Source organism: Amphibalanus amphitrite, unplaced genomic scaffold (assembly GCF_019059575.1).
Source record: "Amphibalanus amphitrite isolate SeventyFive unplaced genomic scaffold, NRLGWU_Aamphi_draft 001372F_arrow, whole genome shotgun sequence".
Lineage (NCBI taxonomy): Eukaryota > Metazoa > Arthropoda > Thecostraca > Balanomorpha > Balanidae > Amphibalanus > Amphibalanus amphitrite.
This window is the reverse complement of record NW_024882865.1, coordinates 107560-177858: the sequence shown is the minus strand read 5'-3', so window position 1 is coordinate 177858 and position 70299 is coordinate 107560. Positions and strand designations below refer to the sequence as shown.

At 47.9% G+C, this 70299-nt stretch overlaps 2 protein-coding genes across 3 annotated transcripts; one reads left to right on the top strand and one right to left on the bottom strand.

The window, feature by feature from the left end:
- The first annotated feature begins 29902 nt into the window (after positions 1–29902).
- Positions 29903–46555, top strand: LOC122372557. Its single transcript, XM_043349861.1, has 11 exons — positions 29903–30193; positions 31916–32089; positions 33786–33934; positions 39856–39918; positions 41867–41920; positions 42378–42549; positions 43405–43695; positions 44169–44266; positions 44622–44771; positions 45049–45661; positions 45906–46555. Exons 1-11 carry the CDS (start codon positions 30145–30147, stop codon positions 45923–45925), a joined length of 1833 nt encoding a protein of 610 aa, XP_043205796.1. The 5' UTR covers positions 29903–30144; the 3' UTR covers positions 45926–46555.
- A 7838-nt stretch (positions 46556–54393) lies between these two features.
- On the bottom strand, positions 54394–65405 carry LOC122372556 (meiotic recombination protein SPO11-like). 2 transcript variants are annotated; one of them, XM_043349859.1, is made up of 9 exons: positions 65375–65405; positions 61656–63805; positions 61235–61372; positions 60718–60911; positions 60417–60562; positions 60133–60270; positions 59539–59635; positions 57999–58090; positions 54394–56150 (listed from the first exon to the last, which is right to left on the bottom strand). In XM_043349859.1, exons 2-9 carry the CDS (start codon positions 63719–63721, stop codon positions 55944–55946), a joined length of 3078 nt encoding a protein of 1025 aa, XP_043205794.1. In that variant the 5' UTR covers positions 63722–63805; positions 65375–65405; the 3' UTR covers positions 54394–55943. The 2 variants fall into 2 exon arrangements, with proteins under 2 accessions (XP_043205794.1, XP_043205795.1); XM_043349860.1 differs by lacking the exons at positions 60718–60911; positions 61235–61372; positions 61656–63805; positions 65375–65405 and having other exon boundaries at positions 54394–55205; positions 55979–56150; positions 60417–60638.
- Between the last annotated feature and the right edge of the window lie 4894 nt (positions 65406–70299).

The window sequence follows — 70299 nt, the reverse complement described above, 5'->3', positions numbered from 1 at the left end:
AGTAAATGAATTGGCATGAAGTGATGTCGCTCGGTTCGAAAGAGCAAAAACAAATATCTACCAAATTTCATCGAAAAATATTCACCGGTTTTCAAGATATTAGACTTTACTTTTGTTTACTTTTTGGGAGCTCCGCTGTTCCTATAGCGACTTATTTGAAAGTGCGGCATTTGTTGCGCGCAAAGCAGCATATACCACCGCGTGCTACAAAACGTTTTAGTCAAACATTTAAAAATCGTTAGATATCTGCGCTGACGTCACACATTCAGAGGGGTATCCTATGCATTAGCCCCTCTGAATCAAAATGCTGCAATTTTGAAATTCAATATTTCCGATTTAAGGCTTTCTCGATGTTGTGAGTGCCGAAACCGGTAATTGTGAGCCAGGGACCCCATTTTGGCTATCTGAACTCAAATCTAATGTTAAGGTGGGAGGGTCCCTTTAAGTGGAAAAAAGGAGAGAGGAGAAAAAACTTGCAACAATTAAAAAACCCACAGCCCCGCAGCGCCCGCGAACGCAGTTCTCAGCCCACTACTGGCGAGAATTTGTGTGATAGCTCGCTGCACGGGATATTTCATTAAATTAAGTGAGTCACCAGTCAACCCAAAGTTCAGCCGTATAAAATCAATAGCACCTACCTACGGCGGCTGGCTCGTTAACGTTATGGCGCTAGTTAGGCGTGCATTTGCGACCGCTGAAAGTGCCAGGTTGAGTCAGATTGGGGGATTGATTAATTAGTGCTCTGCTCATCTCCGCTCAAAATGGTTGGCTGTTTACCATACGTCAGAGTTGGTAATACGCTTGTGCTGAGGTCGTGGGATGGGAGGCCTTTCGGAAGGTAACGTGATGTCCTCCGCTTTTAGTTTCGGTAATCGTCTGTGAGCCCCTGACTTCGCTACTTACAAGGCTCGGATACAGCTGGCTCGTTATAAGCCCGTCTTCTAGCACGTGATGGGCCATTCTATGGAAAGGGTGAAGAATAAAAGGTCAACACATTTGAACGAATTAGGCGAAGTTTACTTACGGTTTAAGCATTCTTGATTTTTACCATTTACTTACTTTCAGAAATGCAGGCTGAAAGAGCAAAAATTATTTATCCTAAGCATTGAAAATAAAAATACACAAGACCACGCGAGAGACACTTCTTGTCCTTCCCTGATCAGTTCAGTAAGTTAAAACGGGTTTGAAGTTTTAAAAAATCTGCACATTTTGCTACATCAATTTTTTTGCTTTCTCTGTGAAAAGTAAAATTTGATAAGGAATTGGTGAATTGTATTCATTAAAAGGAATTTTTAAAAATTGAGGAAAAGGATAGGTAATGTATATGTAACTAACAGCGGCACTGTATGCAGTTTGACGGAGCGACGAACAGTGTAAACGTTCTGAACAGTTCTGACAATCGATAGCCCTCTGACCTTACACTGACATTCACCGTAATGAGGAAATTTTTAGAGTTCAGTTCAATCAAATTTTTGTTCGTCGAGCGATCGGAAAGTGTTTCTGACTGCCTCAGCTTGTACTTTTGAATCTCTAAGAGCATCGCTTCGGGTGCTGGTCAGGGGCAGTGTAGAAGCCACCAGACTTCGCGTCCGACTGGGGGTCCGGCGCCGCAGGGTTTCAATCGAATTGATTAAACTAAAATACAATTTTCTTAGCAAACATATGAGTGACTGGGAGGCTGATACAAGTGTCTGACAATACAGTCATACACTGTGAAAAAGTTTAGCTCCCTTTGCGCTAATTCGGTGCTACTAGGGTGCTTTTCAGATGCTAAGAATTTATGATGCTTAAAATAAGCAGCATTTTATAAAGCAGATGCTATGTTTGTTGCAATGTTTCTACCTGCAATAATCTTTGCATACATTGTTAAAGATGGTGAAGAGATAGGAAGTTTTAATAACAGGAAAGCGGCTATTTAAATTATCTAGTCCCAATTGTAAATAAAGCAGCACATTTGTCAACACATGAACCAGAAATGGGTTCGCTGAGCCATTTCGTGTCGGCCCCAGTGCCGTTATCATGTGCCATAAGGGCACTTATTTCCCATTGCATTCGGAAGTACGGATAATTTACAGATGGGTTGAGGGGCTCTTATTGATTTACCAGCATTGAGCTGTAGTTCAAGCGGCTCTATTGAAACTGCGGATGTTATCTACAAGAAAGTCCTGTAATCCGCTGCTTCATACAAGAATTTTCCAGCAACATTTCTCGCTTTATCTAAGGTCACCCTCTTGTAAGCATGGTTTATCTATATTTGACTTGAGATCGAGAGGGGTTAGCCGTGCTCGGTGCTATAGTGGAAGTTTGCCACCGCTCAAATCACCATGTGACATATAGTACCTACAGGTACAAGCGCTATAATCCATTCGTAAAAGTAGGTACTTACCTACATTATTTTTGTGCTACAGCTCAGTGGATAGGCACTTTCAGCAGCGATCACTCAATATTTTCCGCAATATTTCTTGTGTTGTATACGTAGCTAACAGTGACTAAACGCCGGGTTGTCTTTTAAAAAGGTTTTAACCAATTGGTACCACAGTTGCTCTTTAGCCATTGGTCCATAATTGCGGGGTAGCAATGCCAGTAACATGATTATTACCGGGCCTGCTGCCATACATCTATACCTATAGACACATGGCATTCGTTCTAGTTACAAGCATTTGGTGCTGCAACGGTGAACGGTGCATAACGCACAACACAATGTTATATGTGGGCAGGATCGTATACCTACTTACTGATCAGCATAAAAAGACTCCTAAAAGTAATTCCTGATATGAAAACCTTTCATATGAAACCATTAGTTTGCTTAGAAGATACTTTTGTGAATGTTTTATCAAAGACAATAAGCCAGCACTAAATATAGCTCCATTAATATGAAACAGCCGTGTTAATGCGAAAAAGTTTGCAGCGCATCTGCATAGGTCCAATCTAAGAAAACACGACCGAGACATTAATCCGCAGATGCAACAGCCTAAGCCAGCCGGGTCTGCTTATATTTACAGATCAGCAGAGTGACGACTTTCGCCCCCGCAATGTTTGACATTTGGGGTGTTTGAGTTATGCATTCCACGCCACGGCTTTAGAAACAACTCGGTTGAGAACTTGGCACCGTATAATGCCTTAGCCTTATTCTAATCTTCATGCATCTGCCGTCCCTGTGGCATTTTTGCCAATGCACAAAAACTGGGCATCGCTGAATTGGTTGTAACTGCCGTGGAATAAATCACATTTGTCTGTGCCTTTTCCCGGCTGATCAGATGCACTGATTTTAAGGGCAACTCTAAGGTCCGTAGCTATTTCATGGCTTTTTCAACTTGCAAAAAAGCTACGGATATAGTTTTACTAATTATACTTGCTGAATGCTCAGATCAATGACTTCCTTTTTTGCATTTTTTTCAACACTAATTCCACAAAATACGTTGCTTGATAGAGCACCATCAGAACGAAATGAAGGCTTCAAAGTCACAGGGTCTGCGCCATCAGTTTACGTTAGGCCAACGGAAGTTTGTCGGGTTTCTTAATTTCCTCCCGCCAGCCGTTCTGGGAGAGAAAAATAAAGCTTTTCAGACTCAGAGATGGTGGTATTATGAGGAACTAACCGAAGAAGTGGCCGGTGTCTAAGCAGGGTTAAAGGAATGCAAGCTAGGACATAATAAAATGATAATGGATCGATGCATTAGTTATGTATATCGGTAGAAGCTATGTAGATATGCCTAATTTAATTTATGTGTATCTTTCTAGTTGAGGTTTAATTGCCATTGCGTATACAGTGCAGGGATATAGAGGATTCTTCATGGCTCCGAGTGGAAGATATCCTTTTCTTACACACCGAATCGAAAGATCCATTGGCCAAAGACACGAGGATAAATCGTAATGAGCCATTCGTGGCAAGAACAGTTGATCTTTCCCCGCCCGAGAAAAGATCACTTGACCTTTTCTTGGCCGGGACAAGATCATCCGTTTTTGAGTTTATAGAATTAAAGAAGTTAAAAAAAATATATATATACATAGCAACTAATAGTGGGTAAGAAATACAATTATGCATGGGTCTGCCGGGAAGATGAAAAATTATCAGCACTCGAGCCATCTTTTCACGAGGGACGGAAGGTCCCGAGTGAAAAGATTACCACGCTATAGGTACTCTGTTCCATAGACTCTGTTCCATATCAAGCATGCGGTCGGATTTCCTTCAGCATTTTACACTGGCACACGGCATTGGTACACGGTTAGGGATCAGTTAGTAGGGTGCCGTGCACAAGTCAGTTGGGACCCATTTTGCACGTGCGCACGTGCAGGGTGCCGCTCCCAGATCTCGAGAACGGCTGGGCCGATTGTGCTCAAATTTGGCACATCGCTAGAGACCGGTTAGTAGGATGCCGTGCACAAGTCAGTTGGAGGTCCCCCCTCGAAATTTTGCACGTGCAAGGCCCAGCCTCTCGCTCGCTCCGTTAGTCGCCCCAAAAGGCGTTTTACTGGTTATATATATCTTCCACTCGGAGCATTGCAGAGTCCTCTATATCATTAGGTAGATACTGGTGAGTGGTGGTCGGTGAAAATATGTTCAGCTTCCAAAATTGTAACTGTCGCCGGCATGGCTTACATAAGCGCCCCAACCAAACCTGCAGCATGTCTCCCCTCAGTAGCGATGTCAATCGGATACCAACTTTTTGGTATACCGATATCAAACTGATACCTACCAACTTGGTATTTGGTATTTCAATCGTAATGTGTTTGGTATTTTGTTGGTATCGTAAACCCTCACTAATGGTTAAGAGGCTAAGTCTAAGAAATCGGTAAAAAGTTGGTATTTCCCTCATTTTCCCAAGTTGGTTTGGTTTCGGTATTTTCCCGTGGTTTTGGTTGGTATTTGGTTTGGTATTGGTATTCCGATTTTCCGTAATTGACATCACTACCCCTCAGTCTTTGATTCTGGTCGCAACCGGAAGGGAGGCTTGTCTCAGTCTGAGAGGCGTCAGAGCTCTCCACGCAGCCATTTAGCGGCTGTGTTGGACCAGACATATGAGCTAGTACACGCCAGCATTATGCTAGCTTTCATCGGTTACATCAATAACGCGGGGAAACAATCAACACTTAGCCCTCGCATGTGTAGGGGGGGGGGGGGTCGGATGGACCCCCCCCATGGTTTTTCGCGAATAACTCGCGTAAAAAGCGGCCGATCGCGACGAAACTTTCAGTACCCTCGCATTGATCAATTGTACACCTACCCTGAAAATTTCATGACCCTGACCCAAATGACCTTTGACCTGTGACCTCTTTTCCGAGACCATGTTTGGCCGGAATCGCGATTTCGCGTATGTCGGCTCGCACTAGCCGCGTGTTTGCAAGCTTTTCGTGGTTTCAAACGTTCAAACATGTGATTTGATGTTACTCCCGTGTGTGTCAAGGTCACCTGAAGGTCAGGTCAGGTCATTGACCTTTGGTGACCTCGGGTGACCTCGGGTCACTTTTTCGAGTTTTACATGTTTTTAGGCTAGTTTTTGGAGCTGAATTCGAATTTAGCAACCATTTGAATATTTAAGAAGTAGTTTTGGTGCCTTCGTAACATGTTACGAAGCTGTCAGAGGCGGTTGACACGTACTACGAATACCCGTCACGACGCCTACTGGTTGACCTGACCTGACCTGACCCGACCTGGTCTAAATGCTTCAAGACATCATCTGTGATCAAAACTAACACGATATTCGTGATCAGCACCCCGAAAAACCCCTTAGCAGCCACACTTTACGGCTTTCTAACAGGTCCCGATTTTCCCGACTTTGGGTCATTGACCTGACCTGGAAGGTCAACCAATGACCTAGGACCTTAAAATTGGGTATCATCGGCTTCCTCTCGTCACGGGCAACACGCTCGTTTTTTCCGCGAAGCTCTAGCTCGATCAGGGGCCAAACGGCAAGGGGGGGGGGTCCAACAGACCCCCCCCCCCCTACACATTAGAAGCTGGCAAACGCCGCACACATGCGAGGGTTAGTGTTGGAGAGTTTCGCTGCCAACAGCGACAGGAATGATCTTCAGCACAATGGGTGTGGGAAACCTATTGCAGCTTTTAGCTGTTTAAGTACTTAGGTGAGTAAACACTGAACAGTTTTCCAAGTGGGCGTCTTATTTTCTGCCGGTAGGCATAACAAATATCAACAAAACTATTGCTTCCGGTTTTCTAATAATTTAATTTTCGCTTCATAAACCGATAAGACGCATCTGCAAAAGACTGCATGGGTTCATCGAGTTCAGCGTAATGATTTGATAACGACATCGACGACAATCCATCTCATCCAGTCGACAATCGACGCGACTGGTCTGGACTTCTGCAATGTACTGCTTTGTTGAGAAATGGACGAGATTTTCGGGTTTCGCAATGCCTATCAATTGGTTGAGCAATGAAGAATGAATAAAACGCTTCGTAAAAGCCAATAGCATGATCGTTTTGCCTTCTTCAGACGACTCAGGGCATTCGCTGGGAGGCGGGACCCACCTGTTCCGGCACAGTGGCCTGTCCCATGGTGCGAGGACTGGCCATTCCTCCCTGCGACCTGTTGGCGTCCGCCACCTGGGATCTGCCTGCCGCCGTCTTCTCCTCCGCGCCCGACGTCACCACATACACCAACGAGCCGACCAGCACCACACTGGACAGCAGCAGCGCCAGTGTCAGTCCGATCAGAAAGCGCTCCATGCCGGTCCGGTGGCCGCGCGGTCGGCCGGTCGTCGCCGGCGTCTCCTGGAGGTCCATGGCGGTCAGCTCGGTCGCCACCTTCACGGACTAGGGTACCGTCACCTCAACAAACTATCAAAACCGTCTACACCTCTGGGGAAATCACCGCCCTGCCACCGCTCCGTCGACCGTCATGCACCGACGGCGACTGACGCATGTGCCCGCCCCGCTCCGCCACTAGCCGCCGCCTCCGCCGTCCAGAGTCGACGGACCGACGCGGCGACCGTCGGTCTCGACGCAGGCGGCAACGGTGCAGGATCCTTCTGCTGCAGCGAATGACGCCCGTGTCAGTGGCAGAATCGTCCACGTTGCAGCTCACCGCACAAAGTCCATTTGTCATTGGACAAAACATTCGTCCTCCGTAGGCTGCAGCTACCACACTGATTGGATTCAGTGTACTGTCGTGGGAATTGTGATATGCTTTCATCTAAGAGCAGGTAAATTTTCGTGTTAGTGTCGCCTTTCTGCACTTGTCTTTTACGCCGCTGTCGATTGTGCTTTCAGCCAGTATCTGCGGACATCCATGCTGCCAAGCGAGGGATGTCTAGGTATACTACCGAGCAGTTTGCTTCATATCGATAATGTGAAAACATACAAAGATAGGAGCAAGGACGGAGCTTCTTTTTGTCCGATTTCGGCGAGGTGAAGCAAACGGTGATCCAGTGTTAAGCTCGAGATCAGATGTTTAATGTTTATAAGACTACATCAGTCATCACTACATAAAGATAAATATTCTAGCAGGAATGCGGAGCCGTGGAAAATTCAGACGGCTCCGGCTCCGGCTCCGGCTCCAGAGAAAAAAAAATCGACTCCGGCTCCGGTTCCGGATAAAATGTCATGGCGGCTCCGGCTCCGGCTCCGGTTCCGAGTAAAATGGTCCGGCTCTGGCGGCTCCGGCTCAGACTCCGACTCAGTACATCCCCTATGCGATCAATTAAATACGGATGGCCAAAACAATGGCCGTCACCTGATGACCGATCTTCAGGTTCTGGGGATGCAGTAGACGTGGGGAGGGAGGAGCAGACAGGAGGTTAATTGCGTGCTGTGGGACACTGAGGATACGTATTCAGCTTTTTTTCATTAACGTGATGGCCCCTGACGTACCACCTGTTTTACTGCCTTGTGCTGTCAAACCGAACTAGGTCAATTAATTTGTTTCCTCTTCAAAAAAAAAGAGAAAAAATTGAGCCGGAGTCTTCTTTGACGGCTCCGGCTCCGGCTCCGGCTCCGGGCTAAATGTGCCAGCTCTGGCGGCTGTGGCTCCAGCTCCGGCTCCGGCTTCACACCCCTGTATTCTAGGCACATAATCCATGCACTCTAACGTCGTTCCGGCATTAAGCTCAATTCTGGCCGTTTTCACGACACGTTTTTCGCGAATGTAGCAAGCTTGACCAACCCTCCACCTAGTCTTACTTTCAACAAATGTCTTCTATCATTGATTTCTTTCAGTGTTTTAATCGAAAATAATGTATACTTTTCTTGAAAAATCAGATATATAAGCAGTTGTTCAATGTGCAGCTCAAACTGATGACTTCTAAGAAATGCAATCAATAGCCGTTTTCTCGACGGGCTATCTGGCGAATGCACCGAATTTGACTGAATCTGCACCAAATCTCTTTTACAGCTAATATCTTCATATCATGAATCTATTTCGATGTTTTAATCGAAATTAATGTCTGATAATTTGAAAAAATGAGGTCTTTAAGCATCTGTGCAACCAAAACTGACAGCTTTTAAGAAAAACAATGAACCTAATTTGACAAACTCTGCACCAAATCTGCACCAAATGTAAACCAGATAGCCGTCGTAAAACGGCTAATGTGAACCAAATGCGAACCGAATGTGTGCCAGCTAGCCGTCGTGACGATTTTCGCACAGAACCCTTACGTTAACACCAAAATCAAAATCAAAATTGGAAAAGGTTGCGGCACTCCCTGCCAAGAAGGGGAAGGAAATATAAATAATTCGAATTGACTACGTATTAGGTATATTTTCTAAATTGGTTGGTAGATACAGAAAGCCACAGTAGTTTATGATCAGAATAGTCGGATAACAGGCCTTGGGATAAAAATGATACGAGTATTTTATTCTTAAAAAATGATTAAATGATGGTATGTATACATGACATTAAAATCTGTGATTAGGTAATCCATGACCAGTGGTACAAAAAAGAATCCTGGGGCAAGAATTACGACTCACGAGTTGCAGAGAAATGATAAAATAGATACATACCTTCATCTCACATGCGTATAAGACCGTAAACCAACAATTTAACAAAATATTTATACAGAACAATAACTAAACCCCAAAGATCCCGATTGCAAAACGCCACAAAAATATATCTATGAATCGCAGCAAAGTATATTTACCATGGAAAATCTAGAAAACAACAACGATCAATCAATTCTCGGTTTTGTATTCGTTAAAGCGTGTCCGGCACCTCTGGCTTTGGTCCTTAAGTGGGGAAGTTGTACATTTACCTGCAGGTAGCGCTTTATTGTCTACGATAGATCACACATTGGCACGGTCATCGCTCACACATGAACACGTTTTTAAGGGGTTGAGGAGAAAAGTAAGTATGCACATATCGTTTATTTAGCTTCCTAACCCCTGGCTGTGTTCAAAAGGGTGTTTACTGTTTACAGTGCAGGGGTCGAACTAAAAAACAAAGAGAGTTATAGCGTCCTTGCGCCCCCGCGAAACTGGCCACCCTATGACGACTATGACTGTGGGCCCATTGAGCGCACCGAAACAGCTGGCTGATATTGCGGTCATCTCGTAGCGTTTTCAAGAAATTTGACTTGCGCCACCACACCCGCGTGTGACCAGTGTGGTGTGATATTAGTCCTCTCCTGTCCGTCGGCCGTAATCGGAGCTCCTTCCCCACTCCGCCACCACACCCGCGTGTGACCAGTGTGGTGTGATATTAGTCCTCTCCTGTCCGATTACGGCCGACGGACAGGAGAGGACTAATATCACACCACACTGGTCACACGCGGGTGTGGTGGCGTTGCCTGGATTATCACATGCCGTCCGAAACATGCCCATTTTCCCCTTACGCAAGCGGCTCCTCTCGACCTCCCAACATACTTGAGTCTATAATTCATACTTCGCACTGGGTGTATCGCACCCAGCTCATGCTTGTCGTTAGTTAGCATGAATGCAAACAAAATGAGCACACCTTGACATTTCGAATGGCCGCTTGAAAGGCCATGCACATATCAACAATCGTCACTTTGAGCTGGACCACATGGCCAGCAGAGGTGGCCTTAAACCTTGCAAAAGTCCATTCCCTGGCAATGGCATTGACGCCACCATTCTGGTCTGACCATGCAGCTCACACCGCTACTGTGCCTGTGCGCCGCGGGTGTGACCCTGCTGGAGAGGACGGCCTCCGCTGCCCCGGACTCAGCCGCCAGTCAGCCCGCAGCTACGGACATCGTCAGGGACGTCTCGGAGGCGTGTGCCGAAGCTGCGCGCGGTGAGATTGAGCGGCAGCTGAGCGCAGCGGGAAACCAAAGCCTGGCAGACACGAGCGCAGCGCAGCAGCAGACCGTGCAGGAGACTCTCGCTGCTCTCCAGAGAATCCTGCAGGAGATCTGGAGGGGCCGGTGCTGCGCGCAGGAGTCGCCAGCCGCCGCCAGAACGCCGGAAGACGGCGAGTGTCCAGTGTTGGAAATGAGCCCCTTTTCTGGTCCCGGGCGGGTCCAAAAGATTTTATTCTCCTTACCAATTTTATACTCCGGCACCTCTGTGTCAAAATGTGACTAGCAAAAGAACAGCGACTGGCGCAAAGTCGCCCAGACATCAACGAACTAGCAAATTGAGGAACGTTAACCGATTCTGGAGTTTTTATGCTTTGTTCAATTAATAACTCATTGATTTATCAAGTCATTGGGCCCGCGAGATTCATGCACAATCCGCAAATTTGGGATAAGGTGGATGCCTAAAAGTTATCCTTTGTTGTGCTGTATGGTAACCAACTGACTGGTCTTCCCACAGGATCCTCCATAAATGAAGTCTCCCAGACCAGTCCTACGTGGAACCGGTCCCTGGCCTGCTCTTCCCGGCTGTTCCTGCTCCTTAACGGTCTACGCACTGCGCCCAACGGACTTTGTGGACTATTCGAAGACGCTTTGATCCTGTTCGTGAATCTCCTCATGTCAATCCATATTATCCATTGTAGCACATTCAAATGTACAATTTGTGTTCTAGCTGGTCAAATCGTGCACAGAACTAAGACATTCGTTACATTGAATGACTCACCGCACATCCAACTTGCGTGCCTCGTGGGTGCCTCGCCCAAAATTCTTATGATACGTACCTAAAATCGAACAAACTATGATTGTAAATGTCAAAACCAGCATTTTTTACACATGCCATGCATCACACGAATTGTGACGTGAATGCATCATCAATGCTTCATATTGTGTTGTGTATGCTCTTCGTGCCTAATAAATGTGCACTTTTTATGCTATCGCCTATCACCAGCAGTGACAAATTTTGGTCTCAGTTATTTTCTGTAAGAGTGAACGAAGTAGACCGAAATGAAGTGAACAGGGTGTGAACATAGCTGTGAATCGGTGTCCGCCTACTAGCATGCAGGTTACTGGCCGTCACGTCATCTTGACATGACACCCACCATAATGCATGGAACGGGCAGCATTTCACACGTTGGCACGTTTCTTATCACAAACAAGTCCGGAAACGAAATGCAAGATGCGCTTATGTTCGTTAAATCGTCTTTCTCGAATGTTTGCGAGAAGGGTGAGAAGAATAGGCCACAGGACAAAGGTCATTTTGGGTCAGGGTTATGAAAATTTAAGTGAACATGTACAATTGATCAATACGATAGTGTGACAATTTTCAGCGAGGTCTGCCGCCCTCACGATGGTTATTAATGAAAAACTGAGGAGCTATTTTGACCCCGCCCCCTGCAAGTGCCGGATAGACGCTCTCACAAGCAGCAGAAATGTATGCTATACGAACGAGTCGAGACTGAATTTGCTCCCCCCCCCCCTCCCACAAACACACACCAACCGCAACCGAACCGTCCTGATACCGTCAGTCTCCGAAACTCCGCTCCGGCTCACACGGTCCTTGCATACCTACGGGCAGCTGTGCTGAGCTGTGCCGCTGTGCTGCTTGGCTGGAATCCGTTCCGGCCCCTCCTCCCCATTCAGCGGCTGCCGCCAGGCAAACTCTGCAGGTTTTCTCTCCAGAATTATGAGCTACTTCTAGTCAACAAGTCACGAGTAAGTATAAATTGTTTCATTGTCAGCAACAACAAAAAAGACAAAATAAGGCTGTGATAAAGCCCAATATTACGGTCCCACAAAATGCATGCATCACAAAGCGGTAAAACTGTCAGCTCTAACCCTATGATTCTATTTCTATTCTATCAAACCGGTGACGGCATCTATGGGGAACTCTGTAACCTCGGTTTTTCTGTACGGTTTATTTCAAAAACGTTAAATTTTGCCGTTGTTCGGTGCCACGGAGGCGTCTAGAAAAGGGCTTTAGAAATTAAAGTAATAAATATAAAGGGCATCAATACCTTCCCCTGAACCTACTTCATAGTTCTATTAAAAGAGCACAAGAAGATATTATCCCGATAGCGCACAAATTTGTTCCAAACACGGCTACATCATTATTAGGATTCTCCGCAAAATAGGTCTTGGGGGACCAGAAAAATTTCTGATACCAAAACGGTTTCCTCCCACTTTTTTGCATTTTACAAGAAGATAAGTTCATGCTGCTTACTTTTATAGCTCAATAATGCAACTTTCATGGCTTGGTTCAAAATTATATTGAATTTCCTGTTTCTCAACCGGAGAATAAAAATTGTTTATTTCGTGGTCACTTCTCTTATATTCTCCTTAAAACTATTGCACTTAGCACCCCCAGAACTTAGTTTTTGCCACAAATTTGCTTTATTTACCTTGGGTATCAGTTATAGGCTATTTCGTTGCATATAAATAAGATTTTACGATATTTTGGTCCGTCCATCGAAGCTGACATCGCCATGTTTCTTCTGCTGTGGCGTCAGCTGATCAATCATAGACTGAGCCAGATCGAACCATGTGGTCGCGGGACGCGGCAGTGCATCAATTGGTGTTGTCTGCTATTGGTTGGTTGGGTTGTAGTTTATATCTGATTCATGGTTGCCCTTTTTTGCCCGGACTCATGGTAAACAGAACATTGATCAGTGCACATGACTGCATAATAATTAAATATTTAAGCAAAGCACAAGATGAAAGCGGTTGGAGTGAGCTGCCCAACTTGTCAGAAGTTTGAGTTATAGTTTCGGTGAGAACCGGCGCGATCGTCAAAATTGAAAGGTAAGTTAAGTACAATAGTTGCATCCGGAGTAGGTACCTATGCATTGTCGGATCTGGGTTGGATGATTAACCCGCGCCCCGTAGGGAGGAACGAAACGCCCCCCTCCCCGTCCTTTTCCGTAGATATCTCCTAAACGGCTGCAGATATCGCCACCAAACTTTCAGGACCCCTCCGGACATCTATTTTACACATTGTGACCAAAAATTTTTCCAGAGGCTATGATGGGTTGGCCACAAATGGCGTCAGAATGATGTCATGTTCTGCCATTTTCCACAAAAAAGGTTTCGCGAGAAGATCTATCAGGCCTACAGCTTTCAAAACACAGAAAAATGTTCCTGACATAAAAGGTGAAGAATTAACAGGGCTATAAAACTGCTATCTCCGATTTTTGAAATTTTTAAATTTTGACCCCCAAAATAAAAAGTAATTTTTGGATATAATAGCCAAAAAATCCCAAAAGTTTTTCGAATTTCGAAAAAACGAAATATATATAATAGAACCTACCGTCTTCTATCCACATACCAAATTTCAGATCGTTGCCTCTTTGTGGCCAGGTTATATCGAGAAAACTGTTGAAAAATGATGACGTCAAATTTTCAAACTCAACTTTTAGCCATTCTAGACCACGTAGCGCAAAACAAAGACCACCAGTAGACTCCCCGTGACGAGCTGCTTCGGATCGATACCAATTTTATGCAAAATATCAACTTTGAAATTTGACCTTATTTGACCTGACCTTGACCTGACCTTCACCAGAACATAACCTAAACTGACCCCAAAGGTTGTCTTACCCACATAATCGCATTTGTCATGTAAAATGGACCATAAAACAAGTATCACACGACATTTTCATTTTTCATATTGTGACCCTCAGTGACCTGACCTCTGTGACCTGACCTGGTATCAGTGACCTAAGATAGCAAAATATGTGTTTGACGAACAATTATCCACCGATGATTTACAATAACATACCAATTTACTCGATTTCACAACACATTTCTTGAAATGCCCGTAAACGGTGAAATTGCGACCTTTGACCTGAACTGTGACGTCATCGGTTGGACCGAGGTCAATGAAATTGGGTCACAAGGTAGTTCCCCGTTGGGGCTATCGAACGCCGTTTGAATTTTGAAAATCAGGCGGTAAATTTTCGAGATCCTAGAGGAGGGGGGTCGAAATGCCCCCCCCCCTTTACGGGTGGTAGGGTCTGCCGATAGCCCTACGGGGCGCGGGTTAATTGATACTTAATGTCCACGGGCGTAGGAACGTCATGAAAAGTGAGTGGGCCACCCTGTCAAGGGGCCTCCTTTTCCAGGGGCCTCCTATTTTCAGGGGCCTCCAACTTTTGCCTCGTCCTGCTGGCTGCTTTCAAGTATGACCTCCAAATCTAGCTTATGAGATCGGGCAGATGTACCCAGGCCCCAGGGGCGTAACCGCTTAAGCGAACAGTGCAGAAAGTCCGCACCATTTTTAAAACTTATTCCCCTCCGATTTTTTTTTTTCAGAATCTATTTGCCGCAAACGGCGCATGACCCCTGAAAACCCTTACACTGAAAACCCTGGGAAACGTCTTCCACGTTTCCCAGGTGCCCCAATTAGCTTCATAGGCGCCCTCTTTAGCATATAAGCGCCTACCGGGTGTTCATTAGTGAATGGAATAAAGTAGGTAGGCACCAGAAAGATATTTATTCATCTCACGTTATCAAATCACACAATGCATTTTCAGGAGGGCTTATCATTTATGATGACATCACCGCGACCACCGCTTGGCACTTGTGTCTCCTACAGGAAGTGCTCAAAGTAACACCTTCGCTCGGTCACGCACGGTTCTGCCCGGCGCTGTGTGTGCCGGACCATCTTCCTCAGCTGCTCCTTGCTTATGCTCTGGCGAAGTCCTCCACGACCTTCTTCAGTTCTTTGTTTGTTTCCGGCTCCGATTCCATCACGCGATCCAAAGCTTGGGTCCAGAACGAGAAATCCAGGCAGGACAGGTCGGGACTGTATGCGGGCCAGTGCAGATGGCACTTCCGCGCGAGATCGTTGAACTTCGATCGAGGGAGGCCATGACAGAATTGGGATCTTCAATACCTTTCCAATGGACATTTTAAGCTCTTCGCACGCCTGCCGAGCATGAGCTGTGGCATTTTTCCGGAAGAAATCCTTGACCTGTTCCATTTCATCAGGGGTCATCGGCTGGCGCCCGGAGCGCACACATGGCCGTGTCGCTGCAACCATCCTAAATCTTTCCACCAAACGCTGAAAAGCATTCAGAGGTGGTATTGCTGCTGGTTTTCTCGGAGAGAGCTTGAGGCGGAAAGCCCGCCTAACCACGTTAAGACTTTCCAACCCGGCACACTTTTCCACAACCCAACCCTCTTGTTCATAATTGAACGGCGAGTTTGTCTTGAAGTGCCGATTTGGGCTCTTCGAAACCAGAGCCATTAACAAGCGTTTGGATGTATATTGATATAGACAAGTAGAAAAACACGGAACAAATAGTGCTTTTCTCTGTGATTATGTCATGCTGATGAAGATTTAATAATCGAAACGCGTCCATGCACTATTTGTTCCGTGTTTTTCTAAGCGTTTGGATGACGCCGTGATTAAAGTAATCATGTATTAAAAAATGATAAAGCCTATGCTTCATATTTACAAGGCAAAAATTGCGCGTACGTGATTTATTGTTATCACGTGACGTGGCTACTTTATTCCATTCATTAATGAACACCCGGTATGTATGGTCATCAGAGACATCCCTATATGTCCCACAGTCGCCCCGTTGTCGCATACAATGTGCGCTTATCATAGGCGTCTCTCTTTTATGGACACTTGAAGGCGCCTGTCTTTGCCATGCCGGCGCCCCTGTTTCTTATGAATGCACCCCCAGGCCCCAAGGCATTGATTAATTGCAATTTGCAGACCTCTATTGCATGTGGACGCCCATATATGTAGGCCTCAGAGGCGCCCCTCTTTCGCTTTGAGGCGCCCCTATGGGCTTCATAGGCGCCCCTCTATTGCACATAGGTGCCCTACTGTCTCAGAACCGCTCCCCTTTGGCATGCAGACGCCCATCTTTCGTACGGAAGAGCCGCTGTGGTTCTTAGAGACGGCATGGTGCTCCCAGACGCAGATGGGGCTCTCGGGGTCGACAGTGTGGGACCTTCAGTCGCTGATGGGTGCCCGCCAGATGTGGACCCTCGGAGACGCCGGTATGGGGCCCTCAGAGATGCCGGTATGTGGCCCTTAGAGACACCGGTGTGGAACCCTCAGATACTTCAGTGTGAAGCCCTTACCATTGCTGGTGTGGAGCTATGAATGCGCTGGCTTAAATCCCTCAGAGGCCGGTACATGGACATCAGAGCTCAGTGAGAGCTTATGTGGTGCCTTCAGTGTGGAGCCGTTAGACATCAACATGGTGCTCTCAGGAGCCGGTGAGTCCTCAGAGTCACCGGTGTGGGGCCTTCAGAGCTCCGAGATACTGGTGTGGGGCCCTCAGAGGTGTCGGTGTGGGTCCTTCAGATGTACCTATAGAGCCTTGAGATTCACAGGTGTGGTGGCCAACAGACTCTGTGTGGAGGTACCGGTGTGGGGCCCCCAGAGCCACCGATATAGGGCCCTTAGAGACACTAGTATGACTCTCAAAGGCGCCGCTGTGTGGCGCTCATAAACACTGGTGTGAAGCCATCACAGGCGGGTGGAGCCGTTAGAGGCCGGAAAGGGCCCTTAGATACCTACAAGGAGCCTTCAGAAGCCGGCGTGGCACCCTTATGGGGATAAGCGTGTCTACTTAGGAGCCCTTGAGGTGCTCTCATGAGCTCTGTGGAGCCCTACCGAGCCGAAATATGGCCACGGCCAGTTGCCGCCGCATGGCTCTTCGGACTATCATTCTCAGGGGCCTCATCTGCCTAGCTTGAATAGACGGGCCTCTCAGACCATCAGTCTCATGGGCCTCCTCTGGCTGGTATAAATAGAAGGGCCTGTTAGACCATCAATCCTAGGGGCCTCCTCTGGTTAGTATAAATAGAAGAGCCTCTCAGACCATTAATCTCAGGGGACTCCTGTGGACAGTATAAATAAAAGGGCCTCTCAGACCATCAGTCTCAGGGGCCTCCCTAGAAAAGTGTAAATGTGGAAAGAGGGCCCCCTCAGATTCATTAGGAGTGGACCTCTCTGACTATCAGTCTCAGGGGCCTCTTGTGGCCAGTATGAATATAAGAGCCTCTCAGACCATCGGTCTCAGGGGCCTCTTCTGACTGGTGTGGATAGAGGGCCCTCCCAGACCACCGGTTTCAGGGGCCTCCAATGGCCAGTTATATGAACAGAAGGACCTCACAGCCATCAGCCTCGGGGGCCTCTTCTGACTGGTGTGAATATGAGGGCCTCTCATACCATCAGTCTCAGGGGCCTCCTCTGTCTAGTGTGAATATAAGGGCTTCCCAGGCCATCAGTCTCAGGGGACTCTTCTGACTGGTGCCGGATTGAGGGACCTCCCAGAACGAAATTTTGGGGGTCTCCTGTGGCTAGTATGAACAGAAGGGCCTCTCAGTCCATCAGTCTCATGGGCCTCTTCTGCCTGGTGTGATTATAAGGGCCTCTCAGGTCATCAGTCTCAGGGGCCTCCTCTGGCTACAGTGTAGATGGATAGGCCTCACAGACCATCAGTCTCAGGGGCCTCTTCTGACTAATGAGGATAGAGGGGCCTCCTCTGACTCGTGAGGGTAGGGGGCCTCGGCTAGACCGCCAGTGTCAGGGGCCTATTCTGACTAGTGTGGATGGAGGGGCCTCCCAGACCACCAGTCTCAGACCTCTGACTAGTGTGGATAGAGGGGCCTCCCAGACAGCCAGTGTCAGGGACCTCCCCAGACCAGTGTGGATATTGGGGCCTCCTCAGATCCACTAGGGCCTCTCAGGCCATCAGTCTCAGGGGCTTCGACTGACAAGTATGAACAGAGGGCCTCCTTGGATCCATCACGGCCCCTTGGAGTCCGTGCGTGGGGATTCGTGGAACTTATTTTTACCGAGTTTGTTTATTCTGAAAGGTGACGACGTCCTCTCAAATCGAGACGAGGGGCCTCGAGTAAAAAGTGGGTGGGCCAAAACACATGGTTGGCCCCCCCACCTCGAAAAGTGGGTGGGCACTTGCCCACCTGGCCCCCCCTGTTCCTACGCCTATGTTAATGTCAGATGTGCACGCGCATCTAAACGTTGAATTTGGGTCATTGGGAAAACCACAGGTTCTCTGATTAGTGATTGCAAGGAATCCCATGTCACAATCTCAATTATTGGATGATCTCACTGGAATTCTCAACAAACAAAAAAAAAATCTAGGTAGGTACATCTTTAGCCCAAATATGTTAACCCGCGCGTTTTTGGTACACTTTATCATACATCAATTCGACACATGTTGTGAAAATTTCAGACCAAGGTCATTCAAGGTCAGGTCACCAGGTCACTTGAAGTGACCTCACCTCATAAAAAGTTTCAATGTCTGTCATAGCTACACCGAGTGACCGATCGCTTTGAAACTTTCAGCGATTGCTAAGAGCAATAACATGTACAAAATGTATATCTCAGTATTTTGATATCGATGACCTAAGGTCAGGTCAATTTTGCGACCTCCCCATTATAAGTCAATGGGAGAAAATTGAAATGCGTCTCTTTTGGACGAAAGGCATTATAAACACTCCTAAACACCGAATTACAAGTGGTTTAGACACACTGAACATGAAAATAGTGTCCGTGACCCTTGTTTATGCCCTGAGGTCATCTTAGGTCACGAATGGTATCTTACAGTTTTTCGCAAATAACTTTTGATAGAGGCATGCTAGAGCGATGAAAACGCCTTATATGTGTTCAGCTCGACGATACGGATCGACTGATATGCAACATGACCCTTTCCGGTCAGGTCATGACCTTGACCTGAGGCCAAATTTTCAAGTTGACCTTTCAAGGTCAAGTTATAGTTCATTCGATGCGTCTTGACGAGAGGAACACGATGCCGGTAAAAGTAAGCTCGTACAAGGCTTGGGTCAAAAGTTATTGCAGAAAAACTGTTTCCAAAAAAATCGGCTATTTTTGCAGTTTTTGCCCCCTGCAGGCAAAACCGTTGACGTTAGGTCAAATCTGAGAGAATTACTCAGAAAGGGCGTTAATAGGGCTATCGAATGCGCTTTTCCGCGGCGCTGTAGCTCTATTGGTTCCCGAGTTATGCGTTGGCTTCTTGGAACTTTTCGACATTTGACCTGGAAATCGGCGAAATTTTGCCTTCAATGACCTCTGGTGACCTGACCTCTGACCTGACCAAAAAATTGACCGAAGTGATTTCGTCATTATTTTTGACGCTCTTTCGAACGCCGCCTTCCGCGTATCGCTACGTGGCCCAGGAGCCGAGTTACAAGGGGGGGGGGGTGTTCAAACACCCCCCCAGCAGGGCGTGGAAATCCAGGACCCCCAGCCGGGCGCGGGTTAAAAATGTGAAAATGGACCAAATGTTCCGTTTACTATCTGTGGGATTAGATCACAGTGGGAAACTGGGCCTCTGGATTTACAAATTGATGCATCAATAGTCTTATTATTTGTGAATGGAGATATCACCATTTGAGTACCTATGAGCAGGGCTGTGGAGTCGATGGATTTTCGGCGACTCCGACTCCGGCTTTCAAAAACCAGCTCCGACTCCGACTCCGGGCAGAATTGTCGACTCCGACCGACTCCAATTCCCGACTCCGACTCCGCAGACCTAGCAGGGCTGCGGAGTCGACAGATTTTCGGTGACTCCGACTCCGACTCCGGCTTGGGTTTCTAAAATCGACTCCGACTCCGACTCCGACTCCGGTCACAACTGTCGACTCCGACCGACTCCGACTCCGACTCCGCAGCCCTGCCTATGAGCATCATCTTTCATTTTTGAACGCCCTTAACCCTCGCACTTGTAGAGGGTGGAGTGGTCGGATGGACCCCCTTTCGTTTTTTTTTTCGCGAATAACTCGCGCAAAACTTGTTCGATCGCGACGAAACTTTCTGTACACTCGATTTGATCAATTTTACACCTACTCTGAAAATTGCACGATCCTGACCTATTTTTTGATATGCATGGTGCTTGGAAATAAGATTGTCTGCACCATGTAGGAGGGCGTATCCAGGAATTTTGGTGAACATATATTTTTTGCAGCCATAAACGCGGTGTTCCTGTATGGTGGACTAAACATAGGCACTGGTTGGGCAGCCCATGTAATGGGGTGTAGGTGGGCTGGATGTGGGCAGCCATATGGGGCCCACGTGTGCCCCACATGGTACCCAGTACCCACCTTGAGTCCATGTGGGCCAGCCCTGGTGGGCCCCACCATTTGCCCAGGGACAAATTAATGTGGGCCCCACCAAGTGGCCCACCTTGGCTCCATGTGGGGCCTTGGTAATAATGCTGACTGGGATCAGCCATCGACACAACGAAACGCCGGAGGAAATGTACCACTTTTAACTTGGGGTTTTGAACTGGAATAGCAGTTTTGCAGCTTGAGTTGAGACTAGCACAAATCAGGAGCTTTTACAGCCGAGCGATCACCCCAGACAAAGATATTCCATTTATCTTTCCGAAAATAGTGTCTTACGCAGGAATGTGGTGTCTTACGTAAGAATGCGGAAATTGTAGCCACTTGTCGCAGAGGCCAAGCTCAGCCAATCAGCGTACAGTTGGTTTTAAACTACGCAATATGATTGGTCAACGCGTAATAAGCTTCCGCGTGGAACACTATTTTATAGCCTCTACCAAAGATGGAATATAGTTCATCCTATATGAAAATATTAAAAAAAAACTTTGTACATATGAAATATTTTCTTTTTTGATCATTATAAGCCTAAAAAATCGCGAAACTGTAGTAACAACTAATTTGAGAAAAGTGGTATATTTCCCTTAATTTCCGACTCTCGACCAGGGGCGGATCCAGGAAAACTCCAAGGGGATGGTCATGAATCGAAGTGGTGCCCCTACCTATACCCAAAATTAAAAACTCAACGGATTTCGTCCACTTCATTTTGGTGGTGCCCCCATTTTCAGTTTTTATTTTTATTTTTATTTTTAGTCAGTATCTTAACTCTAAGCCACAACCTCATTTACCAATTGTAAGCAAGTATATATGAATGTGCTATGTGTATATATGTTGTGGACGCTGAGTAGTGAGTACTTACCAGGAACCTTATCAAGTAAGCAAATCGTTGTCAGTCCGACGAACTTGACCCTGGAGTCTAAAGGGTCTGTCCTTGACACTTCAGGCTTGTCAGGGGCACCAAAGTCCTTCCAGGGACACCACAAACCTGTCAGGGGCACCTACGGCCTTGTAGGGGCGCCACAGGCCCGCCAGGGGCACCACAGGCCTGCCAGGAAGCAGGGGCACCACAGGTCTAGGAAGTATACACGACAGGCCTGTCAGGGGCACAACGGGCCTGTTGGGCCCATGAGCACCCCTAGGGGCAGGGGCACCACAGTCCTTCCAGGGGCACCGCAGGCCTGTGAGGGGCACCAGCGGCCTAGCAGGGGCACCAGTCAACACAGGCCTGCCAGGGGCACCACAGACCTGCCAGGGGCACCAGAGGCCTGCCAGGAGCAGCACCGACCTCGCAGGGGTAACTTGGGCCTGTCAGGGCCCAGGGGCACCACGGGCCTGTCGAGAGGCACTTCAGGCTTTTCAGGGGCACCATAGTCCTCTCCGGGCGCAGGGGTAGCAGGGGCACCAGAGGCCTGCCAGGGGCACTACAGGCCTAGCAAGGGCACCACTGGTCTATCAGGGGCACCACGAGCCTGTCATAGCCAGGCATCTCAGGCTTGTCAAGGCCCAGGGGCACCACAGGTCTGTGAGGGGCACCAGCGACCTAGCAGGGGCACCAGTCAACACAGGTCTGCCAGGGGCGCCACAGACCTGCCAGGGGCACCACAGACCTGCCAGGGGCACCAGAGGTCTGCCAGGGGCACCACCGGCCTCGCAGGGGCACCTTGGGCCTGTCAGGGGCACCACGGGCCTGCCGAGGGGCACTTCAGACTTTTCAGGGGCACCAGTCCTCTCCGGGCGCAGGGGTACCAGTGGCCTAGCAAGGGCACCAGAGGCCTGCCAGGGGCACCAGCGGCCTAGCAAGGGCACCAGAGGCCTGCCAGGGGCACCACAGGCCTAACAAGGGCACCACGGGCCTGTCAGGGGCACCTCAGGCTTGTCAGGGCCCAGGGACACCACAGTCCTTCCAAGGGCACCGCAAGCCTGTCAGGGGCACCAGAGGCCTGCCAGGGGCACCACAGGCCTAGCAAGGGCACCACTGGCCTGTCAGGGGCACCTCAGGCTTGTCAGGGCCCAGGGGCACCACAGTCCTTCCAGGGGCATTACAAGCCTGTCAGGGGCACCAGAGGCCTAGCAAGGGCACCACAGGCCTGCCATGGACACCACAGGTAGAGTTCTGCACGGCTGCAATTTTCCACAGCCTAGCCGCCCCGCAGCCGTGGCTCCACAGCCACAGCCGCCCACAGCCGTGGCAAACTGTGGGCAGCCAGCCGTCAGCCGGCCGTGATGAAATGCAACCAAATAGTATATAATAAGTTGTTTTTAGTTGAAACATATAGCCAAAAGCACATTGCAATGGGCTATAGATTCTCAAGCTCATGAAGCATCATAGGCTAAGTGGTTGTGTATCTGGCTTTAGGCCGAAGGCCTGAAGCCTGATGCGCATCGCATGCCTACACAAGCCCTTGCAAGGGGTTAAGAAAGATGGGTAGGTTAGGTAAGGTAGGTACCTACATCAACAGAAAACATAAACAACGAACCAGAATAGAAGCACTAGCAGTGTAGAATAGACATCTAATGCCAAATCCTGAAGCATGGTTGTGGGACAGAACAACAGACCCTGATGCTTTTCATTATCAATGTTAGGTATGGAAAATGAAACTGAAGTTGATGGACAAACAGTGATTGTCTAGTCAAAACTCTTGCTTCTTTCTTACCCTGCATATTTTCTGGGGTGTGATATGCCAGGCTTGAAGCAACCTTCTGAGCAAGTCTCCAACTAATTTGATATGCAAGGCATCAAAACACTAGTGAGCATCCAAGAAAGAAAAACATTCATCTATTTTGATTTTTCCAAATAATGATCTTCGCTCAAATCCCCAAGGACGTGCGATTGCTCTTTCAATCAAAAATTTTACTTGAGTCAAATGACGTAAAAAGCAAAGAAGTGGCAATAAATTGTTTTGTGTCACCATAAACAGCCATAGAAATCATAATTAATCAATAATAATGCTATACAGTTAAAAATTTGCTCTCAAACAAATATCAATTATCAAATTTTTACATTTTTAGAGGAAGACGTCATTATATTAGTAAAATCAACAGCTCGCGTAAGAAATATTGTGTTCAGGGTTTTCACCGTCATGTGAATTACGTGTTCAGGGTTTCCACCATCATGTGAATTAACCGTAAATAAGGTTCATACTCACTTATAATCTAATTCCATTGGCTTCGTTGATCAGCATTTTCTGTTAGCGGTCACTCACACGCCAGTTAGAACATAAAGCGCCAGTTTTATATTATGTAATTGGACTTGCCGAAAATCCAGAAGTACATCTAAGAGTTATTTTAGATAATATTTTATGAAGCCTTTACCTGCCTTTACCTAGGCGTGATTTCTTTTTCTATTACCTGAAAGAATTATTGAACGCTCATCTTCAATAGCTGTAAGGTGCTCTCCTAATGACCAGGTAAGATTGAGATTGATTTGAGGGGGATGTGACAGCAACATGTTGCATTTTCTGAAACTGTCAAGCTATTGATGATGAAGGAACAATTGGTGCCTATAATTAGTATTCTGTACCAGAGTGCAAACTCTTCTACAGCAAATGGTAAAACCATTACAGGTTTTCAAAGGCTTCACCACTTTCAATATTGCTGGGCATCCTTTGCATGATTTTTACAGGCTAGGCTGCTTATCAGAATGTAAGATTAAGGATTTAAAATTTTATATTTGAGTACTTAAGATTGAGCTTGAAATCTCACAGCCGTGGCCACAGCCGTAGCCGTGTTCTTGGAGATATTTGCAGCCGCCCCGGCCCACAGCCGTGGGGCTGCAGCCAGCCGCGGCTGCAGCCGGCCGGTGCAGACCTCTAACCACAGGCCTGTCAGGGGCACCATGTGCCTGCCGGGGACACTTCAGGCTTGTCAGGGGCGTTACAGTCCTGTCAGGGCCCAGTGGCACCAGGCCCGTGGTGTCCCTGCTAGGCCTGTGGTGCCCCTGGCGGTCCTGTGGTGCCCCTGTCAGGACTGTGATACCCCTGATAGGCCGGTGGTGCCCCTGGCAGGTCTTTGGGCCCCCGGGCCTCAAGGGGGGGGGGCCATGACCCATGTGACCCCCCCCTTGGATCCGCCCCTGCTCTCGACTGCACCGAACACACAGCACAATTTTCAATCCTTTCTCGTGTCATAAGAGCGTCGTGTCACCCTCTCTTTCCTCAGATCACAGTCTCTCCCCGACTCTTCGCTTATCTTGTTGTCAGTCAGAGGCATAGTTACCCACAGTAGTCGTATATATTGGTCATATATATCATCATTCATCACCCATAGTAGATGATATATTGACGCCATATCGCTTGTGTTGCACCGTGCACGCCTAAATATGCCTAGATATAAGATACTAAGTAGGTACATGCATATTCACTCGCTAGGGCTAGTAAGTTAACAGTCTCGTTGGCAACGGTGAGGTTCTCGCATTTTTATGAGAACAGCTTCAAATTATTTTTGAAATTATCGTTCCCATCCTCAGACCAACTCATTCGCACCCTCGCTCACAATCTATTCCGGGCTGGTACTCAACCCCCACCAGATAACCGTCGCGGTGGCGAGGACAAGATCTCGACCGATCTAAATCCTCTTCGGGATGGCCCTATGAGCGATAGAGTGGGCTGTCCAAACGGGAACTCCCGTCCCACCTGAAAGGTCTTTCCTGATACGGCTCACCGTAGCCACTTTCGTCCTCTTGACGGTCTCTGCCGCTGTGGCGCACCATCGATGGTACGTACGGTCCAATGGCTCCGCTCCACCAGCTATCATGTCGTCATCCCACAGCTCCGCAATGACATTTTCAAGCCGAAAGAGATTGCCCTTAACAAATCAAAACACTTATCTTTGCATGGCCATCAGTCCTTCCAATAAAAACAAAAACGATTTAAGTTAATTTGCATCGCTGCACTGTAACGAGCTTCTACACACAATGTGTCAGAAAAAGATGCTTCATTTTAACGCGTTCCAATAAATATGGATTGACATGGGAATGCACAAACAGGATCACAGGCGTCTTCTGGTGGTCCACGTCAGCTGGGTGAGCCTTGTGGGCTCTGGATCAGGAACAGCCGGGAAGATCAGGCGAGGCAGGACTAGGAGACGCCCATTTGTAGGTCCCTGTCGGAAGGCCAGTCAGCTGGTTAATAAGCAACTCAAGTTCAAAGTTAAAGAAACGTCGAGCTTCAGAGCTCAACAAGGGAAGATGTGCTCTATAAACAACACATTTCCTGTCGAAATCATACTGACAGTAGGTTATCAAGTTTTTTATGACCTCTGCCGGCCCGTGCCGAGAGGGGTCTGCCGTTTGCTTTCACAATTCACATGAATTATTTCTTGAGAGGAAAACAGGGAAATTTCGTTAATTTCGGATACTGCGGGAGGGGAAAATGTTTCGAATGCACCCCCCCCCCCCGAATCCGCCAGTGTCACGGCCGCATATCCAATTTCGGGGCTGCTGTTCTCCGGCCAGATTTTATTCTCCGGGACCAGGACTGAAAATGAGAATTCCAACACTGCGAGTGTCCGTTCGGCTGGAGTCGTCATAAGAACAGCTGCTACTTCGTTACCCTGCAGAAGACCACCTGGTACCTGGCGCACCGCTCTTGCGCCAGTCTGCAGCGGCGGGCCCGGCTGGCGTCGGTGCACCTCGAGTCTAGTGAGTTCATCGACGCTCTGCTTCAGGACGCGCCTGACGTGTGGGTGGGCCTGGTCCGTCTGAACGACAATGGGGAGTTCGTGTGGAGCGACAACTCAGCCCTGGACTACACCAACTGGTTGGAGGATCAGCCTAACAACTATGCCGGAGAACAGGACTGCGTCCTTCTTGGGGGGAAGGAGCATCAGTGGAACGATATGAAGTGTGATTTGCAGGTATATGCATTGTGCCAGCTTGATCAATTTTAAATCATGAGTACGAATTAACAGTAAAGCTATGCATCGCAAAAATTACGAAATGTGCACTGTGCACATTTATAGGTCAGTTGAACGGTTTTTTGGCATTAGTCGGTGCCTACATCATTGCTGCGGTGACTTTGCAGCGCCTTTGCCCTTTGTCCTCGAAGTAAGGCGATATAGAGTAGGTCACTCACAGACACACAAGGCAGGTCCGCCAGTGTGCCTTCAACTGTTGAGCTCGAGACTCCAGAAAACGAGTCCCACCGGTTCAGAGCTAACGTGCTCCGATTGAGGTACCGGGAGACTGGCTCAACCGACCCGGAAATTAGCGGGCAAACCCGCAACAAAGAATTAAAACCTGTAATGTCACTGGACAAGAGATAGACGTGCGTGATAATGAGTACAAGACACGTGTGTTTACAGTTGGTTCCGGCAATGTGTTTTAGATCTGAAGTGGGCTGCCAAAGTGGGCTGCCGAACTGGGCTCGGGGAACACGTGCGATCCGAAAGTCTATCGGGCAGACATGTGCATGGATCCGAGTAATGGATCTATGATCTCAGTGGATCTCGAAGTCAAGTACAGGTTGGGATCTATGATCCCACCGGATCCGGCGTGAAAAATACATCTTGGATCTATGATCTCACATGATCTGACGATAAATTAAGAACATGGATCTATGATCTGAGTGGATCCTACCATGCACCACATTTGAAACCATGTTTTAAAGGGTTTCTATGCCAATAAGTGATACAAAACTATGGATTATGACGTGCGATGACATAAAATCGCTAAAACAGAACGTTTCTGAGCTGAAACAAGTGCTTTTTTGGGACATATGTGTTGACAAAAATAAGTGAGGATCTATGATCTCACTGGATCTCAAGCAAAAATGAGACTCGGATCTATGATCCCTACGGATCTCTTGATAAATTACAGAGCTGGATCTATGATCCCGTCGGATCCCAGATCCATTTTCTCGGATCCATGCACATGTCTGCTATCGGGCCTCCTTGGTGGTCATGTAAGTACGGCAAGATAGGTAGGATCGTGCAATAGTTTAAAATTTGAAATTACTACGGTAGTAATTACAAGAATTTACTACGGTAGTAAATTCTTAGTGGGCGCGGTAGGTACTCGGTCCGATGCAGTATTTTGAGTCAACGACATTGGGCTCTCAAATCAAATACGCTTTTATCTCTAAATACACTTGTTATGCCTATAGAATAAATAGGGTGCGCATTCTTAGTTTTGTATTTTTTCCTTCTTCTCGTCCTTTATGTGTGGAAGAATCATTGCATTATGCAAGGAACATAACTCAGCACATTTGTGGTTCAACACCACGATCATGTCAGTCGGTAACGCACTAACAGGCCTGGGTCGTAGCCGCATTGTATCAAAACTTGCTTACCGGCATTTTATAACACCACAGAACATATTCAATTACCCTTAGCTAAGTCAAAAAAAAAAAAAAATTGGACCAACAATTATTTCATAGGTAGGTTATAGATAGGTATAGGTATTTAATACCAATTCAAGGAATGCATCTGAAACGACCTAGTGCTTCAAGATGAATGTTTTTTTTTCCGGAGAGCGGGAGAAAGTCGACGGAAGTGCGCCACATCCGTCAACACTCCGGTTAGGCCAGTCTGTTCAGCGTTCGGACTTCGGCTTGCGGCAGTGATCCGACCTATCCAAGTGAAATCAAGCTGCCGCGCTGCTATGCATGATGTGCAGCTAGCCGATAATTGAAAGCCTCTCGAACATTCAGCGGTTACATAAGAAGTGCCATAAAACCGCCGCCAATGGAGTTTAAAAATTTACGATAGTCTTAGATATCATTTTTTTTTTATTCATTGTAGACTAGCTTTGCAGGCTAATGTGTGTTAAAAACGCAGCCCTCTCAAGTCACTTTTCTACATTTCATCGAGTAAAATAACGGAGTGCTTGTGTACGAAAGGGTATCTATTAGTTTTTGAGACATTACCTACGATATTGAAACATAGGCGGCGGAACGGTGAGGGCACCGGGGCACCGTGCCCCCCTTTGATTTTGGCATTTTAACATTAGCCCTATGGGCGTTGCATAGAAAAAAAAAAATGGGTCCAAAAGTCGGCAGTGCCTCCCCTTAATTGAAGGTGTTCCGCCGCTACTGTATTGAAATCCTTCGGCCACGGTTGAATAAAACAGTCCTCATTTGAAGCATAAAAGCGTGCCGCATCTTTTAAAACTGTAGCCGGCTAATATTTTAATTTCACTGATAACAGCTCAATATGCAATAAAACAGTAAGGCTCGCGATAATGCTGTGGTCATCGAACTGCGCTATATGCAAGCTCTTGTGTCAAACAACATATTCGCACAAGTGTCACGATTGACGTTTTTTCAGCCATTTATTCATTAAACATCATTCATCGATCCACAGACAGACAGATCACCATCATTAATGTTTAGTTTGGCTATGAGATACCATGCATGGCCACATTTGAACAGCCTTTCTATCCAATACATCTTCATGCTTTTTATAAACCCAAATAGGAGGTCCCAACAGCAAAAGTGCTTGCTTCTTCTTTAAACAGTAGGTACCCGTGCGCGCTCGCCTAGGGGAACTTATTCGGCAGCATCTGACTCACGTTCCTCTCGGTCCAAAGCCGCTGTTAATCCACTGTTGATTCTCCAGTTTTTTTTTTCTTCGAAAAATCTCCGCACACCTCAGCCGCAGCGCGATAGCCAATCAGCCGCACAACTGGAATGGTCACGTGACAGGCAGGTTCCGGTCACGTGACCGTCAGCCGGTGACCTGACCGGCCGGTGTCGTCGACCTCTGTCACCGATTGTGAGCGCCGCGCCGGCTCTGCAGTCGGTGATTCAGCCGCCCGGCACCGCCGCTCGGGTATGTATCGAGTCCGGCCGTCCAGCAACTGTCGGCTCAGAGTCGGGTCGAGCTGACTGGCAAGACCGGAACACGGGTGCCCCCGTCGCTCAGGACTGGCTCTGCTGGTTCGGTGGCAGTCGCGTAGCCTAGGATGTGTCAGGGATTGAGCGTCGACATGACACTCCCGTGAAGTGTGATCGCATTAACGTCAGAATATCTATCGCATCATACATATTTAGAATGAAGCTAACACATGTTTTAGACCAGATGGCCGGGTCACTGGCCAAATATATGACAGTCATGGTGACAGTGCCTGGCTCCGGCTGGTCATTTTTAGTAAATTGACCAACTGCCTTATGATAATGGCTGTCAGCAAGACAGTATGACACCATAAACACACCCGATACAACTCAGGACAAGCGTGCTTCATATGGGCTTCATGGGTTACTCCCTGAAAGTTTGGAATTGCTTAACATCAGAGACGCTCCAAACCAGAGCACGATGGGAAATAAACAACAAATGGGACAGTGGGATCCAGAACGGACAAACAAACGGACAAAGCTTTGATGTCCATCAATATAGGTAACGCTCTTTCATTCGTCAATCGTCACTCAAAAACTTCAGTTCTCATCCACATTGTACCGTTTCGGTGCATCATTTCGACTTTAACTTTCCACCCTCTTCACATTCCAACCTAAATTCTTGGGTCAAGTTTTCATCATAACATGATACGCACTTCTAGCAGTTTCTTTCAGCCCACGAACACATCCAGGAATCTGCGCCATTTTCACTCCTCCGAAAAACACCCGACGCCCCTCTCCCCACGTAGTGCACCCTCCCTCTCCCCCCCGCCCACCGTCTCGATGGTTCGGTGACGCCCTCCCGTCCCGTTGCCGTCCCGTGCCGTGCCGGTCGGGTTGGTTCCACCTGTCCGTACCCGGTGGTGAGGAGGCCGCTCCGTGCGCCAGCCGCCGCCAGTCATCCACCAGCCGCCGAGCCGACATGAGGTGCCTACTGCCGCTGATCGTTCTTCTGGGCGCCGTCCAGGCAGGTTAGTAGTCACTTGTGACGATTTTCATTAATTAGGATTTAGGTGCACTGTATTTGTAGCCTGATGCTACTGTAGGTACCAACAAATAAATCATAAATGCCATGCTTAGGCAACTTTACCGTGCACCATCCTTTTGATACCGTTCTTGGGAGCTCTGATTTTTTTTTTACAAATAAAGTTTCGTAGTGAAAACATTTAGTATTTTTATTGTTTAGCCAATAATTGCCTACCTATCCATTATCTATACAAATTTGTATAAATTAGAAACTCGTGAAACTTTTAAAATACGCTGGCGACGGTACCTACGTAACGCTTATCTTTTGTATTGAGCATCATAAAACGTAGCGCTCAATAGAACATGGGGCAAAGCAGTTTGTTCAACGACTTAGCTTCTTTCTTATCCTTTTTATATCGTCATTTGCATGCGTAGTCGAACTTTGGTGAAGCAAGGCGTATCTTCCTACACATTTCAAACACGTAACATCCCGGAAATGTAGTATTATGATATACCTATGCCTGGTATATACGTCATCAAGATGTGGTTACCATCGGCACCTTTATGTTGGTAAAGGATAGGATATGACGTCAGTTCACCTCATAGTGTACTAGTCATGGTACAGCGGAAAAACTCGCCGGCTGCCGCCTTCTTCATTCGCCCGGTCCGTGAGTGAAAACATTGGTGAAAGCGGCTCCTGGATGAAACCCTGGTCACCGCGGCGGCCAGTCCGTCGCAGCCGCACATATTGGGGGCAGCTGGATCATGTTCTTATGCAGAGCCCAGTAGAGTCGAACATGGCGGCTATCCAAAGGACGTAAGCGAAAAACCGCCGCTGGCCATCGTGATGTATGCTGACGAAGGTTCCCGGTAAAACCTATCCACTTCAGGCTCGGACGAAAGCTCTAAAAGCCGTTTAAAAGACGGTTCGAAGCTTATTTCTTTCAAAACTTTTTTTTTTCGTGCAATGAAAAAAATTGATTATAACAAGTTTTGACTGTGTTTTCATAGGTTTTCCCATACTTTAAAAAATAAATCGCATTCAAAGTAATGTGTAGGGAGGCTTCTGGCTTATAGCCTTCAATCCTCACCATGTCTTTCCAAGCTATGGATGCCTTCGGTAAGCTACATGCTCAGCGTTCGAACGACAGATATCAGCAATAACCTTCGACGCTGCTAGATAGCGGATAGATAACGAGTATGGAACGCTAGAGCCATGGAAAAAACGGGTGCCTATTTCATCGCTGAATTATTCATCGCTGGTCTTTGAAACCGCTCGTCAGCGTACTGGTATATCCAGTTGAATTTGGTCTGGCCTGCTTTCTAAACCAGTTCCACGCAGGCGAAACAGAAGAGGTGACTGACTTTTGCACCTAACATACTGTAGCAGCTCCGGTTGCATTAGCTAATCTGCTACAAAAAAGATGGAACTCAAGTTTGAGTATGGACTGTTCATTTGGCTTGTCTGAGAGAAGACACAATAGAAAGGTATCTAACTATTAAAGATTGAAGTTTTGAACCGAAGTTAACGTTACGGCACAGTTCTACTAGCGTGTAAGAGCCGATCATGCAACGCAGACGCTTCAAGACGGTCGGGCATCTGCCGACATCACAATTTCTCCCACACAAAAAAACGCATTCAACCAGAAAAATCAAACACCATCCTTACAATATCCACATGTGCGCTCCCCTGTGCTCTCTAACCGCTGTAACTCCCTGCATTTCAGTGCCGTTCTTCAAGTTCCGTTTCGGTCCGGAACACCGAAGCGATGAGCTGGGTCCGGAGCTGCCGCCGGAGCCGTTCCCGCAGCGCGTACCGGACGAGTCGGCGGCCGTGTTCGCCCTCCAGCTGCCCAAACTCGACCTCTCCGACCTCTTTAGGCCGCTGCGGGTGTTCGCAGGTGAGTGACCGACCGAGATGGTGCTGGATTAGTTGCAAGGGTCGAGGTGGGCGACGTACAGCGTGGAAAAGAGTTATCTGGTGACTATCATGCAGCTCTCATCGGGGTTGGACGGCAAATAGAGAACAGCATGGTGGTGGAAAGAGCCAGAGCGAGTGTAATCAAATACAGCGAGGGGCAGTCTAATTACGGATTCGTATTAGCTGTTAAACAGCTTCGAGAGCGGGCATCACAATCACTTGTCTCACTAAACCTCCATTGGCGCGGTGGATACAAACGAAGTTGTCATCTCGTGGTTAGTCGTACAACATCGTTCAGTCATCTAGAGAGTTTCTTCACCAGGAGTATACCTACGCCTGCTGGTTCTCAGTAACTAACAAAATCATAGAGGTCGGCATTCATTATCTCCAAAAACTCTGAGAGCAGACCCGGTATTTTCCCTCTGAGGCCGAATTTCTGTCGATCGGACTACCATTTCTCGCAGACGATGACTAGATGTGTACCGTATCGCGGCTGCGTGACTGAGCTCCAATTCTCTGCCGTCTGGCCGAGTTGAACGACCCAGCTCTGGGGCCGGTCTCTATTTGAGCTGGATAGGCCGCGGACCGTCGCGGGGAGCGCCAGTCAGCTGACCTGGAAGGAGGACGAGGTGCCGGCGTGTGCCGCGACCGGCAGTTCGCTGAACCGCCGCTGTGTGCCGAGCCGGTCACAATTGGGCTATCGGTGTTTGAAGAAAGGATTGGGAATTAAGGTCAGCTACCGGGTGTAGCGTGGAAAAATTTGGTGGCTAGACTGATGCAAGAGCTGAACATTTTTGTCAATTAATCGATGCAAGACTTCAGAAGGAATGCAGCTGATAAATTATAACTATCGTCACTCGCTGATGTTGCAGTGCACTGGCAACAGCAGCATCCAAATGACACAGGCCATCCTCTAGATGTTTATAAATGAAACACCAACCCTCAACTTGGCCAACGCGCGCCGCGCGGAGTATCCGTGCATCTCCCCATTTCAGCACTTCTCCGCTACCCAGCTCCTGAAATCAGTCTATTGCACGCCACACCACGCTCGCTCATGTCAGATCCACACCACATATTTACCCCGCCATACCACGCTCCCTTCAGCTCGGTGCCCCAGCGGCTACCCTTTACCTCTCATGACTATTACATAAGCCGCCAAAACCGGCACCCGTGTTTGGACGATCCAGAGACCTGGTGCTACAGATGCTCTGCTGATAAACACGCGGTAGCTTTTGGTAATCCTCTCTTTCCCTGAAAACAGCCTTCAGAGGAGATTAAAAACATCGGCTGAGAGGATTGGGTGGCCATCACTGAGCTGGTAATGATTGGTCAGAGCCCAGAGGTGCGTTTTAGACGAAAAATTTGCGATCTGTGGGTAATGGAGGAGCGGTGTGTGAGGCGCCCGAGGAGCAAGGAGCTTAGAGATCTGTTCAGTTTTGCGTCGCTTCGTGTCAGCGGTGGAATAGAAATAATTTGACCATGACTACTCAAGACAGAAGACGCAAAGGTACAAATATCCCCATATTGTGGGTTTCAGCTAAGAATAAATTCAAGCTTTTTTCAACACAGGATTTGCTAGAGCTATGTGCATTGTGCAACTCCATTAAAATATTAATAAAAAAATCGAGATAGCAAGTCCGTTCACCATCGCTCTCTTCCCCTTCTTCTTTCGACAGGTGTGAACGTGGACCATCCGTCTGGTATCGCCGTGCGGGAGGAGGAGCCCAACTGCGACCTGGGGAAGTTCGACCTCGCCGACGACGAGTTCGACATCGTCATGGACTGTCAGAAGGCCTCCGGTGGAGACGACGTCGAGCTCAAAGAGGTTAGTGATCGCCAGAGGACTGAGAGGGTTCCTGGTCGAACACGTTTGTCGTTGGGCATTTGGAATGCCACTTGGAAGGCTAGCCGCAGGCAGATTTGTGGCTGGACCTGTACAACTTACGGAAACCACGGTATACAAGTTTGTTGTAAATTATCTACAAAGAGATCAAGGAACAGCGAGAGACAAGTGGCGTAAAACCTGCGAACCATTTATATCGCGTGTCTCGAATGCAGGAAGCTCGTAAGGCACCATAGCGCTTCCCATAGCCCATGTTTGGGAACATTTCCGAGCAGTCACGTTCTAACGCGGAACGCACTAAACAGTCACAGGTGTGGCCGGTTATTTGGCCATTGTGATAGATGCGGTAACAACTGTAGCAATTGTTGTTACTTGTTTACCTGTTATCAATGACTTTCAAAGAATGGTTCATTGTTTATACCGATGTTCCCTGAATGCTGGTATCGGAGCAGGCGGCATCGGCCCTCTTGAACTTTCAAACCATGTCAAACATGTGAAAACTGCTGGTCTTTCCAGACTTCTATTTACCCAAAATATGCCGACTACTTTATGACATGCGAAATAAGAATAAGCTGTCATGCAGCGTACAGCAATGAGCAATGTAAGGTTTCCTCGCGATTAAGGAATAGGCAAAGCCTCACAAGACATGGTCATGGAATCCTGCGAAATATGGGGACCTGTTCAAATGTTCAGTTCCGTCTCTAAGCCCTCCGTATCAAAACGCACAGAGCCAATGAACATTTTGACTGTCTGTCCCTCGCGGTCGGACTATAACAGCAAGAGCTACTCCGACATGTTATTCTGCCATGTATGACAGACACCGAGTATCGAAGCTCCAAAACACCTAGTCCTCACCTCATTAGGACCATCAATTATCAGCCAACCAGGCAAAACTGCAGTATCATCCTAATGACTCAATGACCTCTGATGACCTCTGCTGCGAGTCCTGTGACGCTATCCTGAGTCCCAAGCTTTGTCGGAGGAGGGAGTTACCCAAGGTCTCCCTCGATTCGGCAATCGGTGCTTACATAAGGAGTAGGCTCATCTTGGAGCCGGTGCAGCACGCCCGCTCATCTATAATGCATGAACTTTGACCTTGGAGAGCGTAATAGGACACCGTAGGGGAGCTAGCACCCGGGTTTGCATTGGACAGGTGTGGCTTAAAGGGACACTCCCACCTTAACATTAGTTTTGAGTTGAGATAGCCAAATTGGTGGCCATGGCCTGCAAATACCGGTTTGGGCACTCACAACATCGACAAATGCTTTAATTCGGAGATATGTAATTTCAAACTTGCAGTTTTCGGATTCTAAGGGGCTAGTGCATTGGTATGCCCCCTTAGAATTTGTGACGTCAGCGGAGATCTAACGATTTTTAAATCTTTTACTAAAACGTTTGGTAGCACGCGGTGGTATATGCTGCTTTGCGCGCAACAAATGCCGCACTTTCAAATAAAGTCGCTAGGAACAGCGGAGATCCCAAAAAGTAAACAAAAGTAAAAGTCTAATATCTTGAAAACCGGTGAATATTTTTCGATGAAATTTGGTAGATATTCGTTTTCGCTCTTTCTGAACCGAGCGACATCACTTTCGTGCCAATTCATTAACTTTTTTGAAGGTGGGAGGGTCCCTTTAACAAAGCTGACGGATCCCGCTCAACCGCTGGATGCTGCGGCGATGAATTTTTCCTCAGCTTGCTTGGCTATAACATGCTTGTCAGCAAAGCATTTCTCAAGCCAGCATAAATATTATGAGCACTTCAGTTTACATCTGAGCTCAAAAACCGATTCCCTAGTTTACCTTCTATGATTTCATCTGAGTCGTATGTAGGTATAAGCCTGTGGATTTCTGTTCAGTCAACACGGATGACAAGGCATCTATACCATGACTCCACCAGTGTGTACAGAGGGAGGGCGGCACAGCCTGGCACCGGCTCTGGAAACAGCCCGCTGACCTTAGTCTGACATTGACTCTCCGGCGGCGGTCACCTGGGTGACGTCACTATAAGTGGTGGCGAGTCATCCGTGACGTCACACACTCTCAGCTGCTTTAGGACCGGTTGTGCTCATCACCAGGTGGTTAGTGACTGGAGCCTTGGAGTCCAGAGCCTGGGCCCAGGAGAGTCAGTGAAGGCCGAAGATTGGAGGAAACATGGAAGTGTGATGAATATCGAGCATGAAAAAGCAGCCGACCTTTGTTTAAAGGTGCATGCTTGTCAAACAGTCCATTTTAGTACAGCTGAAACAATGAAAGCTATTACATGGAGCCCAGTGTACTCAAGTAACATTACAAGTATGATTTAACTGCTTCGTCAAACAACAACCACAATGTGCTTCATAACAAAGACAAATCGTAGCCGACATGTAGGAAACGTTATCATTTCCAGCGACATGAAGACAATGCTGAACATCCTGGACCGTTCAGTCAGGATCATATGTAGTGCTGTGAGTTATGGATCGCGCCTGTCACCAAATGTCGACATGAACTCGTCTTCTGAAAAATATAATGCGGTATGTATCATATAATCATGACATAATTTGTCATTGTTGAGTGCAATCACATTTGCCGATACAAGCTAGGGTTTCCTGCACAGAAGGAGTCTTTTACAGAAGCCATGAGTCCTTTAAATTCTGCCGTGTTCCACCCATGATACACCGCACCGCGTTGGCCCGTCCGGCAGTGCACCAGTCATGCGACCAAAAACCAGGCGCCGCCGTACACTCACCAATCTATGGGAACCGGCTGGCACGGCGAAAAAGCAGATGGTTCAGTTTTTCTACGCAAGTCATTCTAAGCAGCACGCTGCTGTCTCCTGTCAGTGAAAGGAGACCGTCTCTTGTCTGCCGCCCGCTGTCCAGTGTCCACTGTCAAACCCTTCGTCGCGGCAGCCGCCGTCTATCCGCGCAGAAGACTACACCTACCAGGCCGGCGAAGGGTTGGCGGGAGTTCTCGAGCCTTGGGTTGGCGAGAATGCCATTGTCCATGAGTTGGCCTACCGCCGTCTCGGAGCCATGGAAGGGTTCGGCGTCCGATCGCACCAGGCCGACCGACCCAACAGATCCCGTTACCTTATGACGTCACAATGACGTCATCGATGGCCCGAGGCAGGCGTGTCCGATGAACCGGGTACTCTTACCGATATGGTGGGCACTGGGCACCCGCTCGTGCTTGGACTCCATGCTGTAGAATGGGTCTCGAGTTCAGTTGCAGGGCACGATCTTTTACCGCATGACCCTCATCAGCGGGCTGATGAGGGTCAATAGAACTTCTGTTCTGTGATGGTTTTAGCACATTCCGGCTCCTTTGCGAGATGGATGGCAGTTTTCTCATGGCTCAGCCGTTGAGTTCGTGACCGGGGTTTGGACAATGGGTATCATAAACAGGCATGCTATGTTACTTCCTAATTCAATATACCCTGATGTTACTTTAGGGGAGAGTGGGGTAAGATGCCCAGGGTGGGAAAGACGCCCCACCCCCTCTAGCGGGGAAACAAAGAATCGAACCGGGAAATTAATGTTCTTAGCGTAAAGCGGAAGCCTGCCTTGTTAACTGCACAAAAATTTGCAAAGCTCAGTTGGGCAACGGCTGGCTGGTGATTGCATGTTTTTTATTTGCTGCTTTCAAAAAATATTTTGGCGTCAAAACATTGTAAAGATCAAAGAAGGTAGATAATTTTTGCGTCCCTTGCTATAGTCGTGATACATTAACATGCGTGTACAGTGTCCCAAACAGTTTGTTTCAGGGTGTAGTTTTATGGGTAACAAATTGCGCTGATTTAATGTTACTTCGGTACCTTGGGGTAAGATGCCTCCTGTCCTGATGGGGAAAGACGCCCCCCTAAATCCGTAGGCTGTCCTTCAAGCAGCCCGTCAAATCATTTATTACATACTTGTGATGAGAGACAAATGGCAATTTATGCGCCAACGGCGTATAAAGACCTTTATCGGTCGTCGCCAACTTAACCCTCGCCCTGGCAGGGGGGGTCGATGCGACCCCCCCCCCCCTAAGGTTTTTCGAAGATAGCGTAAAAACGGCGGCGCGCAGCGCCACCAAATTTGGCACAGCCTATGGGGCAACCTTTTTACATATGACCTGAAAATTTCAGATCCGTGTGACCTTGGGTCAGGTCACCAGGTCAGAAAAACCGGTACAAGGTCATGGTCAAATTTCAATTTTCTTTTTGCACCTGTCCAACTCACAGTTTTGCACTGATTTCCTTCAAACTTTCAGGATGTGCTAAGTTCACCGAGTTGTATAACATATAGTTCGGGTTTTTTGAGGTCAGTGACCTGAGGTCAGTTAGAGGTCATTACGTCGTAATGTTAAGCCTATGGGAAAATAATAAATTCGGCAAATACTGGAGATATCCGCTTCGTTCTATCACTTTTGTGCTTTGAAACCACAGTACTTAACAGCAGGTCACTTGGTGCTTCTTTGTTTGGTATACTTATCCATGGGTCAGGTCAAATGAGGTCAACTGAGGTCAAATGACGTTTTTTTCAATAACTTGGCACATAATGACGCTAGAGCTTTAAAAATGGTATCATTGTGTTCCTGGTGATCAGCCGAATCGAATGATATACGATATGATGCAATTTGGTTAACTTTAACTTAATTTATTAACTTAAGTGTACTTAAAATTTAAGAACAACTTTAAGTACACTTAAGCAAGCTAAAAAGTATATTATTCGACGCGCCTTGACGTGCTGAGTTCACTGGTGCTTTTCTGTTTGCTCTATCTTAATTAGATCAAAAGTTATAAGCGAAAAACTTTTGACCTGTTTTTAGCGAAATTTTTACATTTATACCCCCCAAAACCCCCCTAAATATTGACCTAGAGCAACCAAATTTGCACAGGGGCGAGAACTCCAGGGGGCCCACCTACCCACCAAATTTGGTGCTTCTAGGTGCCATAGGAGCCAATCGCGAGGGGGGGGGTCGCATCGACCCCCCCCCCCCTGCCAGGCTGTGTTATGAAAAATGCCCTGCCAGGGCGAGGGTTAAGCGCTTGTCAACCTGCGGCGGCTGAGCCGGCGCTTTTGGGCGGAATCTGACTCTGAGAGCCCTCACGACGGCCTCTGTGGGCCCCATTATTGGCTCCAGGGTCCCTCACGACATCCTTTGAGGGCTCCCACGTTGGCTCCACGGGCCGCGCTGGCATCTGAGGTCCCCACGATGGGCTCGAGGGCCCTCAAGCATCATAAAGACCTATAAGGGCCCCACAGTGGTCTCCGAACGCCACCACGGAGGCTTGTTTGGCCACGCTGGACTATGATGGCCCTAACGATGACCTCTGAAGCCCCTTACGACTACTTTTGAGGGCCCTTACGATGACGTTTGGTGTCTACTGCAGGCTCGAAGGGACTACTGATTCGTTCAGGCGATTCACGTGCCTATTTATGTCAGTTATAGTGCAGGGGGCATCTTACCCAACGCCAGGGGGCGTCTTCCCCACCCTGTGGGGTAAGATGCCCCCTTTCACTTCTTCAGGAAAATGCTTAATAACAAAAAAGTTATCATATTTCAGGCACGAAAGTGTGATAGTTTTGGAGAAAAATGATGTCGGCTTCCGTTGAAACTCCAAGTTTTTGCTTTCCGATCGTCATTTTCGAATAATATATGACATAGTCAAACCCTGGGCATCTTTCCCCACTCTCCCCTACTTTGCATTAGTTTGCAGTGTTTGTTTGTCTCTGCCGTTTTAGCAACAACACTTGCTAGTTACCAATGCACGTAAAATATGTTGAAAGACATGCATTGCATTACTATCAGCACATTAACAAGCATAATTTTCCCATAGCAACACGAAAGCTGTCAAATGAGGCACAAAGGGGCCCAAAAAGACGGACAAGCAGCCAGCGCACCGTGTTCATGCTACTAACCGATCACGTTTCTTTGTTTCAGTGCATCCTGACCAAGCTGCCCAAGACCGCTGTTGAGCTGAGGGACTTCCTCGACAGGGAAGAGGTAAGAACGCTGATGTTGATGCTCTATCACACAGCTCAGGATTTGAGTCTATAAATATAGATTATGCGTGCTGTAGAAAGTCAACACAGTGCATTTGGGTGACAAGGCTACAGATGTACCGCTGGTGCTCCCACAAATTCAGTGCGTTTTTTATTGACCAGAACTAACGCCAGGTCAGTGACAGAGAACGGATCCGGGAACCCGGCTCGGTCACGGTCACGGAATTCTGACTCGGACCGCGCGGTCGATAGTCCCGTCACGGACCGTTCGGCACCGTCACCTCACGGTCACACGTGTGTGTTTTACCCCAGTTCACGGTCACATCGGTCAGTTACCATGGCGACTGTGGTCAGTGACCAGCCAGTCTTCCCACGAACAGAGGCGCCGATTTCAAAGATCCACCAGAGGTCTTTCTATGTTCCTGAAATATTTTTTCTTCGAATCTTTCTTACCTTACTCGTAGTTGGTTCCAAGTGCCACGAGAAGGACATCGACGAAGTCCCAATAATAGGTATATTTCTTACATTACAAATGAGACAAGCCACAATACTGAAACACAGAAAATGAAAGGCAGCGGTTTCAAAGTGACGACTTCGATTCATATTTTCATTCGAAGCTCGCAAGTTCTGGACTTGGGCATCGCTGAGTGGCTTCGGTACCTATCCAAAATTACGTGGCAACACTTCCGCACGGATATGACGTGTTGACATAAGGCCAACACGCGAGGGGACTTGGCGTTTGAAACAGCCCTCCTCGCTCGCATGCGATATCACGCCACGTTTGCGTAGGCCCTTAACCCTCGCCCGCACATGCCATTTTCCCATCCTAGAACGCACATGGGGGGGGGGGTGGTTGCCACCCCCCGCGCCATTTCGTTCCTGTTGGAGATAGAGCTTAGCAGTAAAGACCAAAAAGATTCTTTGGGAAGAGACGAATCCAATGATACCCAGTTTTACCTTCTCAGGTCAGTCATTGACCTTCCAGGTCAGGTCAAACTAAAAAATGTTGCTGTTTTGGGTCACCGTTGGATATCAAGTGCGCTGCTTATCAAATACCGATGACGATGCTGTTTTCTGGTGCCAAGCCAGCTAGAACCTCTTTGTCACACTATCCGACCAGAATTTTGCTGCTGAGATCATTTCAGGTCAAGTTAGGTCAAGGTCAATTATATGTGTTTGTATGTATGTGTGTGTCTGTGTGTATACTGATGTGTGCACCGATTGTTTTTGGGTCCATATCACATGAAATCATGATCTGAGAAGCTTTTACCAAAAATGCAGTCAAAAAACTTCACAAAAAGTAAATTCAGCTTGCCTAAAACGCAATTATCTTAGATGACCTAGGTTGACCTTGACCCTGACCTTGACCCCTGTACTTCGTCGAACAACATGTTCCATGATAGGTGGGAGGTAAGACTGGCAAAAAAGGCCGAAATCAGGGTGTCAAAAGCTCACAAGGCCCATGGCAAACGCAAGATGTTGAGAATTGGCCATTTGGGTCATGACATGACCTGAAAAACAAGGTCATATCTCCGAAACCAAAAATCACAGAAACTTGAAATTTTCAGTGGACATCAAAAAATGATAGACGAGCAGCTATACGAAAAATCAGCCTTCTAGCTCTAAAAATGTTGAGTGCAGAGCAGAAAGACTGCCTGGGGGGGGGGGGTGGCAACCACCCCTCCCCCCATGTGCGGGCGAGGGTTAATCGTACGTGCGCATTTATTTAGCGATATCCGGTAAACAGTACTTGGCGTGTTAACGCAGACGTTAAAACGTAGTCGTCATCTTTTTTATATCGTCACTTCGGTATATAGCACAAGTTGGCAAAGTACGATGCCTAATTGCTCGAGGACTACGATCAATAAAATAACGAGGATATAGAAATACACCTGTGATTCTCATTGAACGTTTCCATCGAGCAAACTAACACATTTCATTTGTTTCAGTTCGGTGTTGCTGGTCTCAGCTCTTCTTTCCATCTGTCTCTGCTGAACGGAGCGGTAAGAACATGAAACAAACCACCAATGATTCGATATGAACACCTTTCCGCGTGGCACCTAACTGTATACCGTAAACCAGTTCCACACTTGAAATGAAATGCTAGCATATACTCATTTGAAACAATGGAATAGTTAGCCCGCTAACTTAGCGGGAACTATTTCCTATATGCGTTATTTTGGTTTTCCCTTGCCACTGACCTCCAGTCAAGAATTTAGACTTTAGTGGTCAGCTGTGTTGTACACTGTACAGTCCACGCTTGCTAAATGAGGCTGTTTATTGGACCGCATCTTGGACTGCGTCTCAACTAACCAGACCCTGAAATTTTATCATGGCCACTGCTATTCAAATCGCGTTAAGTCTGATTGAGAAACGAAGTGAGTTATAATCTGTTACGCTTCATTACATCTATGACATGCACCAACTGATGTTTTATCCGCACTTTCCGCCCCGTTTCAGTTCACGCAAAAGAGGAGCGTCCAGTTCCGACTGTGCCCGCGGGACGAGGTGAACAGCATCGACGGACCTGTGGTGCCCGTCGTGGAACAGGTGGTGCCCGTTGTGGAAGAAGTGGTGCCCATGGTGGAGGAGATGGTGCCCATTGAGGCTCTCAGTCCGGACCGCATCGATGGTAAGGAACGACCGCTGCCATGTTTCCATGTTTGGATGGAGAGAGCATTTCAAAATGAACATCTGCGCCCATTGTCGTTTTTCATCGAGGCATGTTAAAACGCACATAATTTATCGGATAACAAACCACGCATCATTGAAACCTTTTAATGGAATCATTGGGCTGATAGAGAAGCAATTACACTTAAAACTGAAAAGCGGACATACAGCAGCAAACCGTCACCAACATTCCCACCTACCTTCCCACTCCTCTATCAGCGCCTTTCCCACTGGTTTCCAATCTCTTTGATCGAGCGTCAGGCCACTTCCACTAGCCCGGACAAGCTATCGCCGTTCGTCCTTTCACCACGGATCCAGCTGACAAGAGGTGAACGGACTGAGACGGTTCGCTCGGCTGGCCACCCGTGACCGAAGCACGCCCGCCGCGCTCCTCACACGGCTAATGAACACTCACGAACCACCAGTGCGCGGTCACGAACTGCGTCGGATCGTGAGGCTTCACGGTCATGGGCTGAACCACAGACTTCTCTATATATACATAGAGAAGTCTGTGGCTGAACACATTCAGACTTGGACGGTGTGTTTCGAATTATCGGTTTCTTACAGAAATCGCCATGTTATGCAGGACAGTGAGCAAGCCCTTCTATTAGTTGGCTCGAGCACTGAGATGATCGATTTATGAGTGCCAAAAATCGGCACGTAACCATGATATAAGCTTAAGTAAGCTGTCTGTTATTTTTATCCATCTGACCATTCCCAATGTGACCAGGTAGTAGGTAGTAGAGCGACCAACTAGCACAGATCAGGTGGCAGCACAGCACAGGTCCGGCACTATCTCCCCCGTCTCGTCCCACAGAGTCCGCGCCGTCCGCGCCGGGAGCCGTCATTCCTCCGCAGCGACCGCTCTTCCAGTTCCCTGAGCTGAAGCTGCCCAACTTCGGCCAGATCTTCACCGAGGCGTTCGCGCCGGTGTTCGGTCCGCGTCCCGGTACGGAGGAGGAGGACGCCGGCCTGGGTCTGTTCGGCTCGCACCTGAACCCGTTCGCGGTGCGCCACCCGCCGGCCGTCACCGGTCCGCAGCACGGGTTCTTTGCCTCTCTGTTCCCGGCGCTGGCTGCTACGCCGCCGCCGCAGGGACCGCCCGACGGTGAGCAGGGGAAGGGGAGAGGAAAAGAGAGATGGAGATAGAGAGAGAGAGAGAGAGAGAGGGAGAGGGAGAGGGAGAGGGAGAGGGAGAGGGAGAGGGAGAGGGAGAGGGAGAGGGAGAGGGAGAGGGAGAGGGAGAGGGAGAGGGAGAGGGAGAGGGAGAGGGAGAGGGAGAGGGAGAGGGAGAGGGAGAGGGAGAGGGAGAGGGAGAGGGAGAGGGAGAGGGAGAGGGAGAGGGAGAGGGAGAGGGAGAGGGAGAGGGAGAGGGAGAGGGAGAGGGAGAGGGAGAGGGAGAGGGAGCCATGCCACCGCGACCGTTTCCGTTGATCAGACGGCACGATCGTATTGAGCACGACCGTTGAGAAGTTAACCAGATCGTCTTTCCTTTTATAAAGCTAACTCGTTGACAGAAGTGTGCCATACTAGACGTTGCGATGAACTCGACATTACCATGACCCAACTGCTGCTTCACAGGCATTGACATGGACAACTGCGACAGCCAGAAGTTTGACGTGTCCCGCTTTGTCTTCAACGTCGCCAACCGTTGTCAGTACGCTAACGACTACAGGAAGGTGAGACTGCCAATTAGCTTTATTAGCAGCAATATTCTTTTGGGATGTTTTGCCCGCTGGTAATTGGCGAGGGATATGGTCATTTGTGACACATCACCATTTAACTAAGTCGTAACAAAAACACGTCACCTGCTGATACCTACAAAGCTGGCACATTATAACCTGGCCAGGACGCGCCTATACAGGGCCTTCATCAGGACGTAACGTTACGACCGTTTCAAATATGCAAGGCGGCTCAAAGTGCTGGTTTTCAGTTCTCACATTTCTAGCTTCGTTTGGCGTTCCCCATGCTTGACCGTCGACCTCTCTCAGAATGTATTCCCACGACGGCTGACGACCAGCCGATCCCTTGCAGTGCCTCCGCCTGGATCTGGCCGGCGACAAGAGCGCCCAGGAGCTGCTGGACTTCGCCACCGACACCGACTACAGCGTGGTCGCCTCCAGCTTCTCTTCGTTCCAGACCACCTTCGACCTGGAGTCGCTCCACGACGGAAAGGGTCTGCTGGTGAGTGGCACTTATTGGGTCTTTACCCGGGTCACTGGTGGACAACCACGGAAACTGCTTTGCTTTTATGTACCGATTTCTGCACGAATAACGGTGTTACCTGTGTATCATGGTTGCATTCGGTCAAATCAATAAGTTCTTAGTCGCAATGCTACTTTTTCGATACTTTGTACAGAAGGAAGAATATTGCAAAGGTCATCCGGGATGGGTTACACATCAAATGTATATGGAATCTGTAAGTTTTCTCGTGGCCTAACGTCTTGTCTCATTTCGTTAGGATCTGAAGCGGAAGAACCAGATCGACCTGCGCCGCTGCGCTAACATCGTGAAGGAGGTGCCCACCGAGGCTCCCATCGAAAAAGTCACCACTGAGGCCGAGCCCGTCGCCGAGGTCGCCGAGGAGGTCACTCCTGAGGTTGTCACTGAGGTCGTCGAAGAGCTCGTCCCTGACGTTGTCGCGGAGGTCATCCCGGAGGGCACCCTTGACGTTGTACCCGAGGAGATCCCCGTTGTCATCGAGGAGTACCCTTCGGAGCCGGCTCCCGGTGTCGAGGTTACCCCTGAGGTAGCTCCGGAAGAGCCTCAGGCGACCACCGAGGTCTTCCAGACGGTCCCGGAGGTTGTCGAAGCTGTGGACGCTGAGAAGGAGGCTGTGGAGGCCAAGAAGGCTGCCGAACCTGAAGAGCCGGTGGTTGTGGCTGAGAAGCCAGTAGAGTCTGAGAAGCCTGTGGAGACTGAGAAGCCTCAGGAAGCTGAACCTGCGACTGAAGTGGCTGTGGAGACCGAGAAGGTGGCTGTGGAGACCGAGAAGGCCCCTGACAGCGTGGAGACGCCAGTCGAGGTGTCCCAGCCGGTGGAGTTCGAGGGCAACGTTGAGGCCGGCCCTAAATGTGAGTACAACTTACAAGTCATAGTACATGACTATTTACTTTGCATTGAGTGTGAGATGGTTGAGTAAAGCTGTCGTCACTAAAGCTCTAGCAATAAAAAATTGTTTTCGCCAACAATGCCGCCTCCTACAATTCTTTGACGACGAACATTCGAGTGGTTTGACATTAGGACGTTTATAACTTTATGGTCCTGCACGGCACTTGCATTTTGTGTTGACTGCAATAACATTGATGCCATTTTCAGATGATGTTGCCGAGCCATAAACACTTCGACGTTCGTGCTTGGATGGTCTGAAGATTGACGTCAAGAAAGCACTGAGTCGGTTTTATACAAGTTCCGTCCATTCTTGTCTCATGTCTGTATATTTTCGTAGCCTCTAAAGGATAAAGTTTTGATGCATTCTTTTTAGGTACTTGAGGCTTTTACGGTTGGCTATATGTGATGCATTTTGACATTTGGATCACATCATGTTCAAATGCATTTCAGATCGTAGATATGTAGTACCTACCTAAATGTACTATTTATGGGAGTGGAAGAGGCCTTGTTATTCGTTATTGGCTGGTTTTGAGCGCTGTTAGTAGGCTGCAAGGAAGGAACGCCTTAGCGTCGCATAGGTACAGGTGACTTTAATCGAGCATTTGGCGCTAATTGCTTGCGATGAGCTGTCACTACGTATTGCAGATTGAACTTTCATTTCATTGGCGATCACGTTCCGACTGAAATCGCATCCTACAATGTGTAATGTTTTATGTTACGCTGGTGTTCATAGTACGCTATTTATCTTCATTGTATCTCAATATGGTTAGAGTGAGACGTTTTTTTTAGAAATGTGCATTGGAGTACCCGTATTTTGCAGCTGTGAAATACTTTTGAATACAATCCGATGTTTAGTATTTGGTGTTTGGACCGACTTTCAATTGTAAAATATAAATTGCACTAAACCAATATAAGTGAACAAGTCGCCCCCCCCCCAAAAAAAAAACACCAGCCCCGTTGCGTAGTGATTCGGGCAGAGGGGAAAAACTTGCGTAAAACAGGAGTTTGGATTATAACATGAAGAATGCCTTCGAATGTCTATAGGCCTGCATTGTACATTCAACAACACAAACACATCACCGAATATTTGAGTGCACATTGACATCATGCGGGATCGGACATGTCGACGGGAAAGACGATCGATTTGCCAAGCAACGGGAAATTTAATAACATACCCCTGCTATTCATTTTCACTGTATAGTAAAAGAAAAGTTGGCTTCTGGTGTCTGTTCTGGCAAGCAAAGTGTCTCAGTTTAACTTCAACTCTCAAACTTAGTTAACCTAATAGAAATGACTTTGTCTAATTATGTACCACTAAAGGTCAGGCTTTGCGAAATTACCGAGTTCAGCCTATTTTTTACAGTCCTCTGCACTTCCGGCAGCCATGCGAGGTGCGGAGAGAGTGAAAGTTTGACACATTTCTACATTATTCTATACGGCGGATGAGAGGGGGAGGGGAGTCACACAGGGAGGTCATTTCAGATAATGTTTATTGTACTTGGGATATTCTAAATAGCCCAAATCCACATGTACATACAATACCATTTACACAATCATTTGACTCCTCTCACACAGGTGAAGTGCTTCTCTTTTCACGCAACCGGCTACACATTCCTCGTACGTGACTGACATCATATACAAGCGGACCTGCCCTAGAGGGAGAATCTGAGGCCTGAGTACCGCTATCGTTTGCCGTTCTTCTTACACCACTAGTGCTTACAGTCCATACATTCAACTTACATCGTCGTACGCCATCGTACACAGTTCGACGTTAATATTTGTGAATCATATATTGATTCATAGTTGTATATAAAATGTACATATTACGACACTGAAGAGGTTTAGCTTAATCAATCTTATTTCTATCGTTAACATGGAAAACATCGAAAGCCTTAACTACCCGGCGACTGAATGAGTATGCCAATTGCCAACAGACTCCGTCATGGCGAAACATGGCTTGCTTTTGGAGAGCATTGCTAGCTTTTAATTCAATTGTTTCATCCTGAGCATACAATAAAATCCTCACCCCCTTCTTGCCCAAGCAATCACTACTGCCTGGTACCCAGGTCCTCTAACACCCTGTGACTGCGCCGGTGACCTCCGCTGGCCTCTCTGACCTCTCTTCTGCCGCTCAGTTCCTCCCGTCGCACAGCCGAGCTGACTGCCCGCCACCGGTCGGCCTTGTGAGACACTCCAGCTTCTAGCCTCACACCGCCCGATGTCGCTGCCGAGCGGCGGTGAACACTGTGGCCGTCGCCGTGCCCGCCTAGGCCGAGACCCTTGCCGAGTGGCACGACGAGAACGTAGTCGCCGCTGCCGCCATGTCCGCCGTATCCACCGCCTCCTCCATATCCTCCAGAGTGTCCTCCGCCTCCGCCATACCCATACCCTCCTCCGCCATACCCATATCCTCCTCCGCCATACCCATACCCTCCTCCGCCATGGCCATACCCTCCGCCATGGCCATATCCTCCGCCTTTGCCATGGCCGCCGCCGTACAGGAACGGACCGTAGCCTCCCGGCCAGACATAGTGGTAGTGGTGCTTCACCTTGCTCTTGCTGTTGTACCTCTTGCCAGAACTCTTCCCTTTGTCGTAATAACTGTAGCCATGCCCGTAGCCGCCGTAGCCGCCGTACCCTCCGTAGCCTCCGTAGCCATGGCCGTAGCCGCCGTAGCCATGTCCGTAGCCACCGCTGTAGGGGACGATATGGTGGTAGTGGTGGTAGTCCTTGCCCTTGCTTCGGCCCCAGCCGCTGGAGGTGGCCGCGGCGGCGGAGATGACGACCAGCAGGAGACAGCCCGTGATCGCCTGGGGGACAAGGACACGCAGTGAGACAGGAACAGTGTGAGACCGGCGCGGTGGTGTAAAAGGTAATGTAGGGGAATGCACCTTAGCTAGATGATGCGAGGAACATAGTTGACAAACAACGATAAATGGGGCTGTGTGTAATTCGAGTATGGATCTACACAAATGGAATAGGACTCTTCACTTCAACGGGAATGCATATCATCAAGAAGCAGCGAGAAGCTTGCGAATATGAAAACAATGTTACCATGCGATATTGATTACGGAGCGAGCGAAGCGAGCGTAGTCTTTCCTTAGATTAACGGAAATTTCTGAATATGAGCGGCCGGCCGGCCGGCCGTGGTCACGCTTTTGCGAGGCTTATATCTCAGCAACCACTTGACCGATTTACACGCGGTAATTTTTGTAGGGTAGCTTCATTCCTTCTACCAAGTATTGGACTATTCCCGATGCATGTGGGTGACCCCTTATGCACGTGCCACGTGCAAAACGAAGAGGTGTCACTTTTGCAATTGTTGCAATATCTCGGTAACTACTTGGCCGATTGCGCTGAAAGTTGGCATGTAGGTAGGCACCCACTAGGCAATACATATCCATGTGCCAGAGTTGGGGTGCTGCTGCACGTGCGCACGTGCAGGGGTCGATTCCAGATCTCGAGAACGGCTGGACCGATGGCGCTCAAATTTCGTACATGGTTAGGGACCGGTTAGTAGGGTGCCGTGCAAAAGTCAGTTGGGACCCATTTTGCACGTGCGCACGTGCAGGGTGCCGCTTCCAGATCTCGAGAACGGCTGGGCCGATTGTGCTCAAATTTGGCACATCGCTAAAGACCGGCTAGTAGGGTGCCGTGCACAAGTCAGCTGGAGGTACCCCCTCGAAATTTCGCACGTGCAAGGCTCACCCTCTCGCTCGCTCCGTTAGTCGCCACAAAAGGCGTTATACTGGTTATTGAATATCCAAAGATGACTATCGCGAAAGGCGAAAACTTCCAAAAACCAAATTCACTTAACTCATTGGTTCCTGATACCTACCACTAATGCATACATGCATTGGAATGCCAGTTACACATACGAAACAAACTAAAGATAAGGTTCCTGACGATTGACGAAATACAATCGATAAAAAGGGCACCTACTATTGGTGACCCACGACGCACTGTTGTCAGTGTTGCAACTGGTTTGTGCAACGGTACGTCATACCTATACCTACCCTGCGTCATACCAGCATGTAGACATGTTACCTATGCAGTGATGATAGCGACATAGATAACTTGAACTATCAGTGTGTTCACTATCGGTAGTTCATGTTATCTACGACAGCGAGATGACGGCGAGTATCAAATGAGGATAAGCAATTACATGCACATGCATAGATTAGGTAATGGTACGCATACCTACTTGCTCAATCCGTGTTGTATCGCGCGTATGAAAAGAAACTAAAAGTTTCAAGGCACAGTTTCGAATTTATCATATGTAGGTAAGTAAGTAACGCTAATTGATTAGTTATCAAGTCAGTAAGCTTTCTGATTGGATAACAATTTATCAAAATAGGCGTGTATTTCCTCCCCCCCCAAAAAAAAAAAACAAACAAAACACATTTAGGTACCTGAGTAACTATGTACAGTAACCAATAGTCATGTTCGGTTAAGTTTAAATTCGCTTTTGAAATAACCAAAATAACCCGATGCTGTTAATTTAAACCTCGCCGGACCTATTTATCTTCTACATCCTACGAGTATGCCCTGGCCGAGGGCCGAGGGGGGATGACCCCCTCGCCGTTTCGCCCCTAATTGAGTTAGGACCTTGCGAAAAAAGGAGCATGTGCGCCGTTACGAGACACAGCGATTGGTAGCCGATTTTAAAATCCCAGATCTCGAAGGTCAGGTCAAGTGCCCCATAGTACAGCTTCCGTTTCGGTAAATAACTTCGGCCAAAAATAGTCACAGAGCCGTGATTTTGACACCACAGGCGCACAGGTGCGTCGAATGGTAAGTACCTATACGTTTTGCTCGGGTGAGGTCAACCTAAGGTATTGATCTCGGGTCAAGGTGAGGTCAAAACGCCTCAGGTCACGAGGCTGGTTGAAGGAGGTCCTATCGCAGAGCATTCGATTCGGCTAGTTTTTCCAAGTCTGTTAGTTGCTTTCGCGACCCACTAGCTCAATTTGGTCGGGAGTTTTTGACGAAAAACTATTATTACCTTAGTGACATCATAAATGACGTCACGAGAAGTCAAAATTGCAAAAGTGAAACATCCCACCTTTTAACCCTCGCCCGCACATGGGGGGGTGGTTGCCACCCCCCCCCCCCCCCAGGTAGTCTTTCTGCTCTGCACTCAACATTTTTGGAGCTAGAAAGCTGATTTTTCGTATAGCTGCTCCTCTATCCTTTCTTGATGTCCACTGAAAATTTCAAGTTTCTGTGATTTTTGGTTTCGGAGATATGACCTTGTTTTTCAGGTCATGTCATGACCCAAATGGCCAATTCTCAACATCTTGCGTTTGCTATGGGCCTTATGAGCTTTTGACACCCTGATTTCGGCCTTTTTTGCCAGTCTTACCTCCTACCTATCATGGAACATGTTGTCTGACGATGTACAGGGGTCAAGGTCAGGGTCAAGGTCAACCTAGGTCATCTAAGATAATTGCGTTTTAGGCAAGCTGAATTTACTTTTTTTGAAGTTTTTTGACTGCATTTTTGGTAAAAGCTTATCGGATCATGATTTCATGTAATATGGACCCAAAAACAATCGGTGCACACATCAGTATACACACAGACACACACAGACATACAAACACATATAATTGACCTTGACCTAACTTGACCTGAAATGACCTCAGCAGCAAAATTCTGGTCGGGTAGTGTGACAAAGAGGTTCTAGCTGGCTTGGCACCAGAAAACAGCATCGTCATCGGTATTTGATAAGCAGCACACTTGATATCCAACGGTGACCCAAAACAGCAACATTTTTTAGTTTGACCTGACCTGGAAGGTCAATGACTGACCTGAGAAGGTAAAACTGGGTATCATTGGATTCGTCTCTTCCCAAAGAATCTTTTTGGTCTTTACTGCTAAGCTCTATCTCCAACAGGAACGAAATGGCGCGGGGGGGGGTGGCAACCACCCCCCCCCCCATGTGCGTTCTAGGATGGGAAAATGGCATGTGCGGGCGAGGGTTAAGGTGAGGATTAAATCACGATTCCGTGCACTTGAGATAATTTTAGATCATTCCCCCCCCCCCCGGCGCCAAAATAACAGCTTCCTTCTTTCCCCATTTACTTATAGGTAATGGTGATATCACGTGACCGACCTGACCTAAGGTGACTGTTAGGAAAAATAGGGTTGACTTTCCAGGTCACGTCAATGACCCAAAAGTCGGGAAGATCGGAAACTGCCAGAATATCGTAGAGCGAGCGTGTTGTGGGGTGTCTCTGGGTCCTGATAACAAATTCAATGCTAGTTTTGATTAAAGATGAAATAGGTAAGTATCTATGATGTCAACCACTACTGACAGATTCGTAACATGTTACGTAGGCACCAAAACTACTTCCTAAATTTTCAAATGGGTGCTAAAATCGAGAACAGCTCCAAAAAACTACCCAAGAAACGTGTACCTAAAACTAGAAAAATTGATCCTATGTCATCTAGGTCAATGACTTCGACGTGACATTGACACCCAACATAATGCATGGGACAAACATTTCACACGTTGGAATGTTTACAACCACAAGAAGACTGGAGACGACGCGCGTAAAATGTGTGCTGACATACATACGCCGAATCATGATTCCGGCCTGACATGGTCTCGGAATAGTCAAAGTTCTTTTGGGTCAGGGTCATGAAATTTTCAGGATAGGTGTAAAATTCATCAGTTTAAAGGTACTGACAGTTTCGTCGCCATCAGCCGCCTTTGCCTGTTATTCCCGAAAAAACGAGAGGGTGGTGTCCGTTGGTCTCTCCCCTCCCCTATAAGTGCGAGGGTTAGTCCGGGTTTGACCAAACCTTCAGTCGAACACCACTGACTGGGGGTAGATCATTTAATGCTCCCCCCGTATTATCTCCGAAACCGTTCGAAAACTCGGTGGAACGCTTCTAAAACCTGTCTGAAATTTGAATTTTGAGGTCAAGCTCAAGCGACAGGTCAAGGTCAGATCAAGGGTCAAAATTAAATATATTCATGTTTGGGACAAATTGAGCTAGCGAGTCCGAAAAGCTATCAATGGACTCCGGAAGACCTGCCGAATCGAATGATGTGCAAGATGATTTCATCCGATCAATTTTGTGACCCGAGTAGCTTTGACCTGACCTTAACCTGAGCTCAACACCCTGAGTGGAATAAATCCAAACAAAAAGTGTCCTTTGACGCGCTAGACTATGCAATGACGAGCACGATGGTGCCAAAATCGCGGGTCTGCCACCAATTGTGGCGAAGTAATTCACCAAAAACAAAACCCCTACCTTGGGACACGTGACCTGACCTCATTCATGAGGTCACCGGTTGTCATGTGACCTTAAAATCAGATACTGTCCACTGTGTTAGGTCACGGCGCACACACTCGTCTTTTCCGCGAGGGTTCAATTAGTGGCGAAACGGCTTGTGCGATAGTAATATCACTCTTATCCGCCCTCCCCCTTTTTACCATGGGCATGTTCGCGAACAGTTCATGCGAGCTCGCGAATTGTTCGCCGTTTGCTCATTAAAATTTGGCAGATGAAGTCAATTGTTGTTCATCGACATCGGTACGTACATGTTGGCAAGCCTTTTCTTTAACTAATTAAAGGCGTTTTGTATGGTTCTCTGTCATTATTGATCTAATAGCTTATGCTGAAACTGGCCTGATCTAAGTGCTTCGCAACGTCCCCGTATCACTACATCCGAGCGACAACATGAATGGGTATCCAAACAAACTTTCGATCTTAACGCCCCTTATCCATGAGACCACATCACAGACACATAAACACGCACCATACAACATGGTAGAAGTCTCTCAAAACTCACCGGGCCGGCTCGATCCATGATGGGTTCCTGGCTCACCCCGACACCACTCGCGCTCACTGCCACTGGAAACCCGTTCGCCAGCACATAGTACTTATAACCTCGGCCGGGCTCGGCCCGGGCGGCCGAAAAACTCGCCCCCTCTGCGGCCACCGCCGTTGCACCGCAGCAGACACCCCGCAGAAAAAGTGGTGGGCATTACCGTAAGAGGCGACTTTTTATCACCGTCAGGAGAGGTGCCCGATAGAAAGTGGCATTTCCGCCGGTGTTGAAAGGAAAAGCGAGTCGAATTGCAAAAATCTATGCAATATTTACTAGACCGGCTCGGTCGGTTTGACACAAAACACTGATAATTTGATCAGATTATTAGGCATAATCGCGTGCCCCGCAAACCTAAACGGAATTCCAGAGCAGCCATGCGTAAGCAATAATGTCAGGTCAGCTGACCACATTTATGATCATTAGTTGCGCCTGGTCCATAGAACACAACCGATTCTAGTTCACATCCCTGATGCCACCAACAAAAAGTCTGTCAATATGCAGAGCCTACCCAATGCGAGCGTTTGTCAACAAGCGATTAGCAGCACCCACCAACGTCACCACTCAAAATAATAACACAAAAAACTCATGATATTGCGTGGTAAAAGATCATCTTTTGGAGGGATCATTTTGATAGAGGGGATGCTTATGCATGAGCAGGATACAATCAAACAGTGATGATCGAATACAAAAAAAAAAAAACAGCAAGCGAATTAGAGAGTTCTGGCCTGTATGTATTCAAATACCATAATCATACGCAACAACAAGAACGGTCATATATACCTAACAACGACGGTCGTGAATAACAGCAACAACGTAAAGGCAATGTCTGACTGAATGAGGAACAAAATGGGATTGAATGATGACATGATTTGTGTTGTGTATTGGCGCACCGCACTCCACCAGTCCACAGCACACACTGACCCTCCGTCCGCCCGGCCGGCGCCCCCAGGCGCCGCAGGCGATCCCGGTCAGCCCACCACAGTCGGTCACAGGTACGGGCCGGTACACCTCCCCCAAATTGTTGTGACACTGCACTGGTACAACAGTTTAAGTTTAAGAAAAAGAAAATGTTTCTGCGCCACATACACATGGACACAAACGTACCAACGTAACAAAACTACAGCGAGTGCCGCAACGTGGGCACAGTGCCTTAATCATAGGACTTCAACCGCGGATTAATAACCAAGCGACTTGGAGCACGGCGCGCACGTTCACTGCGACGCAATGGAGCAGGCTCACAGGTGACAGTGGGAGCACACGGCGCCACAGAGGGCGCATCAACACCATCGAGGCGGAATCGGACGAGCCGAGAGTCGTCACGTTCCGCGGGCGAACTATCACGTGCAGGCGGCGACGGAACGCTACATGGGCGAAACGAACAAGGTAGCAGCGGACGATGGGGGCGCAAAAATCGCCGGTTACGCCACAATACACGACCACTGGGCAACTTTACGAGATAATCACGATGATCACCCACGCCGACCACGATGCCCGTCCTGTCCCACTGGCCCGTACGCGAGTCCTGCACATCGACGGTTGTGCCGATGCGCACGGCGGGGAGAGCCTTGGCAGTACTATTGTAATGATCACGTACGTACTCAGTTGCGTGAGCGCGAGACCGGTCGTACTTCTCAGCGGCCGTCTGCCACTCGACAGCGAATGCCCTGCGGTGAGCCGGGCATTCGAATAAATAACGGGACATGTGAATAAATAAAAATACATATCTAGGACTCGAAAACCTCATTCGACTTTACAGAAAGACATTTATAGCTCCTGATGACTTTTGAAAGACGAACATGTTTAGAGATACAGGCAACTATGAACTATGGAGTGAGAGACCAAATGAAACGGCAACGGAAACATCACTAATCGGTACAAATAATGCACCGACAGCGTCCAGAAACATTGCACCGATATATGATGTTGCACGAACCTCTGAGAATATAAAATGATAGAGATCAGAATAAACTGAAGTTGACGATGAAACATGATCATGGATTACTGGCAACAGCTATGATTACAAGAGGAAGCGAATTAAATTAAAACGCCGGCACAAATATGTTATATGCCGGTGATTCTTAACAAGCATAGATCCCTCACAAACTTCAGTTTACCTTTCCAATGAGCGCGACTTCTCTGAACACAATTCGTTGACAGTATATGACAGATCGACACAGTTATCAAACATGTTCATCTGATCGGTAATTCGGTAGAAAGACAGCAGCTCACACCTAACAATCGACGTCCAACGAAAGCCATGCTCAGTGCTCAACCAACTCGAATTCACACTCCTGCGTCTTCCCTGGTCTTCTTTGGCTTTGCAGAATCCAACCTTCCTCGTGAACAACGTTACACAGCGTGCGTCTGAGCCTGTGACGGTGGCCTTCGACAAACCTCTCTGGTTACTCGACAGCGGCCAGAGCCTGAACTGACTCACACGGCTCAGTACGATCCCGGGGAACGACATCCTGTCCGTTCGAGACTCCCAGACCACCCGCCAGGCACTCCTGGATCTTGCTCGGCAGGTAGAGATCCGTCAGGAAGGTGGGGTGGATCGCGCTCAGACATTGGATCTCTGCCTTCCGACCCGACGCCAGGATCTCGCGGATCTGGGGAGCGAGACGATGCCCAAGGGCCGCCGATAATCCGCTGCTCTCGGGTGTGTAATTTAAAACCGACTGAATAAAGTTATACCGATTACACTAGATAGATATGACGGGTGACTGCATTTGATTGACTGACGGCTTCTGACTAAGTCAGTCGCGCGTATGGGTAGATGTAACTAGCATACGCTTTATTCTTATTTTATTTTCAAGCAAAGGGACGAAAAAAAAAGAAATACCGTAAACGGGGGTGACTTTGCCATGCTTCTCAACAAATGTTTGAGGGTGATCTCCAGTGATATTTTACGAATAATGTAATAAGTTTGTATGCACAAACGAAAGATAATTGATGGGCCTTCCAACATAACCAACACTGAGAGATAAGTAGCCACTAAATACGGAACTGGGTTCCATTTTATTGGAGTCATTGAAATGGTCAAATTTGAAGAGGTCCGGACTTTTTTTTATCTAACCATGTTCTAGACCAACTGTGATGCTGAAACTTGGTATGGTTGATCATGACAAGGCTGTTAAGTTAGCATATCCAACAAAACTGGCATTTGTCATTTCATTTAGCTAAAATTTTTGGTGGCGATTCTTCCAAGTGAATTGCAGGCCACATGGGGTGACCTTGCCACCATGTTATCAATGCAAAAATGAAATACTTATCCGATGCAATTCAAAAGAAGTTTTAAATGTAGCATCATTTTGACCTCCAAACTGGTTTTTTAAATGTAAAAGTTTATATGTTAAAATTTAACACAGTAATGCACAGTGGGAGTATAAAAAGGCAAAGGTTACCAAAATAAAAAAAAATGGATGAAGCTGGGCCCATTTTTTTTTTTTTTTTAGCACGGCCATGATCATCTACAACTCCTGAGTTTGCCAATGAGACTGGCTGAAGAAATCTGTATAATTTTATAGATCAAAACGCTGATAAGAAGGATGTCGGTAAGTTCCCGCAAGAACGTCCTCTTTCTGTTCCTCTTAATGCCGCTGGAAAAACGCGGCAAGGTCCTAGACTACCGGTACAATAATATCTTTGCTTTATCTATTCTGAACCATTTTCAGTTTCTATTTACGATCAAATCTCAGTTATTTTCAACAAATATAATGTATTACAAAAAGTAAGGTATCCCTCCTTTTTTGTACATCGTCTCAGAGCAAAAAAATATCGAATTGCTTTATTTTTTCCTATTAAACAATTAAAGATGGTTGCCTTTCCCCATACAATGAAACAAAAATGCTTGAAAAGTATTTGCTAGCGTTAAAAAAAATTATTTAGCATAGTGGCAAAGTCACCCCTTTTTCAGTTAAACTTTGCCACGACTCATTTTGCTTAAAAATTTATATTTTTAGGCAAGATATAAATACGATAGTAGCAAAACCCAAAGAGCTAATCTTCATCCGTGTTTTGAACATAGAGTCATCCCAATAAGTTAACAAGCTTAAAGAATACAGGCGTCTAAAGTTGAAAACATGGCAAAGTCACCCTCGTTTACGGTACCCCCTCCCCCCAAAAAAAACTGCAGCCCAGCTCTTGAATCGAGCAATACAAATGTGATTTGCCGTGGAAATGGGAGATATATGAGTTATGTAGTGCCATCTTATCAATAGGGACAAAATGAGCAATTGCGTTCCATTCCGTTCCAGAACATCAGCGACCTTGTATGCCAGCCCGTTCCACAGCAGTGACCTTTGAGGGTCGTATGGCCCAACGGGTCATCGGCCTCTTCGTGCCACTGCAAACTATCAAGCCAGCGACCTATTCGTGTCACCCAAAACCTGGCGAGTTGGCCACCTCTGACTCGCTCAAGCCAATAGCCCGGCGCCGAGCGCGGAGTGCGGACTGACCTGTCGCTGCCAGAAGCGGTTGTGTTTCACGTACGGCCGAGAGAGGAGGCACCGGGCCTTGCTGCGGTCGGCGGCGGTTAGAGGCAGGAGAGCTGGGGAAAGGGACGGAACGGTCACATAGGAGACACAAGAGAGCACAATAGAAGGGAGCAATGGCGGTATGAACTATGTAAAGCACCAAAAGCATCTGTAAACAGAAGCCTTGTCACGAAGTGGTCTTTCAAGAGAGAACGCTTTTGCTGGATGTCGCTTCTCCCCAGGAAATAAAAGAAAGGGAATTTAGACGTTTCATATTGCACGTCAATACGGGATATTGCACGTCGTACCTACGGAATATCTGAAGTAAATGAATGCATAATGCATAAGCAAAAATACCCACGTGATCTCATCTACTAGGTACTCAGATTAATAACACATGATTATCAACAGCTCCATCAAACCTGTCCGCATTTGTAAAAATATCCAACCATTTTTAGTTCCGCAATAACTCTGTCTCTGACTCACAATTATGATATAAAATGAGTCCACCCTAACCTAACTATATGTAAATGACCCATACTTAGCCAATCCGATCGAACACTCAGTCCAGCCGGCTACAAAAGAGGGCACCCACTGCGACGCAGTCGTACGCCCAGGTATGACCGACATGATCCAGGCCACTTTTTACTACGGCGTCGTAGAAATTGCGAGCATTCTCTCTGTCGGAGATCAAGCCGATGCGGGGCCGGGGTTCGATCGGTGCAATAGATAGGCTGGACTTTATAGGTATTTCGCCGATACTATCACATGATTTTCAATAGGCATCCAAATCCAATATCGGATAATTGATGAAAAAACATTATTTTGGGTGAACTTCTACAACTTTGCCAGCAAAAAGATGCCGACGAAACATCTGAGATCAGGCTACAATATATGGCAATTCAAATCAAGCCAAATAGCAACAAGATATTTTGATCTTTCGTGATGCGTGATTAGGTAGGCAAACTATTCAATATCTCAGACATAACTCAGTGCGGGCTCGATCGGGCCGCTGTGATAAAAAACCCGCCACCAGTATCGCTGAGCATCTGATGTAATAACCTGTTCCCAGTCACCTAATGCATGACTAAAGAACCGCCGTGACACCACACTGTGAACGTGAACACCTCGTAAATCACGCACGCACAGCGGCACCGAGCGAACGTCAAGAGCGAGTTATCGGTTACCATGCATTAGAGAAATCCCCCCCCCCTCCCCTCCTGCGTCGAAGTGGAGCCTTAGTATAGCTTGAATTAGACGCTTGGGGTTTATTAAACCTTTTGCAAGGGTACGGAATCTACAAGGACACAATGTGAACGTCAGTTCTAAGAATACAACACAACAGACAACGCCTAGAACGAGCGTGAAAGTGACGGAGGGGAATGTGAGGCGGCACCCACTTGGCCTCTCTTTCTCCACAGAACTTCAACCGCTTCCCGTAGTCGCACCCCTCAAACACACCTCCTGTCCGGCTCACCGCCCACTGCAGGCGCTCTTCGCCCCCTGGCGCTCTTTGCCTCACCTGAACGGGGTATATCCAGGTGCAGTACCTCCGTGGGCCGGACTCCGAGCCAGATCAGGCCCGGTGTGGTGAGTCGGTCCGACTCCCGGGCACGAGCCTGCCCACACATGGATAAAGCTCAGTGTTTGAGTGGGACGAAGCTAAAGAAAGTAGGTACTCAGCAACGGGTGTGTAAGAACTTTTTGGGAAACAGCATAATAAATAGAGATGTCACGAATTGCTGCAGCACCAAGTAAACGATCAATAATGCGTATCACGAAGTACGAACCTCAATCATTGTTCAGCACTTGCTTTCAAACGACCGAATTATCCGTACGACAAAAATATCGAGCACGGCTAAAGGCTGAAACAGACTCTTTACGCGTTCAGGAAATCACATGCGAGAGCCTATTCAAATACATTGCAATTCTTCTCGCATCAATCGCTTGCGGAAGGTGCGTGCGATTGGTGCGAGCGTGCTTCCATGTATTTGAATAAGCTCTCGCATGCGATTTCCTGACTGCGGAAAGAGTCTGTTTCAGGCTTAAGGGAAATAAAAGCCTAAGTATGCATTCCAGCAAAGCGTATGTCATATTACCAGCAAACGAGCCTTACCAGGGAGCCGTACTTGTAGACGAAGAAGATCTCGAGGCCGTGAGGGTCGGCGTCAAGAAGCGCCATGGCCGGCACGGCCAGCCGGGAGGTCAGCATGCGCAGCAGCAGGCGTGTGTTGAGGTCCGGGAAACCCTTACCCTGCCGAACGGTGACGCCGTGATGAATAGAGATGGTACACAATCAACTTTGGGTAGCGACAGAAGGCCGCACCGATAATTTACACTTATAAAATTGATAACTGCATTTCAACTTTGAAAGCTTTGAAACTGTCCGGCGTAACTGACCGTGATGACGATCCCGGGCGGCAGATGGTCCAGCACACCGCTGTCCAGGATCTTCTGGAACGTGGCGTCCTTCTCCACTACCAGGATGAAGCGTGCCGAGGAGCTCACCAGCTGCACGTGCGGCACGTTCTCCGGCACCAGCAGCCCTGGAGAGAAGTCCCATGGGTATTACACCAAACCAATTATCGATATCCAATGTATGGTCAAGCTCGCGCATCTAACACTCATCTCCCGCGCAAACCTACATCCAACACATGGCCCAGCTCGCGCCTCTAAACACGCCTTTCCCGAGCAAACCCACCGTGTTTGGCCGCCGAGCAGTCCATGAGCACATCTCCGCAGCGCAGCACCAGCTGGCCGGCCACCAGGCCCTTGGAGGTGGCGCGCACGTGCGAGCTCTCGCGCGGAATGGCCAACAGGTCAGTGACGTCATCCAGCAGGGCGTCCACGGCACGTTGGCTGCCGAACAGCGATACTTCTTGGTAGTAGATGTCCCTGTCGAATGAGGAACGGCGATTAATTATTGGGTCATAACCAGTGCTCAGCCGCTTTGTATGATATATAAACGAGAATCTTGAAACACACGATGAAACGAGGTGCTAATGATTGAGACAACTATCGTTTTTAGGAGCAAAACACACTGGTTGGGTCTCTTTAATGGTGCCCATTGTAGAGTAAAGAAAACGTGTTTACATCGCGTAATGGGAAATAGCATTTGGAACAGTCAGTTTGAAATATACTAAGACATTTCCCTATCGTCTGGCGTTACGCACGTTCTTTTAGCGGAAAATCAGCGCATCCATTACACTCGTACCGACCTCTTGGTTGAGTGAGTGTTGGTGGAGACGAGGTGTCTGATCTTCTGCAGCAGGAGCACCATCATGTTGAGCCGGCTCTCGCTGCGGACCCGCACCTCGGCGCGGGGCGTCTCATCGGTCACCACGAGATGACCGGCACTGTCGGTCAGAGGGCACGGGGTAGCTCAGGGAAGTGTTTGGGTAGACGGTGTGATGGAATTACGGATAATAAATCGTGTGAGTAATGAGTATAGATCATTCGAAAAGACAAAAGATCAGATAAAAGGTAAGACGTAAACCGATTCGGCGGACGTCGGGTACACAGTGTACCCGACGTACACTGTGTACCCGACGCATCTTACATATAGATTATAGACACCGACGGTATGGCAAAGTCACAAAGGCACCAAAGCGTCTCTCAGAAGTTACGCAAAGTACTCACTCGGTGCAGAGTTGAAGGTCCCGCCATCTGGTCTTGGCTGGCAGCAGCAGCTCGGGAGTTTCGCCGCGTTCCCGACAGGTGGCAACTGCGGCGAGCAGAGCGTCAATCCGCGCCAGAACCGTCTCCGTCTGGACAGGTCGGCGCGGGTCACGGCTCCCAGCACCAGGACGGGCAGCCCGGGACTTGCTCGGTGGTTTGGCGGCTGATGTGCTGGCCGCAGAGGGCGCAGGTAGGTTTTCAGAAGCGCCTTTTGAGACGTGTGCTGGAGTGTTGTCCTCGGTAGGCGGCGTGGAAGTTACTGAACCGGTGAACTTGTGCTGACTACAGCTCATTGGTATTCCAGCTGATGTTTGAGAACTGGTTTCCAGGGGTTGTACTGGTGCAGCAGCATCAACTTGCATAGGTGGTGCAGAAGACAAAGGGTCGGTAGTTCCGGGCCGCAGCAATGGCGGAGATGTAGGCAGCGGGGGCGGAACGCTAACCTCGGACTGTTGCAGCGGGAGAGACGTCCACCTGACTGGAGACTGGGAAATGTCCAACAGAAGTGATGACTGCTGAGATGTAGGTCGTGACGTATCTTTGGGATACGATGTATCATGTTTGCCAGATGCTGGAGCGTCCTGACTCACGGCTTCAGTGCCAACGTTCGCTTCGCATGAGATCGATCTGGCAGTTGGTTCATCGATACAGCGAGGGTTTGCGGTTGGAGTGTTCACTTCCGACTCGTTGCCTGAAACATTGGCTATCGGGAGACCAGCATGCTCTTCAACTCCTCTGATGGATACTGCGGCAGTCTTTGGCGCAGCATCAGCATGACGTAGGCCTTCGGCATCTGATACTGCTGGCATAGATGATTGACTGGCGATAGTAGGAGACGAAGTCCGTGTGACGTTGCCTTGCACAGTTTCAACAGAGCGTTTTCCTGTTTCTTGACGACCTGCAGTTTGTTGGCATTCCCGTCGATGCCTCTTTGCGGTGTTCTGCGTTTCAGCGTCATGTGTCCCTTTCATTCGGTGTTCGCTTTCTTCGAAACACAAGCGCTTGGCGACATCTCCTTGGGAGGTAGAGGGCGTTTTACTGCCTTGCGCTGCATGGAGTGAAGATTGGGTACCTTGACGAACTAAGGAGTGACGGCTGATGTCATCAGTGAAAGAAGCTGTAGACTCTCGACTAAAACGGCATGACGTTTCTGCGCCTTCGTGTACAAAACCATGACTTTGCAGCATGAGGTCGCTAACTTCTGATATGAGTTCATCGACCAGCACCTCATCCAGGTCATCATAAAGATGGTCGAGTTTGCTACCGGTGCTCCTCTGAGGTGACGCATGATCATCGACATCGGGATCCGCTAAGTCATCGCGTAGCTCTACGCGAGAGCTTCTCTTATCTTGTCGAGCACGGCATGGTGATGCAGCGGGCTCCTCCAGGTCATCAAAAAGGGCATTATTGTGCTCCACTGTTTCCGGTAGAGGGCGAGGAGCTGGTTCATCCAGATCATCTCGCAAGTCATGCACAGATGCCACAGGCGCAGGGAGCGGCAGATCTGCAGGCTCGTGGAGATCGTCGCGACATTCCGTTGCAAACGCCTGTGCGCATTCATCAGGTTCATCAAGATCATCCACCATTTGGAGCCGAGTCCTTTGCCAAGATGACTGAGCCACCGGCTCGTCGAGGTCATCTCGCACCTGAAAACCATGGCGCCTCTCGGTATACGGCTCGACCAGATCATCAAGATCATCTTCTAGAGTTTCATGAGCATGGCCATCTTCCAATTTTATTGGTACCGTGACAGGCAATCCATACAGTAAGGATATGCTCTCAGGTGAAGGCTGCTGTGGTTGTGGCTTTCCCACGCTTTGTTCTCTACACCGGTCACCACTTATGTTAAAACTCGTCGCAAACGTGGTTAATCTCGGTTGGAAGAACGAGCCGGTGCTGACAGTAGGCGCAGTGTGTATGGGAGAACCTCGGGCATAACCAGTCCTTTCATGTCCGTTGAAGCATCCCACATGGAACGTTTTAGATACAAACTCATCCGCCGGCTCGTCAAGGTCGTCATACTCCATTCGCAGGCATCAAGTTAAAAATGAGCAAGAAGTCACTTCTATTCAGTCTCACGAACACGAGATAAGAAAAAGATATTCATGTTGCTGAAATGAAATAAGAGCTTGAAGTCACTTCTGTGCATGTGTCGACATTTTTTTACGGAATTTAAACTGAGGTGCATAATTAAATGCCGACTAAATCCTTCTAATAAACCAACCATGGAGGGCTGATAGGACTGAACCGCTGTCCGCATAGGTACTTAGAAAACATACTCAGAAGTCAGAAGCTGCGCTGAAGCTGAAGATGTTGAGCGCTCTACGCTATAAGAGCTTATCAATTATTAACCCACGGATGACTCATTGACTGTGGGGGGGGGGGGGGGGTCTCGTTTTCCTGCGATATTCCAAAACGCTTTCTGTATCGAACATCGAGTCCGACACGAAACTTTCAGTACCTTTGGCTGGTCTGGATAAGTTTAAAGTTTAACCCTCGCCCGTATTGGTGTTTTTCCAGCCGCGAACGTATAAGGGGGGGGGGGGGTCCGTTGACTTGGACCCCCCCTTGCCGTTTCGCCCCTGATCGAGCTAGAGCTTCGCGGAAAAACGAGCATGTTACCCGTGACGAGAGGAAGCCGATGATACCCAATTTTAAGGTCCTAGGTCATCGGTTGACCTTCCAGGTCAGGTCAATGACCCAAAAGTATGGAAAATCGGGACCTGTTAGAAAGTCGTAAAGCGTGGCTGCTATGGGGGTTTTCGGGGTGCTGATCACGAATATCATGTTAGTTTTGATCACAGATGATGTCTTCATGCATTTAGGCCAGGTCGGGTCAGGTCAGGTCAGGTCAATCAGTAAGGGTATTCGTAGTAGGTGGCAACCGCCTCTGACAGCTTCGTAACATGTTACGAAGGTATCAAAGCTACTTCGTAAATGTTCATATGATTGCTAAATTCGAATTCAGCTCGAAAAACTGGCCTAGAAACATGTAAAACTCGAAAAAGTGAACCGAGGTCATCAAAGGTCAATGACCTGACCTGACCTTCCGGTGACCTTGACACCCACCCTAATGCATGGGAGCAACATCATATCCCATGTTTGAACGCTTAAAACCACGAAAAGACTGCAAACGCTTAACGCGCGGCTAATGCGAGCCGACATACGCCGAATCGTGATTCCGGCCAAACATGGTCTCGAAAAGTAGGTCACAGGTCAAAGGTCATTAGGGTCAGGGTCATGAAAATTTCAGGGTAGGTGTAAAATTGATTAACACGAGGGTACTGAAAGTTTCGTCGCGATCGACCGCTTTTTACGCGAGTTATTCGCGAAAAACCGAGGGGGTCCGTTCGACCCCCCCCCCTCCTATACGGGCGAGGCACCTTTTATCAAAAATTTCTGAAGACAGTTATCCGGGGTTATTGAACGCTTTTCAATTTGAAAATCGGGTCCGACGTAAGACGGCCCCCGCCCTCCCGCCGCCATTCACGTCAACGGGTATATAGGGCCTTGCGTCAACGGACAACGTCGCGTTATGGAACAATATACCCAGCAATATACCTACCCTAGCCCCTAGTTCAAGTTAGGCGCAGGCCAATAACTTCTGAACGGCTCGGGCTGTTACCACGCCTTAAAATCGCAAAATGTTATAAACATGAATAGCAATCCCAACGAAATACCCTGGAATACGCTGCGCGGAAATTGCGAAATGTCACACTTTAACAATATCAACAACATGCAAAAAATCCAAGCACAAGTCCAAGGTCATCTAAAGACGTCTGCTGTTCAAGCGTAGAATGCATTTTGATTAATTTTTTATTGACTTAGATTATCAAATTGAAATATAACTTGCGTTAGTTATAGTCAGCTTTTTTTTATAAATGCAGAAACTTTTAATGTACGAAATGATAATCATTTCGATTTCGAAATAATAAACATCCTAGTTCAGATATATCAGCTGAAAACATCTGGACTTTTGTATATATTTATAACGCATTTTAGACAAAATATGGCGCATTGAAATTTTGTTGGGTGTATATCAAATATGCGACAGTTCATTAGTGCAAATGCTACACGAGTGCTACAGATTCAGAAGTGCGACTGCTTGTAAGTGCGATTAAGTGCTACAGGGATCCTGACGCCATTAGGCCCTTAGGCGGTTCAAAAGTGCGATGGTTTTGATTGGCTAGCGGTCGACCAATGAGGCTGCCCGTTCCACTGTGCTTTGCCAGGTACACTCCTCAACAACGCGATAGGGATGAGGCCGGTGCCATCCACAGCCGCCAGACCCGCCCGGGCCGGACCATGCGGCTCGGGCCGGGCCCGAGCCGCATGGCTACTGGCGCTCGGGCCGGGTGGGTGTGATTCATGGTTTTAGGGCACCCGCGCTTCAGAGCTCAGCGGCACGGATGAGGGGAGGACAGCACCAGCCGCCGGGCCGGACCACGTGGAGCGCGGGCGGACCCGCTTGGGCCGGGTGGAGTATAGGGGGCCGGGGCAAGAGAAAGAATGGGATTACAACATCTGCAGGACGATTTGACGTTTGTTTATGTCTATGAAGTGTAAGAAAACAGGCAATTATTACGGAGCGAGCGAAGCGAGCGTAGTCTTTCCTTAGATTAAAGGGACCCTCCCATCTTAACATTAGATTTGAGTTGAGATAGCCAAAATGGGGTCCCTGGCTCACAATTAGGTACCGGTTTCGGCACTCACAACATCGAGAAATGCCTTAAATCGGAAATATTGAATTTCAAAATTGCAGCATTTTGATTCAGAGGGGCTAATGCATAGGAATACCCCTCTGAATGTGTGACGTCATCTCATACATCTAACGATTTTTAAATGTTTGACTAAAACGTTTTGTAGCACGCGGTGGTATATGCTGCTTTGCGCGCAACAAATGCCGCACTTTCAAATAAAGTCGCTATAAGAACAGCGAAGATCCCAAAAAGTAAACAAAAGTAAAAGTCTAATATCTTGAAAACCGGTGAATATTTTTCGATGAAATTAGGTAGATATTCGTTTTTGCTCTTTCTGAACCGAGCGACATCACTTTCATGCCAATTCATTTACTTTTTTGAAGGTGGGAACTGGGAGGGTCCCTTTATTAACGGAAATTTCTGAATATGAGCGGCCGGCCGGCCGGCCGTGGTCACGCTTTTGCGAGGCTTATATCTCAGCAACCACTTGACCAATTTACACGCGGTAATTTTTGTAGGGTAGCTTCATTCCTTCTACCAAGTATTGGACTATTGCCGATGCATGTGGGTGACCCCTTATGCACGTGCCACGTGCAAAACGAAGAGGTGTCACTTTTGTAATTGTTGCAATATCTCGGTAACTACTTGGCCGATTGCGCTGAAAGTTGGCATGTTGGTAGGCACCCACTAGGCAATGCATATCCATGTGCCAGAGTTGGGGTGCTGCTGCACGTGCGCACGTGCAGGGGTCGATTCCAAATCTCGAGAACGGCTGGACCGATGGCGCTCAAATTTGGCACATGGTTAGGGACCGGTTAGTAGGGTGCCGTGCGAAAGTCAGTTGGGACCCATTTTGCACGTGCGCACGTGCAGGGTGCCGATTCCAGATCTCGAGAACGGCTGGGCCGATTGTGCTCAAATTTGGCACATCACTAGAGACCGGTTAGTAGGGTGCCGTGCACAAGTCAGCTGGAGGTACCCCCTCGAAATTTCGCACGTGCAAGGCTCACCCTCTCGCTCGCTCCGTTAGTCGCCCATAAGGCGTTATACTGGTATAGTAGGAGCTAAATAGAAATTGACATGTGTCATTTTATCTTCATCGGAACACTGCCGTGTACAAACCAATGAACCAGTAGATAGTTAAGTGGATGAGGCCGAAATATTTTTTAAGTGTCTCACCTCACTGTAGCGCGAAACCAAACATGAAACATAATAGGCATAGCTAAATGTGTTGATGAAATTGGACTGAGAAAGCAAATACAGTTTTTCGCAAATCGTTACTATGTAAGTCGTCATAAAATCGTTGATCGTAAGTAGCAACACGTAACCCTTTAATTGCGAGAATTAAATATTCCGACAAAACTTTCCCTGGTATCGTTCTCAGGACGTTTCCCTATGAAATTACTAATACTAGTTACCTACCCTTATAGTAAACACAATTAACCCGCGCACCGACGGGGGTCTGCGCCAACTTCGCACCGACGGGGGGGGGGGGGCGGATGACCGCCCCCCCCCTGAGATCTCGAGAACGAAGCAAGATAGCGACAAGCGGTAAACGGCATCGGATACGCACGGCCAAGATATACAATTTTTACTAAGGTCATTTTCAGGCCAGGTCAAAGATGACGTCACAGGGGTCGAAAAAGTCAAAATGGCGGCGCTAGATATGGAGAGAGTTTTTCTCGAATAACTTTCGAATTAGTCAAGATAGGAACGAACTAAGGGCATCATCGTGATCCTCTCGTCAATCGGCATCGAATGATATATATGTTGACCTCGAAAGGTCAAGGTCAAAGGTTGACCTCAGGTCACGTGACCTCGAGGTCATCATGTATATCATTCGATGCGTCTTGATGACCTGAACACAATGAGACCATCCACGCGTCTGTATCTTGTTCCTGTACGGAGTTATTGGCCAAAACCCTTTGGTGACCTTTGATGACGTCACATGACCTCACAGCTGCCCAACAGCAAAACAGACCTCAAGGTAGTGAAGGTTGATCGTATATGAAGTCATGTATGGTATATGGGGCCATTCCGACCCGTTTTAGTGGTAAAAACAGGGAGTTGATTTTTCCCCCATTGACTTATAATGGGGAGGTCGCGAAATTGACCTGACCTTAGGTCACCGATATCAAAATTCCGAGATATACAAATTGTAGCTACTAATGACCTAATAATATCCTGCGACTTTCAAAGGCCTCCGACATCTACTGTAGCTCTGGCACGGTGACAAAGTTGCAAAAAAGTGACTTGAGGTTGGGTCATTCAAAGTGACCTGGTGACCTGACCTTGAAAGGTAGGAGGTTCAAACTTGCACACCATGTGTAAAATTGATGAGGTTATAGTCATACCAAATTTCGCGGCGCTACGCGCCGCGGTTTTCCCGCTATTCGCGAAAAACCTCAGGGGGGCGGATATCCGCCCCCCCGTCGGTGCGAGGGTTAAATTTCTGTTGTAGGCACCTACATGCACGGCCTACATAGCCTGTCAATTCACGGCGCCACAAATGAAGGTTTTCCATACTAAGCCACTTTTCTATGAGAACGACTTTGATATGCAGTATGCACTCGTAAGCTCGGCATTCTCCACACTCCAGTCTCCCTCTTTTCCATTTTCTGTGGAATTTGGTTTGAATGCGTGACCTTAGACTCCTGACGGGGATGGTCTGCGGTTGGTGGGAGCAGCCGCAGCCAGTTGAAGTCAGTTGAGTGGGGCAGGCCGTGTCCGGCTTTGAAGGGCACGTTAAACTTTGGCATCTAAATTCTCCCGATACCCGGAATTGCGCGATCGGACGGTAGGGATCGGGGTCTACGCAACAAGCTCTGCTTAGCGTGGGCTCCGGCTCTGTCAATCCGTCCATTCAAACATTCGAGCTAAATTTATATTAAAAAAAAAAAAAAAATGCGTGCCTCTACTGTGCCTCGTCTGTCCTTCGGCTGGCCGTCGCTGCGCCGGTCGATCGGCTCGGCGAGATGCATAAGCACTAGTAACTGCATAGGTGAACTCTAGGTAGGTATAGGTATACTAGGGTTACCCGCGTGCTCCGCAACGCGAAGGTTTTTTTTTTACCCGTGTGTATTGGGTTGGTCTGTGTCGATTTGGTTGGTATCCATTTCGTTCGATTGCTTTTTGACGGCCAAGCATTTTGTAATAAAACAAAAAATACATCGCATCGAGGTGCCCGTGTCGTATTTTCATGCGTTCTACTTTAGAATGATTCGAAAACTGTCGTGAAATCTGTTGAGGCCAATCGATGAATTTCGCTAAAAATGACAATGTAATGGTATGGAACATTTAGGTACATTTTTAAGAATACTGTTGCTTATAATGCAAAAATGAAGATTAAACCTTGGACAGAATTGAATGCTCTTTCCAACTGAACCATTTTCAACTGCCAATTTGAAAACATTTTTTTGTTGAGTTGTTCGGTACCTAGATACATTTAAAAAGTGTCAGATGTATAGGAGACACTCTGTATCAGCGGCGAATCAGTCGTTAAGCGCCGAAGGTAAGCAGAAACACGCTCCCGGGAAATTGTCCCTGAAGCACAGGCAGATCCAGAAAGGCGGTCTCGGACGTTACGAATGGCGCATGCCATAACAGTTTCTTCAAATAAAAAAAAATCATCGGATTTCGATTTCTCATGCATTGCTGTTCCCTTTTAATCGAGCTTTGTTTAATAACAGTTATTTATTCTCTCTCTTTTAAAATAAACGGCAAATTTTATTTAGTTCGGCGCTGTGGCTGCGGGGAGGGCGATGATATAAGCCCCCAAATGCCCTCATATCCACCCCATGGATTCGCCAGCTATTCGGACACGGCTCAGCCCAATGAAGGATCTAAAAATTTTGACATTATATCTCCAGGAACCAGGGCCCAAATGAATATTCAGAAAAAGGCAC

Coding starts and splice junctions, on each gene's coding strand:
- LOC122372557 (XM_043349861.1), top strand. CDS start 30,145: ATGAGGTGCCTACTGCCGCTGATCGTTCTTCTGGGCGCCGTCCAGGCA. Junction 39,919..41,866: donor ACTTCCTCGACAGGGAAGAG/GTAAGAACGCTG, acceptor CATTTGTTTCAG/TTCGGTGTTGCTGGTCTCAG. Junction 42,550..43,404: donor CAGTCCGGACCGCATCGATG/GTAAGGAACGAC, acceptor CTCGTCCCACAG/AGTCCGCGCCGTCCGCGCCG.
- LOC122372556 (XM_043349859.1), bottom strand. CDS start 63,721: ATGGAGTATGACGACCTTGACGAGCCGGCGGATGAGTTTGTATCTAAA. Junction 60,563..60,717: donor CTGCTCGGCGGCCAAACACG/GTGGGTTTGCTC, acceptor ACTTCTCTCCAG/GGCTGCTGGTGCCGGAGAAC. Junction 58,091..59,538: donor CCTGGATATACCCCGTTCAG/GTGAGGCAAAGA, acceptor CCCTTTCCCCAG/CTCTCCTGCCTCTAACCGCC.